Below are 52,021 nucleotides of genomic sequence, written 5' to 3' on the forward strand. Positions count from 1 at the left end.
ACCTCATCTTCCACTTTGGGACACTGCAACCACACAGGATCAATATGGATTAGTTTCCTCGTTTCCTCTCCCTCCACCTTATCCCAGTCCCATGCCTCCAACTCAGCACCACCCTCTTGACCTGTCCATTTTCCTTCCCACCTATCCACTCCATCCTATCACCTTTCCCTGCCACTTTCACCTACCGAACACATTTCCAGTTACTTTCCCCCCCCAGCCTTCTCCCATTTATCTCTCAGACCCCTGGCCCGCAAGCCTCATTCCTGATAAAGAGCCCATGACTGAAACGTTGACTCTCTTAATCCTCAGATGCTACCTGACCTGCTGTGCTTTTCCAGCACCACAGTCGACTCTGATCTCCAGCAGCTGCAGTCCTCCCTTTCTCCCACCCTGCTTTAAACACCTACCGAGTGACACCAGCAAACCTCCCTGCCAGGATATTGGTGCCTCTCCAATTTGCGTTAAATCCTTCCTTCTTGATGAGGTCCCAATTGCCCTGGAAGACATTCCAACGATCCACATATTGGAAGCCCTCCATCCGACAGCCTTTTAGCAATGTTTTTCACTGCACTGTCTTCCTATTCCTCGCCTCACTGGCTCATGGAGTAATCCCGAGATGTGAACCCCAGAGGGGTTGCCTATGTTATTCATACCAACCTGTACCACACTCTTTGGCTACTCAGAGTTATAGAGATGTACAGCATGGAAACAGACCCTTTGGTCCAACTCATCTATGCCAACCAGATTTCCTAACCTAATCTAGTCCCACTTGCCAGCACCTTGGTCCATATCCTTCTGAACCCTTTTTATTCATGTACCCATTCCAGATGCATTTTAAATGCTGTAGTTGTACCAGACTCCACCACTTCCTCTGGTAGCTCATTACATGCAAGCACCACCCTGTGTGAAAACGCTACCCCTTAGGTCCCTTTTTTTATCTTTTCCCTCTCACCCTAAACCTATGCCCTCTAGTTCTGGACTCCCCCACCCCAGGGAAGATACTTTGTCGATTGATCCCATCCATGCCCCTTCATGGTTTTATAAACTTCTATAAGATCACCCCTCAGCCTCCGACACTCCAGTGAAAACAGCCCCAGCCTGTTCAGCCTCTCCCCATAGCTCAAATCCTCCAACCCTAGCAACATTCCTGCAAATCTTTTCTGAAATGTTTCAAGTTTCACAAATCCTTCCTACAGGAGGGAGACCAGAATTGCACACAATATTCCAAAAGTGTCCTAGAGATATTCTCTGAAACAACCCAATGTCCTGTACAGCTTCAACTCATTGTTCCTTTTGACAATGTTCTATGCCCACTCACAGACACCCTTGACCCTGGAACAAGGGAGGCCATGCACCATCCTGGTCCCTTTTGCAGCCACAGAAATGCCTATGGAGACCCCTATTAGTACTGGTTTTCTGTAATTTGATCCTGCCTGTTGAACAACAGTGCCAGCTGTGGTAGCACTGTTCTGGCAGCTGCTGTTGTTATCCCCTGATCGGGCCTTACCCACCACTCCTCTCCTCTCCTCTCAATATCCAGAACGGTATACTTGTTGGAGATGGTTTAGCCACAGGGGTGTCCCAGTGTCCAACTGCCTGTCCCTTCCAGCTACCTGCCTGAACCTTGGTAGTGACCACGACTCTAAAACTCCTGTCTATGACACTTTCCTGAACGCCCCGAGGTGTGTCCCCAAACTGACCCATGTAATCTGACAGAAGCTCCAACTAGACAGTTCCCACAGGTTTGGTTGGCATGACTGTTCAAACTGTCTCTCATTTCCCACATTCAACATGATAAGCAAACTACCCAGTGAACTGCCATTTTAATCTTCTCACAACTATTTCATTGAAAATTAATGTCTATTAAAATTAACTTACAGTAAACTAGATAGCCCTAGAGTTAGAATCTCATTAAAGAACATTAAATATGCAATTAATTCTAGAAATAGCAGTCTCGGTCCCACTCTTAATCCCAGGACTGTACTGCTCCCCCACCAGCCTGACTCCCATTGCCCTTAAACCTGATGGGGAGGGCAAGGTGAATGGTGGTTTCAGGTAAGAACAGAGTGAGTCATCTGACCGTTACTGACCAATCAGCAGCCCTTCTGTCCAAAACGTTACTTTGGCATTGTGACGTCACTCCCCTCCAGGTCTGGCCCCGGAAGCTACTTCCGCTGCCTCAGCCCCTCAAGGTGTGTCCTCAAACCCGAGCCCGCTCCTTCGGGATTGATGTGGAAGCTCCCACTGAGTGAGACCGTTTCATGCCGGGTCACAGGAAGCCTTGACTGTGCTGGGTGTTGACAGTGTCGGTTAAATATTAATCTGCTCAACCTGTCACTGAGAGAGGTGTGAAAAAGGGGCTAAATCGGAATCACCTTCTTCTGTGCTGTCGATCTCTACGACAATCATATAACCAGAAGGTAACACTCTGAGATCTTAATCAAGGTGCTGGAACAAATGACTGCAGATGCTGGAATCGGAACTGAAAACAACAAATGCTGGAGATCACAGCGGGTCAGATAGCATTCACAGAGGGAGAACAAGCTGACGTTTCGAGTCTAGATGACTCTTCATCTTAATCAATACAGTTAAATATTTTTAGTGTCATTGCATTTTGATATCAACACGATCATTTTGCTGTTATTAGAATGTAGTTTGCTTCAATTTGTTGAATAGCAGCAGCAACAAAATTCCGCCAGCATCTTGATCAGTCTAACAACAATGGTACATATTCTTTTGTTTAGCTTGTGAACAAATGCAAAATTATGACGGATGGAGTAAATGTGGGACAAATACAATGTACTTCAATGAAAGGAAGAAGTGGACAAGGTAAAGTTCAAAGATCAGCTGTGTTACTGGTAATATTCCCTGATGAGTATCAGACCCTCCAGGATAGAATGTTACAATTTCAGGAAAGGCTGAGAAGTAACTGTTACTATCAGAATGGGAAACAGCATGGCAGGCATCTCAGGAGACTGCATAGCCTGAGCACAACTTGCAGATGAATGGTATTTGGTGCTTGGCCACTGGACAGACCATCTATGAACAAAAACAGTTGTTTTATCCCCTCATACATGATCTGTGGCAGCAGGAGAGATCATCTAGGCTCACGATCCTGCTACATGGAAACACAGAATTCAGTTTACTGAACCAGCTCATAACATCAATTGGATGGTCAGGCTGGTTGTAAACAGGTCTTGGCAGTGTGGCTGTGGAGGGAGGTAACTATCTGTCCTTCTGTGGTTCCATTCAAGCCCGGGTGTCCTTGGAGATGGGGCGCAGAATGTCCTTCTCAATGCCTTTAGAGGGATGGAGCACCACAGAGGCATGCAGTGCTTTATTTCCCGTCCAACTCCATTTCGATTTTATCCCTTCCCTCTCTTCCTACTACGTCCGCTGCCACGTTTATATTTGGTATTGCATTGCCCAAAAAAGGCTGCGCTTGTAAATCATCAATTGAATACACATGAGTTTTTACTGGTGGTGGCTGCTCATTATACAAAAAAAAAAGAAGTTGCAGTGGGAAAGAACTCATTTTTGTGTGATAACACTTCTGGGTAGAAACATATACTAATAAAACACAGCAATGAAGGGCTCCTATGGTGCAGGGTTAGAATTCTTAAGTGTGTTCAAGTTCAGCCTGCTACCCTAAATGTGTAATATCTATGGGCAGAGTGATTAGAAATAACTAATGAGAACTGAAACAATTTAGGTTTTTGACTCTGTCATGTAGGAGGAGAAAGAGACCATTAATCCTTGTGAAAATGCTACATAAAGACAGGAAGAGTCTGCAAGTAAAATCGCACAATTATTTATTGCAAATTAATATTTTGTATCAATGGTTGAAAGTAGAAGGTTTTCGGTGTGATATTTCTTTAGCTTTTTACATCAGATTTTTTAATTGCATGTTTTGTTCACTTTCTTCTGACAGACGATGATGGAAAAGGAATTAGTCAATTGCTCAATAGTTACAGTGACAGAGAGTTAAACCTGATTACCCGATTCTACTGTGAGAGATTGGAGGATGCAATATTAGACTTGGTGGAGAGCATTGCCCTAACATTAACAGCAACTGATTCATTGAGCAATGGAAATTATGCTGTAAGTTATATTATAGAATTTTTCCATTATTCTATTATTAATCAGTAAAATGATTGAAGTGGGCATGTATTTGAAGGAACCTTTGGAAATTTAAGGAAAAGTAACAAGGTTGTGCATCTCGTTAATGATATGAAAAACCGTAAAAGTAAGGGTCAGGGGTACAAAAATAAAAAAAGCACCAGAAAATAGAAAATACTGAAACAATATTATTTTCAAAGAAAAAAAAATAATGAAAAGTTGTTTACTTGAAGGACCGATAATGAACTGAGAGCAAAATGGAAATTAGTGAGGTGGGACCCCATGGCTTAGTGGTTAGTGGATGAAATCATGTGATGATGAAAACCACATGACAGAGAATGTCAGGATAACAGATCAGTTTTAGCGAGATGGAAGAAATGCCATGATGAATATTTCACTGGGAAGAATAGCTTGTGTGTGCTCTGCAAGCAACAAGGTTCGAGCAGAGAGCACAAATAAAAATACCATGGTGGGGAGGGATTGGTGTCAGCGGTTTTAAGGGAGACGCTGGAATACCCAGTGAGTTCAGTTTCCAAATCGATTATGATGGAATTCTTCAGTTTATGTTGTATGCAGCTTTTGGTTTAAGCCCTAACACTATGGTCATTGTGTCACTTAGAACTGAGAGAGCTAAGTTTGGCTCGACCTAGAAATAAGTGAAACATTGTCACCGGCGGCACGGTGGTTCAGTGGTTAGCATTGCTGCCTCACAGCGCCAAGGTCCCAGGTTCAATTCCAGCCTCAGGCAACTGCCTGTGTGGAGTTTGCACATTTCTCCCCATGTCTGCGTTGGTTTCCTCCGGGTATTCCGGTTTCCTCCCACAGTCCAAAGATGTGCAGGTCAGGTGAGTTGGCCATGTTAAATTGCCCATAGGTTAGGTGCGTTAGTCAGAGGGAAATGGGTCTGGGTAGGTTACTCTTCAAAGGGCCCATTTGAACTCTGTAGGGAATCTAAAAAAAATAAGAAATATGTTGTCAAGTTTTAAACAGGTCACCTTATGAAGTTCAAGTTGAAGTACCAGTAAGGTGCCACTCATGTCACTGAGGCAGGTAATGTTGAGGGACTCTTGAAGAAGTGTCCTGTCCAGATCATCGAAAGTGAGGAATTACAACCCCTTGTGAAGTTTTCTTGACTTGGTAGATTAGATTAGATTCCTTACAGTGTGGAAACAGGCGCTTCAGCCCAACAAGTCCATACTGACCCTCCGAAGAGTAACCCTGAAGAAGGGCTTATGCCCGAAACGTCGATTCTCCTGTTCCTTGGATGCTGCCTGACCTACGCTTTTCCAGCAACAATTTTCAGCTCATCCTTAAATACAGGTGAGGTGCCGGAGGACTGGAAGGCTGCTCATGTTGTCCCCCTTTACAAGAAGGGTAGTAGGGATATTGCGGGTAACTACAGACCAGTGAGCCTGGCAAAAGTGGTGGGAAAGTTGCTGGAGAAGGTACTGAGGGATAGGATCTATTTATATTTGGAAAATAATGGGCTTATCAGTGATAGACAACATGGTTTTGTGCGGGGGAGATCATGCCTTACTAACTTATTAGAGTTCTTCGAGGAAGTGACCAAGTTGATGGATGAAGGAAGGGCTGTTGATGCATGCATGGACTTTAGTAAGGCATTTGATAAGGTTCCCCATTGTAGACTAACGGAGAAAGTGAAGTCACATGGTGTGCAGGGTGTTCTCGCTAGGTGGATAAAGAACTGGTTGAGCAACAGGAGACAGAGAGTAGTAGTTGAAGGGAGTTTCTTGAAATGGAGAAAGGTAACCAGTGGTAGTCCACAGGGGTCAGTGTTGGGGCCACTGTTGTTTGTGATATACATAAATGATCTGGAAGGTTGGTATGATCAGCAAGTTTGCAGATGACACGAAGATTGGTGGAGTAGTAGAAAGCATAAGGGACTGTCAGAGAATACAGGAGGGTATAGATAGACTGGAGAGTTGGGCGGAAAAGTGGCAGATGGTTTTCAATCCAGACAAATGTGTGGTGATGCATTTAGGCGAGACTAATTCAAGAGTGAATTATACAATAAATGGAAGAGCCTTGGGAAAAGTTGATGAGCAGAGAGATCTGGGAGTGCAGGTCCATTGTACCCTGAAGTTTGCTGCACAGGTGGATAGACTGGTCAAGAAGACATACAGTATGCTTGCCTTCATTGGACGGGGTATTGAATATAACAGCTGGCAAGTCATGTTAAAATTGTACAAGACATTGGTTCGGCCACATTTAGAATACTGTGTACAGTTCTGGTCGCCACATTACCAAAAGGATGTGGACGCTTTGGAGAGGTTGCAGAGAAGGTTTACGAGGGTGTTGTCTGGTCTGGAAGGTGTTAGCTATGAAGGGAGGTTGAGTAGGTTAGGTTTATTTTCATTAGAAAAAAGGAGATTGAGGGGGATCCTGATTGAGGTTCACAAAATCATAAAGGATATAGACAGGGTGGATAGAGATAAGCTTTTACCCAGGGTGAAGGATTCAATAACAAGAGGTCATGTTTTCAAGGTGAGAGATGGAAGAGTTAAGGGGGATACACGCGGCAAGTACTTCACACAGAGGGTGGTGGGTGTCTGGAGTGCGTTGCCAGCAGAGGTGGTAGAGGCAGGCACAGTAGATTTATTTAAGATGCGTCTGGGCAGATGCATGAGTAGGTGGGGAGCAGAGGGATACAGATGCTTAGGAATTGGGCAACAGGTTTAGACAGTACATTTGGATCGGCTTAGGCTTGGAGGGCTGAAGGGCCTGTTCCTGGACTGTAAATTCTCTTTGTTCTTCGTTCTTTGTAAGCACACGTGTTGAAAAGGCAACACTTCATGCAGTTGCAGTGATGTTAATATTGTATCTGTTGGTGAGCTGAAGGATATTTATGACTTCAATTATTGGAGTTTCATGATGTTATCAGAACGAGTTACCCAAATTGTCCCAAATACCATAATGACCGTTGATATCCTTTCAATTCTTACTGCAATAAAATCCTGGTAATTACAAACTTTTCAATGTTTCCTACAAAATTTCTAATTTATTGTTTTGGATTTCCTTTTTGTTTCTTTGGATATAGCAGTGAAACTAGTCCACTTTTAATGTAGGAAATTCAATGAAAGTGTTGTGGTTCTAGCTATTAAAGTGACAACATGGATCTCATGTTTGCATCATAGTTCAAGTGTTATGGATTCAAACCCAAACCCCAAAACTTCCACTTCCAATATTGTAGAGTCTGGTTTTGTTTATCACATAACTTGTTAACTGCAAGTTTCATGTCATATCCAATAGATTCCTCTATTCCTGATGAAGGGCTTTTGCCCAAAACATCGATTTTCCTGCTTCTCGGATGCTGCCTGAACTGCTGTGCTTTTCCAGCACCACTCTAATCTAGAATCTGGTTTCCAGCATCTGCAGCCCTTGTTTTTGCCTACTACTAATGTCTCCCTCATAGTACTTCTTCACAAGGGGAGGGAAGATCTCATCAGTGTGCTGAGATGAATATTCTTCACCAACGGAACATCATTAATGTAACAGCTTTTCACAATTCCGACACTGCTGTTTATCATTTTCTCTCTTTCATTGTTTTCCTTTCTATTTCTTCTTTTTCTGGTTTATTCCATTGTTCTTCCTTTGTTTCTTTCTTTCCCATCTTTTTCCCTCATTTCCTCCATCAATTAATTCTTCCATTCCGTTCCTTCATCTATTGTTTCCCTTTTCCCGTTTCCCTTTCTATTTTACCTGTTCTTCTCTTTTATTCCAGTATATCCGTAATCTGTCAGAGCATCAACAGAGAAAGGAAGCAGCAAAACATCTTCTGAACACAGTGTCCAAAACCAATGGCTGCAGAGAACGAATATTTTGGGAAACATTGGTGAAAATGCAAGAATCAAAGCCAAAACTGAAACTCATTCTGAAAGAAATTCAGAGCAGAGGTATTGTACAGTCCAAGTATTTCTAGCAATCAAACATGATTGCCTCTTTAATGGGTGAGGCTGCTACACACTACTAATGAAATGAAACATCTTTCCCAGGTTTTGACTTGCTTTATAATGCACGCATGGGAGAGATGGAAGGAGAGCTATCAGATCACCTCAAAGGTAAGTCAAAATAAAAGTAATCATTAATCATAAAAATGTACTGCATTAATTAAGTTCTAACATTTTATTTGTGTCTCACATTTCATCACTGAAAGGAAACAAACCCTCCAAATTATTACCATGAACTGTTTCTATAAAATGCGATCAAAGTTACAACACGAAGCAAATGAACTGGAACTTGGGCATGGACAGTGTTCTATCTGCCACAAATTATATGCCACATGTGTGATATTGAGCTTTGTTGGAAATTGCTGAATGCTCATTTTGATTTTCCCAGCTGCTCTGGAGCAGACTGAGCCCAACTTTCCAGTTTTAGATACTGAACCACAAGGTCACAATCAGTTTTGCAAGTCAGTTGGTTTCAAAATCTTCCCTGGTACTTTGTCAGGCCATTATTTCTTTTCCCTTCAGTCACATCAGGGTCTGAAAAGAAGTCTTGCTTTTACTGTCAATACTTGGCCTTAGGGTGCCTTTATGCAAATGTAAACCTCAATATCACCAGAGACTCAGAGTCTACAATGTCTATATTGGGCTGGAGTCACATAGAGCTCCAGACCCAGTTAAAGCTTGAATCAAATACATGACAGACTGAGTAAAGATGATGTCATTTATCGGATCACATTTGGTTCTAGACTAGTTACTGATGAAGTCAGATCTGGTGAATACAGAAGTTAGAGTGTGGTCCCATAGTGTGGACAGACTGAACTGATATGTATGTACTGGTTGAAGAAGGTCTTGATTCATATGTCGGCTCCACCCTGGGCAATGACTTGAAACACACATTGACCTAAAGAAGGTGAGGATATGGGTCACGTATAGAAACAGAATCTTTAAACATCCAAGTGTCATATTTCTACCAACTGCATATGTAGTAGAGTTCAACATGTATCAGATTGCACACATGTTGTTTGGGCATTGAATAAAGGCACAAATAGGGCTACAATGATATTAGCTTGACCTAATTGATCAACCAGGACTAGATAAGGAATTGTTTTTCAATAAGTCACATATCCCAGAAACACATTTCTACACACAGTGCTGAAACATTGGATTTGTGAAGAGCCCATATTTGCTGAAATCTTACTGACGTCAAGTGGCTGTGTCAAAGACTGTACTCAATTGTCTGGCTAGGCAATTAGTTGACTTGGAAACATATTTAGGCTCATATTGAGATAAGATTTGCTTCATCTATGTCTCGGACTTGTTAAAACATGAAATCAAATATGGGGTCAAGCTGGGTATAGGTAGATTCACACGAAGAATCAGAATAGATAGGGAGTCCATTCACATACAATCTTAGACTGTACAATGAGAGGCTTCAGCTTTCGCACTGAAATGGACAATGACTTGATAAAATTGGTGGAAGATCTCAATGTGATCCTTATACATCGACAGTGTTATTTTATAATTATGGTTCACATAGCACATTTAATTGTATCACTGGTTTGTCATCCTGTTCCCAACAGTAAGCATTGAAAAAGCATTATGCACAGTCCGTATTCAGCCAGTGGGCCATATGTTTACATTAGGTATAAATTGTCTGAGATTGAAGCAGACATCAATCTTATAAACACTCTGATACTATCTCCACTAGGGACAACAGACAAAACAAAAATGAATACAGTAAATAATAATAAGTGAACAATGTGATAATATTTGGCTTCTCAGATGTTCCAATGTTAAATTCTCCTCAAATGGAGATGGAGATGACGATAGAGTGGAGGGGCTTGTCTGTTATAATGTAAAATCTACTATAATTCAGTATTTATTCGGCAAGATTAATTTCTAGCACAGCGTAGTAAAATTTGGATTTGACTCACATATTCTGTATTGCTACCCAACTCAATCTCCTTGCTTCTCGTTAATTGTTTTAATGTAGTTAATTAACAAATAAGAACAATGCCAACATAATTTTGATCATTGTCATGAAAGGTATACAAGATCAACACAAGCAACACCTCCTCCATCAAACCGAGCATGTGGTCAAACACACCATCAAAGGAGACAGCAAAATAACGACCATTTCCCTCACTGATCGATATACAGAGCTTATCATTATTTCCACTCTGCGTGAACGGAGACTAGTGGAACATGAGCTCCTTTCCAGAGGCAGAGAACATGAAGAATGGCAGCGGAAGTACGTCACCAGTGAACTCGAAAAAATCCGGATTGATCAATTATTCAGGAGCAGTTTTGGTCACTCCAGCCTGTCTGGCACCACGGTGGTTAGCGGAGTGGCTGGCATTGGTAAGACAACAATGGTGCAGAGGATGGTCCATGAATGGGCAGCAGGAAACATCTATCCTCAGTTCCAATTTGTTCTACATTTCACATTTCGAAATCTTAATGCCATCAACAGAGCCGTTTCTCTGACTGAAATGGTATTGGATCAGTACCCTTATTTAGAAAAGATAATTGAAGATATCTGGATGAAACCTGAATATCTTCTCTTGGTTTTTGATGGATTAGATGAGTACAAACACCAGATTGATTTCACTGGCCACGTGGCTGGTGATGTCTCTGTGAATCACTGTGTTGCGCCTGACTGGAGATGTGAAGTTTTTGAAATGGTGCACTCCCTGGTACAGCAACAGCTGCTCAGAGGTTGTTCTGTGCTGGTTACCAGCCGGCCGACTGCCCTTGACTCATTGGAAAAGGCCAATGTCAACCTTTGGGCTGAGATCCTGGGCTTTCTTGCTGATGAAAGAAAAGAGTTTTTCAGAAAGTTTTTTGGCAGTGAGCAACTCGCTACCAATGTCTTCAAACACGTCGAGGAGAATGAGATCCTGTACACCATGTGCTACAACCCTTCATATTGCTGGATCATTTGCTCAACCTTAGGCCCGCTCTTTACACAGCTGAAGTGCAAGCAACCTCTTCCCAAAACCATCACTCAACTTTTCTCCATCTACCTTTCCAATCTCTTGGACAACCACAAGCGAGATGTTGAGGACCAGCGGATGGTTTTACAGCGACTCGGGGAGTTGGCTTACCAGGGAGTTTCGAAAAGGAGAATTGTTTTTAATGAGAATCACTTCATTCAGCATCAGCTGGAGTCCAGCAAATTCATTTCAGGATTCATGATGGAGATCTTGGAAAGGGATGACACAGCTAAAAACATTGTGTACACATTTCTCCACCTTACCATCCAGGAATTCTTGGCCGCCCTGGCTCAGTATTTGAGTCCAAAGCATCAGAACGTGGTGGAAATGCTTCACTGTGCTTTTAAGAAGGATGATGGTCGGTTTGAGATTTTTATTCGATTTTTAGTTGGTCTTTCAACACCCACTTCATCCCGAAATCTGGAACCATTCCTGGGTCCGCTGTCTCATCACACGACCTGTCAGGTGATAGACTGGCTGCAGGCCAATGTTCAGGCAGAAATCAAAAACATGGACAGAGTCACTGGAAAGAGGAAACTGCTGAACACATTCCATTATTTGTCGGAGTCTCAGAATAGAGCTTTAGTTCAGAAGACCATTGGATCAGTGGAACGTTTGAACTTTGGGGACCCCAATCCAAAGAATGCACTGAGATTGAACCCAATGGACTGTTTTGTAATGTCTCATGTTGTACAACTTTGTGAATCAGTGATGGAGTTGAATTTGGAGAAATGTTATATTCAGGAGGAGGGGATCAAACGATTGGCCCCTGCAATCCACAAGTGCAAAGTTCTAAGGTATGTTTGATCCGGGTGAAATTAGATAACATGTCAGCAATGACCCATTGATTTTCTCTTATAAATTCCAACTGATATGAATTTCATAGGATCATAGAATCTCTACAGAGCAGAAAACGGTCATTTGGACCATCTCGTCTGCTTCAACCCTCTGAAGTGCATCCCATCCAGACCTCTCCCCTATCCCTGCATTTCCCAAGGGACATGAAAGGCTACAGAAAAGATTTAGAAGGATGTTGCCAGGGTTGGAGCGTTTGACCTTAGGGAGAGGCTGAATGGACTGGGACTGTTTTCCCTGGAGCATTGAAGGCTGAGGGTGACCTTATATATAGAGTTTATAAAGTCATGAGGAACATGTTTAGGGTAAATAGGCAAGGTCTTTTCCTTGGGATCTGGGAGTGAGAGGGGAAAGATTTAAAGGGTACTTAAGGGGCAACTTCTTCACACAGGATGGTGTGGGTATGAAATGAGCTGCCAGGGGAAGTGGTGGAGGCTGGTGCAATTACAACATTTAAAAGGCATCTGGATGGGTATATGAATAGGAATCATTTAGAGGGATATGGGCAAAATGCTGGCAAATTTGATTAGATAAATGAAGGATATCTGGTCGGCATGGACGAATTGGACCAAAGGGTCTGTTTCCTTGTTGTACATCTCTATGACTCTATAACCCATCTAGTTTGCACATCCCTGGAAACTATGGGCAATTTAGCACGATCAGTCCATCTAACCTGCACATAGTTGACTGTGGGAGGAAACCAGAGTACCCAGAGGCAACCCCCGCAGACACTGGGCGAATGTGCAAACCCCACACAGACAGTCACCCAGGGGTGGAATCAAACCCAGATCCCTGGTGCTGTGAGGAAACAGTGCTAACTGTTGAGCCACTTGTCACTATAGTAGCTGAATCACAATTACTATTCGTTTTTTTTCTGAGAGTCAAGGAGTTTTCCATGCTTTTTATTTATTTTTAATGCTACTACTGCATTGACCTTGATACTGAGTGAAAACTATTAATTGTAAGACCAATTAAGTTAGCACCAGGCTAACTTAATTGGTCTTACATTGTGAGACATTCAAAACCCACAAGGAGTCTGGCAGAGTCTTTAACTAGTGCTATGACAAGGAAACAAAGAACCGAGCCAAATCATCGTACCTCTGTGTTCACAACAGAGTAAAATTAAAACCTTCAAAGATTTTAACCTCAACAATTCCTAACCAGACTTTATAACCAATCGCAGACTCTGTTGATAATGAAACCTAGATGGTGGGTTAATAACTGAAACAACAAAAAAAAAAGCAATCTATTACCAATATAGGAACTTTAGCAGAGCAAAATTAAACAACAAAGTTTGAAACCAATAACCTTGTTTTCAGGGCAATTCACACAAAAGACAGACAAACAGACAAATAAACACAGTGAAGGGATAATTAAAATAAAGTAACAAAACTGGCCAGATTAAGTGGTTTTCATATCTTATTCTCAATGTATATTTGATGGTTTCTTTGTTAATTTTCTGAAGATATTGATCTGTGCCACCTTTGAATTCACTCTGAGGACTGAAATTCTGAAATAAAGTACAAGGTTAGGCAGGGAGCATTTAAATCTTCATGCTGTAACGTCAATAGCTAGGTTCATTCTCTCAAAAGCACAGTCCCAAAAACCGACCTAAACCGTGATCTATGCCTATGTTTGACCATCTCGTTCTCTCCCAGAAACAAATGGAAATTGGTGTTCTGAGGAAAGCTCATTGGACCAAAATATATCTATCCACAGATGCTGCCAGACCTGCTGCGCTTTTCCCTCAATTTTTGTTTTTGTTTCTTATGTCCAGTATCCACAATTCTTTTGATTTTATGTTCTATCCCAGGCTTGTTCACAACAATTCCCAGGTACTGGCCTGATCAATTCCCAAACATTTCTTATCTGGTTCAATGTGCTGCTCTCCCACCGTGCTGAAACATCTACAGGATCCTATTGATCAAGAGCTAACCTGCCATTAACTGTGAGGCCCCACCTCGCGAACAAACAGCAGCTTGTTTGTTTGTTTTGTTGAAACACAAGTTGCTGTCCACAATCCAAAGATCATTTCCAGCTCATTGCAGTTCACTGCTACAAATCAAAATTGATGAAATAATAAATTAAACGAAAAGTTGGCGAAGGTTTGAACACTAATCCTAAGAGGCCCTCAATTAAATGAACAGACCTGGTGTGTGACTGAACACAGTTCACTGACAGAGAATAGCAATGGAGATCAGGTGGCAAATCAAACTGTTAAACCCAATCTCTGTTACCAATTGTGTGCCATTGCAGAGATGAATATCATCCTTTGTAGTTTACTTTTACAAACCAAAGCTAATCTGGTATTGTATTTGACCCAACCATTCACTCGATAAATAGTAAGTGAATGCTGTACCTAGTTCAATGCAGAATACGTTGCTAACACAGCAAGGCTGCCATTCATGTATCTGAAACTGTTACGGGTGAGGGTCAGGGTGGGTTTGAAATAGAGGCTCAACAGTCTGTGATTTACAGCAGGCATGATCTGCCCTTTGTGGTAGCACAAAATTCACCATTCACCCCAGCAGCAGGGAGATTGGGCAGCTCATCACCACATATTTTACATGACTGTTGGGATGAACTATTATCCATTCTGCTTGGAACTGAAAACATGGCTTGTGTATTGTTAAATACAATAGAGATGCAGGAATTTATTGATTGATTGATGTCTATAAGTCTTTTTCTTTGTTGTGTTATCCAAGCAGGGCAATAATGCCTCACAATTAACCATTGCTTTTACTCTTTGCTGGATTACATATGGATGAGTTCAATGGAATAAAATTGCACAAATGTTTAAAAAAATTGGATATAAGACAATCAATTTTCTGTCTTGCGTTCAACTTGTCAGAGTCAAATAACATGGAAACAGACCCTTTCCAGTCCATGCTGAACGTAATCCCAAACTAAACTCGTCCCACCTGCCTGCTCCAGGCCCATATCCCTCCGAACCTTTCCTTCTCATGTATTTATCAAAATATCTTTTAGAGTCATAGAGATGTACAGCACGGAAACAGACCCTTCGGTCCAACCTGTCCACGCCGATCAGATATCCCAACCCAACCTAGTCCCACCTGCCAGCACCCAGCCCATATCCCTCCAAACCCTTCCTATTCATATACCCATCTAAATGCCTCTTAAATGTTGCAATTGTACCAGCCTCCACCACATCCTTTGGCAGCTCATTCCATACACGTACCACCCTCTGCGTGAAAAAGTTGCCCCTTAGGTCTCTTTTATATCTTTCCCCTCTCACCCTAAACCTATGCTCTCTAGTTCTGGAATACACAACCCCAGGGAAAAGACTTTGTCTATTTAGCCTATCCATGCCCCTCATAATTTTGTAAACCTCTATAAGGTCACCCCACAGCCTCCGATGCTCCAGGGAAAGCAGCCCCAGCCTGTTCAGCCTCTCCCTATAGCTCAAATCCTCCAGCCCTGGCAAGATCTTTGTAAATCTTTTCTGAACCCTTTCAAGTTCAGAACATCTTTCCAATAGGATGGAGACCAGAATTACACACAATATTCCAACAGTGGCCTAACCAATGTCTGGTACAGCCACAACATGACCTCCCAACTCCTGTACTCAATACTCTGACCAAAGAAGGAAAGCATACCATACCTTCTTCACTATCCTATCTACCTGTGACTCCACTTTCAAGGAGCTATGAACCTGCACTCCAAGGTCTCTTTGTTCAGCAACATTCCCTAGGACCTTACCATTAAGTGTATAAGTCCTGCTAAGATTTGCTTTCCCAAAATGCAGCACCTTGCATTTATCTGAATTAAACTCCATCTGCCACTAATTGCACCCATATCCACCACTTCCTCAGGAACTACCCTGAGTTTAAAAAAATTTCTTCTTGTGACTTTTTTAACTCTGTCTCTTCTCACCTTAAAAATGTGCCCCTAGTCTTGAAATCCCCATCCTCGGGAAAAGACACCTACCTTTCAGCCTTTTTATACCGCTGATGATTTTATAATCCTCTGAGGTCACTTCTCAACCTCTTATGCTCCAGTGGGAAAAAATCCCAGTCTATCCAGTCTCTCCTTATAACTCAAACCTTCCATATCAACAGCTTCCTGGTAAACCTTTTCTGAACTTTCTCCACCTTAATAATATTCTTCTTTTACCGAAGTGACTATAACTGGACACAGTATTCCAGAAGAGGCCTCACCAATGCAAACTTCAAAGAGTTATGTTCCTGAATCCTTAGCTCCCTCTGTTGTTGAACACTGCCCAAAGCCCTCCCATTAACTGATTAACTTCTCCCCAAGTTTGTTGTATCAAAATGCATTTATCTAGATTGAACTCCATCTGCCGTTTCTCAACCCATTGACCCATTTTGTCAAAATCCCTTAGAAAATCCTCTTCTTTTCTATGCCACCAATTTTGATATCATTTGCAAACTTACTAACCATGCCTTCTGTATTTTCATCCAAATTGTTTCTATAAGTGACAAACAAAAGATAAGCCAGAACCGATCCCCGTGGAACATCGGTGGTGACGGGCCTCCAAGTCTGAAAAACAACCCTCCACTTTGTCTCCTGCTGTTAAGCCAATTTTGTATCCAGTTGGCAAGCTCTCCGTGAATCCCATGTGTCCAGTTTTGGGTTAAAATATATATTCTATTTCCAGATCATAAAATGGGTAGTACCTAATAAGGCCATCTGGTCAATTATGTCTGCACTGGCTCCTTAAATGGCCTACACACTTCATCCTTTTCCCCTCCTCTTCCCTTAAAGCTATCACATGTTTTCTCCTTCAGGTATATATCAAATTCGTCTTTTCAGAATTGTGCTGGGTTGTACTGTCAATAGCCTTTCAGTCAGTGAACGAGTAACAGCAATTTACTGAGTAAAATATATGACAAGAACTGTACACTTCTCATTTTTCACCATTCAAGCAATTAATCTACTGTTTGAAATATGTGTTCACTGGTCACCAACTAATTCAGTCAGAATAGTTATGCAAGATTTCAATCTGTTTTCTAATACTGCACAACACTGTTCTATCTGCCCATGCCTCAGTATGAAACAATTGGATGGAGTTTCTTAAGGTGAAGTTTATGCTATGTTAATCAGAGAGATTGTTTTTTTCTTCTTGGCTGTTAGGCTGAATGACAATAACATTGGAGATACAGGAGTCAACATTTTGTCTGCATCATTGGCGCATTTGGAATGCAAAACAAAGCGATTGGAGTAGGTAATCTTCCCAACATTAACCCCAAATTTTATGTGCAATGATTTGTGGCAAGTTGGGAATTTGCTGTATCTTTGGCATGACCACTGTTGAATATATAGGGGAAGGTGAGGACTGCAGATGCTGGAGTCCAGCAGCATCCGAAGAGCAGGAAAATCGATGTTTTGAACATAAACCCTTCATTAGGACTCCTGATGAAGGCTTTATGTTCGGAATGTCGATTTTCCTGCTTCTCGGATGCTGCCTGACCGACTGTGCTTTTCCAGCACCACATTCTTCGATCTTGCTAGACTGCACCTGGAGTGTTCTGTTCTGTTCTGCACAACAAGTATATATTAGACTTCAATCAAATTTCAACAGGAAGATATTAAGGAGAAATTGAATCAGAATCTTTTTGTGGAAATTATGGTCACATGGTAACCAATGGAGATGTTTAAAATGTTGAATGATGGGACTGGGTCGTTAGCTAAAAGATCGAGGAAAGAGCATTATTTTAAAGTTACAGTTCAGCCATCATTCAGGAGCCAGTTCAAACCACACTTCTTCCAACTAGAGAAGCACAATTTTCAGATTCTCAACAAAAAGAGTTGTTAAGATTCAGAGATGAAAGTAAAAAAGTTAATTTGTTTTGTTCAATTAATACAATTTAGCCTAAGCTGATGTGTTTACATCCCATGTTGTTACAATGCTTGAGGAGAGATGCAGGGCATCGGAGAAAGGAAGAAATGACTCATGAAAAGGATTTCATGGATCGTGAACATAAGGTCTGAAGATAGATTGCAAACATTGGATCTGTCTCCATTAAGGAAAGGAAGCTGTGATGTAATTTAAATGAAGTAGTAAAAATGATAATTTCAGTGGAAAGAGTCGATAGCAATAAACTGTTCACTGCCATGAAATGATCAAGTATATCAGCACAAAAATTCAAGAAATTGCCAAAAGAAGCAAGAACAATGTGAGATCATCTTTTCTGCACAGTGACTGGTTAAGGTTGGAATGTTGTGCCTGACTGACATCATGGCAGAGGCTGGTTCAACTGAAGCGTTCAAAAAGGAATTAAACTTTGGTATGGAAAGGCCCAGTGCACAGGGACACGGGATACAGAGTGGCAGGAAGTGAATTGCTCATTCGGAGCCTCGAATCACCTCCTCCTTCACTGTACCCTGTTTGATTCTGTGAGGCTGTAGGAACGCATATTCTTTTCAAAATTAAGAGTAATGCCTTTCAATTAAGGAATAATAGTGTTAAAGATTAAAAGCATTAAAGTTAATTGATTATTAGTTCATCATTACTGAGTCAAATAAAATGAAAAGGAGGCTGATGGTTCAAAAGCTTTCTCACTTTGTTATGCTGATCCAATTATTGCTCTTCCTTCTCAGTGGAATTTCATTTATCTTTTCAAGCTGTATTGAAAACTGATTTGTAATTATCAATCTTTAGTTTGCAGGATAACAATCTGACATTTGCTTGCATTGAAGACCTGAGGATGGCATTTAGTCAGAGCGAATCATTGTCAATGCTTTTCCTGGATGGAAATAAATTCACAGATGATTGCATTCCAAAAATGAGAAACTTCATCATCAACTGCAAGAATTTGGAGCTGATTCAGTGAGTGCATATGTTAAAACATTAAACATTTCCATTGTATTGTAAACAATAATTTCCTTAAATCATGTCCACAGCAAGTTCTTCAGGGGTGCTTAACATATTAATTCACCGGAACATACAAAATCAGAGCAGCAGCAGGCCATTCAGCCCATAGACCCTGATCTATCATTACATATACCATGAATGATTATCCAACTTTAAACCCTATTCCTGTTTTCTCCTTGATATCCTTGACCCCTTTAACCCTGAAGAACTTTATCTGCCTGGTGTTATAGAGATGTTCAACACAGAAACAGGCTTTTTTGTCTAACTGTCCATGTTGAACAGATACCCCAAATTAATCTAGTTCAGATGGAGTTTAATTTAGATAAATGTGAGGTGCTACATTTTGGAAAGGCAAATCAGGGCATGACTTATACACTTAATGGGAAGGTCCTGGGGACTGTGCTGAACAAAGAGACCTTGAAGTGCAGGTTCATAGTTCCTTGCAAGTGGACTCACAGGTAGATAGGATAGTGAAGAAGGCATTTGGTATGCTTTCCTTTATTGGTCAGAGGACTGAGTATAGGAGTTGGGAGGTCATGTTGAAGCTGTACATGACATTGGTTAGGCCACTTTTGGAATATTCTGCGCAATTCTGGTGTCTCTCCGAGAGGAAGGATGTTGTGAAACTTGGAAGGGTTCAGAAAAGATTTACAAAGTTATTGTCAGTGTTGGAGGCTTTGAGCTGTACGGAGAGGCTGAATAAACTCTGTTTTCTCTGGATCGTCGGAGGTTGAGGGGTGACCTTATAGAGGTTTATAAAATAATGAGTCCCATGGTTAGGGTAAATAGACGAGGTCTTTCTCTGGGATGGGGGAGTCCAGAACTAGAGGGCATAGGTGTAGGGTGAGAGGGGAAACATTGAAAAGGGACCTAAGGGGCAACCTCTTCATGCAGAGGGTGGTGCTTGTATGGAATGAGCAACCAGCGAAATGGTGGAGGCTGGTACAATTATGATGTTTAAAAGGCATCTGGGTGGGCACAAGAATAGGAAGGAAATGGGACAAGCGCTGGCAAATGGAAGTAGATTAGGTTAGGATGTGGAGCTGCCAGTGTTGGACTGGGGTATACAAAGTTTAAAAATCACTCAACACCAGGTTATAGTCCAACAGGTTTAATTGGGAGCACTAGCTTTCGGAGCGCTGCTCCGGACAACCACCTGATGAAGGAGCAGTGCTCCAAAAGCTAGTGCTTCCAATTAAACCTGTTGGACTATAACCTGGTGTTGAATGATTTTTGGATTAGGTTCGGATATCTGGTCAGCATGGACAAGTTGGACCGAAGGATCTGTTTCTGTGCTGTACATGTCTCTGACTTGTTATGGACCAAGCCAGACCCCCTCAAAACATTTCAAGAAAGTAGCCTAGACCCTAACTTTGCTCGTTGTTTTAAGAAAGTGTAAAGTGGATATTCCAGGAGAGGTGCCATTGGTCAATCCACTTCGTTTTAAACAAAACCAAATTTATTTACAAGATTACCCAATGAAATAGAAGCAAAGAGAACTGAATGCAGAATAACCTCACCTATCCAAAAACCAAACAGACTTTACCTGTTGTTCCCTATACTTGCAACAATCCCCATAAACACCTTGTGGCGCAAAAGGTAGCATCAAACACCGGGTCTTACAGGAGAGAGATGTCAGACAGAGAGGATCAGCACGAACCTGCTTCTTTCACGTAACTGTTTCTTGGATCAGCAGCCTCAAAACACTCCCTGTCTGCTTTCAGTGAATAGCCAGACGTCCAAAAACCAAACCAAATCAAACCAGAGAAAAGCTGAGCTGGGGGAAGTGACCATTCCCCTTTCATTGCACAAATTCTTTTAAAAATAAAACTTTTTGCTGGAGGCAGTATCTGTAGTTATAATCAAACTGGCCCGAAAACCCTTTGAAACCCAAACCTTTTGGAACCTGTGTCTTTTACGATCTCTCTGGGGGGAACAAAACCAAGTGCAACAGAACCTTGTTAAAGGAGCAGCATCATCACAGACTCTATTTGACAGCATTTGGCCCTAATCCCCCTCAACCCTTCGCATTCATAAACCCATCCAGATGCCTTTTATATGCTGTAATTGTACCAGCCTCCACTACTTCCTTTGGCAGCTCATTCCAATCTCATACCATCCCACTGTGTGAAAAAGTTGCCCCTTAGGACCCTTTTAAATCTTGCCCCCTCAACTTAACCCTATGCCCTCTAGTTTTGGTCTCCCCCAACCCTGGGGAAAACATCTTGTCTATTTGCCCTACCCATGCTCCTCATTGTTTTATAAACCTCAATAAGGTCACCCCTCAGCCTCCCATGCTTCAAGGGTAACAACCCCAGCCTATTCAGCCTCTCCCTCTAGATCAAACCCTCCAACCCCAGCAACATCCTTGTAAATCCTTTCTGAACCATTTCAACTTTCACAACATCCTTCCGATAACAAGAAGCCCAGAGCTGCATGCAGCATTTCAAAAGTGGCCAAAGCAATGGCCTGCACAGCCACAACATGACATACTAAAGCAAAGAAATACAGATAGTAGAAACCTGAAACAAAAGCCAAAACTGCTGAAGAAACTCAACAAGCCTGACAGCATCTGTGAAGAGAAAGTAAAGTTAATGTTTCGAGTCCAGTGATCCTTCTTCACAGCTGACTCTGTTTCTCTATCTGTAAACCTGCTGAGTTTCACCAGAAATTTCTGTTCTTTTTGAGAACAATATTTAACTTTTTCTTTCCAACCATTCAGTGTTTTAGCCAACAAACATTCTCTCTGACAGTGAATATCACAGCCTCACCTCAACCTGAGTGAAGAAATTTATCCTCATCTCAGCTCGAAATAGCCTACCCCAGATCCTTAGACATTGACCCTTTGTTCTGGACCTTGGTAACATCCTTCCTGTGTTTACCCTGACCTTTCCTGTTAGAATTTTGTAGGTTTCTAAAAGGTGCCCCATATTATTCTAACCTACAGTGGAAATAGTCCTAACTGATCCAGTCACTCTTCATTCATCAGTCCTGCTATCCCACGATCCGTCTGGGAAACCTTTGTTGCATTCCTTCTATGCATGAATGTCCTTCCTTAGATAAGGGACAAAAACTATACACATGACTTCAGGTGTGGTCTCACCAAGGCAACTGCATGTAGGCAACTAGACAGCCCTGCTCATGTCGTTGAATCCTCTTCTCTTTTTTTTCTCTTTTTCTGTCTCTCTCTCTCTGCCTCTGTCTATCTGTCTCTCTCTCTCTCTCTCTCTCTCTCTCTGCGCCTCTCTCACACCCGGACTCTCTTCGCCTCAGCATGCTACTCTCTAAGGGGTTGTGGGAGGGAGAGAGACTGTCACACATCTCCTTCTGGAATTTGTCTTTGCAAAAGAAGTCTGGAGAAAGATGCAGTGGCCTTTGTCAAGGTTTGTCCTGAGTAGCTCCATGACGCAAGACTCTGTGTTCTACAGTCTATTCCCCGGGACGCACACTGAGACAAACATCAACTGCTCCTGGAGGACCGTCACCTTGCTGAAAGACACTCTTTGCTCTGCCTTAAAGTTGTTGATTGTTAGTTCCCACCTGAATCACACACACTGCTGTTCACCCTCCCTTTCCAGGGGTTAATCCAGCTGTTCTTTGACACTGAACAGTCAGCAATCTCCTTCCCTGTTCTAGTGATTCAACTCCCAGAATTTTCCTCAGTCACTTCTCACTACCACCCTCTGGTGGATGCTCTTCCACCTGCTGAGCCCCATGGCCTCCGCGATTCCCATCTCATTAAGTTGAAACAAGTTGTTATTTCTTATTGGTTCCCTTTGCGTGAGTTTCAGGTCTAGTCTGGTTGACAATGTCCTCACGAATTAACGAATTTGGTCCCTTGTGTTGCTACTGAGAATCTGATGCTCCCCAGTCTTTGCCATTTGCCATTTGAAGCACGTCTTTGAGGTGGTGTTCAAAGTGCAATCAACATTTCAGTGTGAAGTGATGAAAAATCAGCAAAATAAAAATCCTTGCCCATATCTGTCTTGATACCAGTCGTTAGGAAGGAGTCATTACCGTGTTAATTATGTGTGTTGTAAACTTTTTAGTGCCGAAGTTGAAACCAGATATCCATCCCATTTTCATTCCATATTCATATCTGAAACATACATCTTTAACCACACATTATGTATCAGTCAGAACTATTTAATATCTTCTGAAAATACCTCTGGGCCAGACCAGGTAAGATTCCCAGATTCCCTTTGGTGATGGACATGAGTGAAGCAGATATGTATTTACAGCAATCACTGATTAGGTTCTACAATGGTGACTATGAAACTAACTTTCAATTCCAGATGGATTAATTATTTGAGATAAAATTCAGACAGTTGCTGGTATTTGTACTCTAGGTCACTGCATTACAAGTCCAATGTGATTTCCCCCAGTCCAACTACATCCTCAATTTACATCATTCCCCAAATATCAACACCTTAGTTTCTTACAGCACTGTCTGTGTGTGCAGCAGCTCATTAGATTCTCTCTCCCCCACCACTTACACCCATTTGTTAATGTGTAGCTGCTCAAAGTTTGATTTCAAAATGTGTGTTTCAATTGGAAAATTATGAATGATTCTGTCATTTGAACTTTATTAATTGGTTGGTTATTAATCATTAATTTCTTTCTTAGATTATGGAGGAATCAGTTCAGTTCAGATGGAAAGAAGCAGCTCCGATCACTCAGAGAATGCAGGGCTGGTGTCCGAGTATTTGTGTGATCAAAGGATGAAGAAATTGCTAACTATTTGGACTTGATATTACTGAGAGGTGTATTTCTCTCACCTCCATCAAGTGAAACACATGAGATATTACATTGACTCAAGAAAAACAATTCCTGGAATTGTGAAATAGAATGGGAACGATGTGGAGTATTCAGTAGAAACTTTCAGTAGCAGTTGGTGAGTGTCGGTGTGTGGGTGATATTCACCGTCGAGCACAGGGAGATGGAGCTGTGACTGTGAAGCTTTTATAAAAGAGTCCGAGAGATCGCCATCATAGAAACAGGCCTTTCGGCCAGCGTGACTATGCTATCCAGTTTTCACCGTTAAACTAGTCCCTTTTGCCTGTGTTTGGTCCATGTACCCCCCGTATCTAACCCATCCATGCACCTGTCTAAATGTTTCTTAAATGATGAAATTGCACTCACTTCCACCACCTCTGGCAGCCCATTCCAGACACTCACCATCCTCAGTGTAAAGAAAACTGCCTCTCTATACCCTTTTGTATCTCTCCCCTCTCACCTTAAACATATGCCCCAGAGTTTTAGACTCCCTTGGGGAAAAGCTGCTGGCTACCTACCTTATCTACGCCTCTTATGATTTTATACTTTTGTATAAGGTCACCCCTAAATCTCCTGCGCTCCAGGGGAAAATGTGCCATCCTATCTCATCTCTTCTTGTAGCTCAAACCTTCCAGTCCAGGTAACATCCTAGTAAATCCTTACTGCCCTCTTTCTAGTTTAATAGTTACTTTCTATAGTAGAGCGTCTAGAACTGCGTACAGTATTCCAAATGTGACCTCACTCATGTCATAGAGTCATACAGCATGGAAACAGACCCTTCAGTCCAACCTGTCCATGCCAAGCAGATATCCCAACCCAATCTAGTCCCACCTGCCAGCACCCGGCCCATATCCCTCCAAACCCTTCCTGTTCATATACCCATCCAAATACCTCTTAAATGTTGCAATTGTACTATCCTCCACCACTTCCTCTGGCAGCTCATTCCATACGCGCATCACCCTCTGCATGAAATAGTTGCCCCTTAGGTCTCTTTTATATCTTTCCCGTCTCATCCTAAACCTATGCCCTCTAGTTCTGGACTCCCCAACCCCAGGGAAAATACTTTGCCTATTTACCCTATGCATGCCCCTCATAATTTTGTAAACCTCTATAAGGTAATCCCTCAGCCTCCGACGCTCCAAGGAAAACAGCCCGAGCCTGTTCAGTCTCTCCCTATAGCTCAAATCCTCCAATCCAGGCAACATCCTTGTAAATCTTTTCTTAACCCTTTCAAGTTTCACAACATCTTTCCAATAGGAAGGAGACTACAATTGCATGCAATATTCCAACAGTGGTTGCAACATGACCTCCCAACTCCGATACTCAATACTCTGACCAATAAAGGAAAGCATACCAAACGCCTTCTTCATTATCCTATCTACCTGCGACTCCACTTTCAAGGAGCTATGAACCTGCACTCCAAGGTCTCCTTGTTCAGCAACACTCCCTGGGACCTTATCATGAAGTATATAAGTCCTGCTAAGATTTGCTTTCCCAAAATGCAGCACCTCGCATTTGTCTGAATTAAATTCCATCTGCCACTTCTCAGCCCATTAGCCTATCTGGTCCAGATCCTGTTGTAATCTGAGGTAACCCTCTTCGCTGTCCACTGCACCTTCAATTTTGGTGTCATTTGCAAGCTTACTAACTGTACCTCTTATGCTCACATCCAAATCATTTATGTAAATGACAAAAAGTAGAGGATCCTTGTGGCACTCCAGTGGTCACAGGCCTCCAGTCGGAAAAACAACCCTCCACCACCACCAGTCTCTGTCTTCTACCTTTGAGCCAGTTCTGTATCCAAATGGCTAGTTCTTCCACTATTCCATGAGATCTAGCCTTGCTAATTAGTCTCCCATGGGGAACCTTGTCAAAGCCTTACTGAAGTCCATATAGATCACATCTACTGCTCTGTCCTCATCAATCCTCTTTGTTACTTCTTCAAAGAACTCTTGTACGCCTGCAACAAGGCATTCCAACACCTGTACTCCATGCTCTGCAATTTGTTCAATAAACAATAAACCTGTTTGTTATTAATTATTTCTTATTATTACCTGTCTTCAGTTGTACATAAAGCTATATTCAATTTGTCTTAAACATATGTTTATTACACAAACAACCATATGTTCAAGTGTGTAATTATTCCCAGCGTTAGACTTTAGACATTAGACAATAGGTGCAGGAGTAGGCCATTCAGCCCTTCGAGCCTGCACCGCCATTCAATAAGATCATGGCTGATCATTCCTAATCAGTATCCTCTTCCTGCCTTATCTCCATAACCCTTGATTCCACTATCTTTGAGAGCTCTATCTAACTCTTTCTTAAATGAATCCAGAGACTGGGCCTCCACTGCCCTCTGGGGCAGAGCATTCCACACAGCCACCACTCTTTGGGTGAAGAAGTTTCTCCTCATCTCTGTCCTAAATGGTCTAACCCGTATTTTTAAGCTGTGTCCTCTGGTCCTCGTGTTTCCTGCTGCCAGAATGTCCAATCCTTTCATAATCTTATATGTCTCAATCAGATCCCCTCTCAGTCTTCTAAACTCAAGGGTATACAAGCCCAGTCGCTTCAGTCTTTCAGTGTAAGGTAATCCCGCCATTCCAGGAATTGACCTCGTGAACCTACGCTGCACTCCCTCAATAGCCAGAATGTCTTTCCTCAAATTTGGAGACCAGAACTGCACACAATATTCCAGGTGTGGTCTCACCAGGCCCCTGTACAGCTGCAGAAGCATCTCTTTGCTTCTATACTCAATTCCTCTTGTTATGAAGGCCAGCATGCTATTAGCCTTCTTCACTACCTCCTGAAACCTGCATGCTTGCCTTCATTGACTGGTGTACAAGAACACTCAGATTTCTCTGTACTGCCACTTTACCTAAATTGATTCCATTGAGGTAGTAATCTGCCTTCCTGTTCTTGCCACCAAAGTGGACAGTCTGTGTTTGATACTGGGTCAGAGATTGGTCAGCGCTGTAGCTGTTCCCCTGTGGGAATGATAGGGTCTGCATCAACAGGATGTGTAAATACTGGGTCAGAGATTGGTCAGCGCTGTAACTGTTCTCCTGTGGGAATGACAGGGTCTGCATCAACAGTGTGTGTAAAATCAGTCAGGATCAGGTCGTAGTTTGGAACCAGTGACCATCTGCACAATGTGTGCCTGTCCCACTCTCATCAAATACACTAGAGACCCCGACACTTGCAGAAATCCCGCTAACAAAACTCTGAAAGAAATCACATTTGTAAGGGAAAATTAATTAAGTAATCTACCTCCCAGTCCCTAAAAGGCCGTTTTTTGATGCTCCCACTGCATTCACTTTGACTATCTCTGGTCCCTATCTCATGTCTGGTTGCAGGGTCGGGTCAACTTGTCAGAGTCCAAAGGCAATTTTGTTGATTTGTCTGTTAAATATTTGCCTCTAACACAGATCTCCACAAGGCTCCATTCAGTCTTCGACTTCAACAAATGGTGCATCATCCAATGGTAAAGACTGGAAAGGACCCAGCATCTCATTGTGCACCCATGTGTTCAATGCAGGCTACACTCAGCTAAATATTCAAATATCACTCTCCCACACTGTTGACTATGTATTACTGTAGACAATACAAATGTGCACTCTGCTAACTGTCCACATGTCATTGTCACACACAGTAGACAGCAATCACTGTTGGAAGTTCACACTTTGCACACTACAGAGTGTCCGTATATTAGTTATCAAATATTATAGATGTTGCATTCCTGTAGATATTGTATTACTGTAGACAGTACATATGTTGCACACTGTGGACTGTCCATACATCAGTTATCTCATACAGTAGACATTGTATTCCACGCCAGCACTGTAGCTGTACTGGCACACCTTTATTAGGCATGTGACAATTTTTAGAGACTGATGTTGTCAGGATGCACAATCTTTGCAGTATACAGTGCGACCAGTCAGGTGATGGCAGTTTAGTGGAACAGGGAGGGTTGAACCTAGACTAAGTGTGGGATATCCAGTGACCAGGATCCAGCCCGTGACATCCCCACATCCACACACAAACCTCTCTCTCTCTGTCAGACTGACTTGTTAGAACCAACCGAGATTGCTGCAGATCTGTTCCAGTCCCAGAGTCACAGCTTCTTGATGCTGTTCAGACTGAGCTGGAGGGAAAGGAATTGCTGGACCTTTCCCTATTCCAGCAATTATTTCACACAATTCCCACGGGATCAACACAAGGTATGAATGAGACTGACATGAACCTGTAAAGTCAGCAAGTTTTACTTTTTGATTGAGTTTCTGAGGGTAAACATCAATCCTTTTCACAGACAGCCATCCAGTGATTACACAGATTTGTTATACAAGTCTGTTCATTGTAAAAATGACCATGAGATTCAGCTCTTCCTTGACAACAAGCTAAGGAACACTGAGGTAATGCCAATGGTTCTGCAACATTATACAATATTGGGGTGAAGATATAGCCACAACTACTCCTCTGTTTTCATTGATTTGGTTCCAGTTTCTTCCATCTGTGGGAAAGTTGGCATGGTGGCTCAGTGATTAGCATCTCTGCTTCACAGTGTCAGGGACCTGGGTTCAATTCCGCCCCCTGTCTGAGTAGAGTTTGCATGTTCTCCCTGTGTCCATGTGGGTTTCCTCCTTCAGTCCAAAGGTGTACAGGTTAGGTGGATTCACTATGCAGTAGTGTCCAGGGATGTGCAATGCTAGGTGAATTGACCATGTAAATTGGGGTTACAGTGTTAAGGTGATGCACTGAGTTTAGGTGGGATGCTGTTTGAAGGGTTAGGGCAGACCCAATGGTCCAAATCACCACCTTCTGCATTGTAGGGTTTCTATGATTTAGACAGATTGGGCAAAGAGAATGAATGAGCAATTGACTTCCAAAACAGGCTGCATAAGGATAATAACAGAGCACAATTTCACACAGAATTACCACCATCTGAAATAGTTTAAGAGAAAAGAAAAAAAAATAGGAAATTCGGTCTCCTCACTTCAGGAATTGATTCTGAGCTGGCTACCCACAGCCAGTGTACTGTGCACATGTAGATAAAAGGTGACCTGATAATGGGATACCAGCTCTGTGCAGTTTTTTTCAGAATCACAATTATTTTACCATCTACAACACTACCTGCATCCCCCCACACACCGTTCCCCAGCAGCATCTCATTCATCCACCCACAAAATCAGCCACTAGAGATATGCAAATGTCAAGTTAAGATATTAATAAACCTTCCATGCTTTGTAAACACTAGGAACGGTATTTGGACACTCTATGCTGTTCTATTTGTTCATTACAATGCTGATTTATGTAAAAGAACATTTCACTGCTTTCTTGATCTGGTGCCTGAATTTGGACTGTGTTGCCCCACAAATAAATGCATTTGTGCAACCACTTCAATTCAGCAAAATAACCCCGACTTGTTCAAATACGTGTAAAGAATGATTTCCATACTTACCTGGCAGGGGAGATACCATGATCACCAAGGGGGTTCTCCCAGGACGAGGTTAGGATCAAGTATCTGTTCTTATCAGAACAGGTTGCGAATTATCAGAGCTAGTGAAGAGATCATCTAGGATCAAGTATCTGTTCTTATCAGGACAGGTGTCGAGTTGCGAGTCTTCAGAGCTAGTGAAGAGATCATCGCTGGATCGTGATTGGACGCTGGAGGATCGTTTGGTTGTGCTGACCTGCTCTTCGTGGATCTTCATGCTGGCTTCGGCCTAACGCCAATTCAGGGACCAGCCAACATCAGAGCTATGGCCTCGACATTTGCCCGCAGCCCTGGGCAGGGGGTTCGAAATACAGTCAGGGTGACTGTGAAGAAGATTGAGGATCATACACCACTCGACCACACCTTGTTTATTAAGAAGGTAGTGTTGGGATGGTGTGGGTTTGCTACTGCGGATGTATACTGCCTGGACGTAAAATACAGAAATGCTCCCGTGAGACTAATCAATGTGTACGGCCCAGTGGGTAAGAGTGAACGGTTGGCCGTCCTGCAACAGCTTCCACTGCTGCTGGCTACGTCCAGGCCGGTCATTCTGGCCGGAGACTTCAACTGCATCATTGATGCAGATGGACGATCCGGCTGGGGGGACAGTAAACAAGACGCTATGTCCAGAGCCCTGATGGAAACGGTCAAAGACGCCAAGCTGCACGACATCTTCAGCATCCCTGCAGATGGAGCGCAGCGTAGATACACCTGGTCACGGGCAGACAGGTCTATCCGCTCAAGGATAGATTTGTGTCCCGAACGCTCTCGGTCAGATCCACCGACGTCAAGCCAGTGTTCTTCTCTGACCACTGCTTCCTGCTGGCCGACTGTCACCTACAGGACGAACAGCGGGCGGGCAAGGGAACATGGAAACTGAACACTAAGCTGTTGACCCCGGGAAACATCGAAGAGCTCAAGAGGGATTACGCAGGTTGGAGAACCGTGAAGCCTCTCTTTGAGTCTCCAGCAGACTGGTGGGAAACGGTAAAAGGGAACATCAAGAGGTTCTTTATCCTCAAAGGTGTCCAGGAGGCGAGAGAGAGGCGGGGAAAACTGTCCCAGCTCCAGGAAAGTATGCAGAACCTGCTCCTGCTGCAGACGATGGGGGTCGATGTCACGGAGGACCTCAAGGAGGTGAAGGGCCAGCAAGCCTCGCTCTTTGCCTCGGAGGCCTCCAGGATAATCTTCCGGTCCAGGGTCCGCTCGGTGGAGCAGGACGAGACGTGCACACGTTTCTTCTTCCAGAAGGTGCACAAACAGCAGCCTGAAGAAAGAAGATGGCTCGGTAACGTCATCTCAGGCTGACGTCATGAGGATCAGCAAATCCTTCTACGCCAGCCTGTATGACTCGAAGCCAACCGACAGCGCGGCCTCCTAGTCGTTCCTGTCCTCTATCACGGAGGTCCTAAATGACGGAACACGAGAGAGGCTGGACCAGTCGCTATCTCTGGATGAACTGACCAAGGCCCTCGAGTCCTTTGAAAAGAATAAAACTCCCGGAAATGACGGCTTACTGGTCGAGATTTATTCCGCTCTTTGGGACTTGATCGGCCAGGACCTGCTGGAGGTGTATGTCAGTATGCTTCGGGCAGGTACCATGAGTGAATCCATGAGGAAAGGCATCATCACCCTCATCTACAAGCGGAAGGGGGAGAGGGAGGAAATTAGAAATTGGAGACCGATCTCACTGTTAAATGCAGACTACAAAATCTTGTCAAAGGTCATCGCCAACCGGGTCAGGTCTGCTCTGGGATCGGTGATCCACCCGGACCAAACCTGTGCTGTACTGGGCAGGAAGATCTCTGAGAGTCTCGCACTCCTCAGGGATACGATCGCCTACGTGCAGGACAGGGGGGTGGACACCTGCCTCATCAGCCTGGACCAGGAGAAAGCCTTTGACAGGATATCGCATACATATATGAGGGATGTTCTCTCCAAAATGGGCTTTGCAGTCTCAATCAATGGGTGGGAATCAGATAGCTTCCCTGTAAGATCTGGAGTCAGGCAGGGATGCCCCCTCTCACCCGCCTTGTTTGTGTGTTGCATAGAGCCATTTGCCGAATCCATCAGGAAGGATGCGAGCCTGAGAGGGGTGACTATTCCTGGCAGCGGGGGCCTGCAGGTTAAGGCCTCCCTGTACATGGATGACGTCGCTGTTTTCTGCTCGGATCCGCTGTCCGTGCACAGACTCGTGTGCATCTGTGACCAGTTCGAACGGGCCTCGGGGGCCAAGGTAAACCGAGGCAAGAGCGAGGCCACGCTCTTCGGGAACTGGGCCGACCAATCCTCTATCCCCTTCACCGTCAGGACTGACCATTTGGTTCGGGGGGGCTGGGGCGTGCGCCAAGACCTGGGAGGAGCGGATCAGGAAGATGAGACAGAAACTAGGCAGATGGGGGCAACGGTCGCTCTCCATCACGGGAAAAAACCTGGTCATCAGGTGTGAGGTACTCTCAGTATTGCTATATGTGGCACAGGTCTGGCCTATCCCCAGGACCTGTGCCGCTGCAGTCACCCGGGCCATCTTCCAGTTCATTTGGAGAGCAAAGATGGACCGGGTCCGAAGAGACTCAATGTACAAAGACCGGTGCAATGGGGGAAAAAACACGCCCAATGCCACCCTCACCCTGATGGCCACCTTTGTGTGTGGCTGCATCAAGCTGTGCGTGGATCCCCGGTACGCAAACACCAAGTGTCACTACGTACTGAGGTTCTACCTGTCCCCGGTGTTGCGAAGGATGGGCCTGGCCTCGCTGCCGCGGAACGCTCCGAGTAGTTGGACCGTTCCGTATCACCTGTCCTTCGTGGAGAAATTTATGAGGAAAAACACCTTTGACCACAAGTCCATCAGGAAGTGGTCAGCACGTAGCGTCCTTGAGACCCTTCGGGAAAAGGAGAGGGCGGATCCTGTCGAGCGGTTCCCTGAGCAGACTGTCAAAGCCATTTGGCAGAATGCCTCATCGCCAGAACTTTCCAACAAGCACCAAGACGTGGCTTGGCTGGTGGTGAGAAGGGCTCTGCCTGTGAGATCCTTCATGCACGCCCGGACTCTCTGCCGCACCGCACGCTGCCCTCGAAGTGGCTGCGGGGGGGACGAGACTGTCACACACCTCCTTCTGGAATGTGCCTACGCAGAGGAAGTCTGGAGAGGAATGCAGTGGTGCTTGTCGAGGTTCGTCCCGAGCAGTGCCGTGACGCGGGACTCCGTACTCTACGGCCTGTTCCCCGGGACTCACACCGAGACGAACATTAACTGCGCCTGGAGGATCATCAACTCGGTGAAGGACGCTCTCTGGACGGTCCAAAACCTGTTGATCTTCCAGCTGAAGGAGTTGACCCCGACCGAGTGTTGCAGACTGGCACATTCCAAGGTCCAAGACTACGTGTTGAGGGATGCGCTGAAGCTTGGGGCAGCTGCCGCCAAGGCGCGGTGGGGAAAGACCACCGTGTAAGATCGGCCTGCCTAAAGAAGAACAGGGGGCCCATGCGGATGTTTTTTTGGGCTCTGCTGATGCCTCAGCCAAATATATGTATATATACAAGATTGAAAAATGCACATACCTGTATATGACAAGGATAAATTCGAATCTGTGTTTGTAAATGTGGACATATGTATGGCATGACCAAATGTACAGATCATCAAATCATTTTATGAATAAAGTATATTTTTGAAATAAAAAAAAAGGACGTGTACTGCCTACAGGATTTCCCTGGGGCAGGCTACTTCGATGTGACCTTCAGAAGCGTGAAGCAGGGCGAACAGCTCCTGAAGGTCTTCAAGGAGAAGGAAGGGGAGCCACTGTTTTCCATCTTGTCGGCGACCCCATTGTGTGTGCTTCCTGCACAGAGGAATCGGGTTGTTACAATCCATATGTACAACCCTTATGTTCCAGCGGCTGATGTCCTGACCTTCCTGGGAAGGTACGTCCAAGTTGAGGGAGAAGCCACTGATGTGATCGAACCCTTTGGGACCTGGACCAGTAAGCGGCAGGTCAGGGTAACTCTGAGGGGCGATGATAGTGGGAACATCCTCCACCCACCCTCGAGCTTCGCAATTGGAGGGAGCAGAGGCTACCTGACATATGCAGGGCAGCCGAAAGTGTGCCGAACCTGCGGGAAGTCGGGACACGTGGCGGCGGATTGCAAAGTGACCATCTGCAGGAACTGCAAACAGGAGGGTCACTTGACTAAGGACTGTCGGGAGGAAAAGAGCTGCAACCTGTGCGGAGAGGCGGGCCATATGTATAAGACCTGCCCAAGACGGGGGGCCCCTTCTTACGCACAGATGGCTGGAGGTGGCAATGTGAGCCGTGGACCCCCAAAGACCAGTAAGGTCCACCCAGACAGCAGGGAAACGGAGTCTGGTAGCACCCAGAAAGAAGAACAGGCTGGAGTGGAGGAGGCGGCAGCCAGCGGGGAGACACAGCAGCTGATCCTAGCTCTAGCCGGGCAGATGGAAGAAATGGAGGAGGAGGTAATCAAGCAGGCAGAGGAGTGGATACCTGTTAAAAACAGGAAGAGGAAATCTTGCCAGGCCCCCAAAGCCTCCCAGCAAAAGGGGAAAAGACAGCTGCACGAGGGAGGGATGGCCAGCTCTTCGGAGGGGGAAGATAGACGCAAAGAAGGCCATCACCATCAGAAGAAGAGACAGAGAGCCGTCGGTAAAGAGGAGGGCATTTCCTCCCAACCAGGAAACAATGGACCCCCCGAAGTCCACCCTCCACCCAGTGAGAACCAGGAGATACCCACTGCCCCACAACTACAGGCAACCGAGAGCTGTGATCCTCTGACAGTCCCATTGTCAGACACAGAACTGGACAGTGAGGACCCTTGCCCTGGCTCAATGACACCAGAGCGGGTAAATGACCCCAGTGAGGAGCTGGACAGCTACCTCAGCTCAGCGAAGGTCCAGCAGTTCGTGCTTACCTTGGGGATGTAGACAAGCTACCCCAGAGACAGGACAGTCATATGGACAATGGTAACCCCATAAACTGGGGGTTAAAGAAGTTTCCTTTGCTTTCATATAACAGGGCACCCACTCAGTAGGTGGGTTCCGCTGAAGCCACAGCCAAATACCAAGAGACTGGATAGTTAATAAAGGTAACTGTTAATAGGATAACTGTGAATTCGATTAATTCAATTTGTTCTTTGTAATGTTAAGACATGCAATGTATATAACTATGAACAACATGGAAAATTGTACAAGTACCAAAGATTTATTTACATGAATAAAGTTTATTTTGAAATAAAAAAAATGATTTCCATCGATGGGATCAGTTCGAGGAATTGTATTGTAAATGAAATTTATCACATATATGGATCACAAAATAACAAAGCTGCCAGAAATGGTAGAGAGTAATATTATAGACCTCCTTCTGCTCTCCATCTCTGGATCACTGTGATTCTCTTCTTTGTTCTGACCCCTCTCCCTTACGGACTCGACTGGTTACTAATATGTTTCTGACTGTCAGAGCGTTGTGCAGCAGAATTAGATCAAATGGCAACAATGCATTAATAACTGTAAGGAACCATTTAAATCCCACCCAGCTGGGATTCACTATAATAGCTCGGCTTTGAAATACAAAACCACGGTAGGTTGTTGTTAGAACTACAACAGCATTTCTCTTTGTGCAATATTTAGTTTTTCATTTTCTGGAAGCAAATAGTGACAAAACGATCAAAGCTGAAAATGACAATGAACCAGACAGAGCAAGAAGTGGCTGTTATTGACAGGACATAGTTTATGCTTCACACAGGAGTTTTATCCAAGAAAGATAAAGGGAAATAATAAACATTGATCTGCCTCAGTATGACCTCAGTGATAACAACCATCAGATCAGTTGCTGCCATGGCCACCAGGTAGCAAGAGGTGCAGGAAGACAGGCCACTCTTTCCAGAGATAAAATATTAAGTGCAACTAAATTAACTGTTGCTAGGGAGAGAAAAGAAAATAGACTAAAATAGTTTGAAGCAAGTATACTGTCCGAGTCCAGGCTGTCATATCTGTATTTTGATACAAAAAGACATGGACTTTGAATTAAGCATAAGGTTAAACATCACAACTGTGATCTCATTTAATCTCAGACATGCCTATTCCAAGGTTTAATACACAGAGTTTATGGGATAAACTTTCGTCCACTTCCTGAAAGCTGATTGACATCTTTGTAAGTTTCAATGAGATTTTTGAACCTTGATTTAACTGACTTTACAGTTTGAGCATTTCCCAGCCTGGTGTGGGAAATCAGGAAGCTGAAGGGAGGCAAACCCAGAATCAATGAAAATGTAAGCACACTTCTTATCAGGCTGGACAAATGGGAATGGTTTTCTTTGACTTAGAGTCACGAGAAGCTAAAGCTGCACAATGTTGAAGATCGGATCCCATTCCGGTTGTATCTTCAGATCGTACTGGGATTTGGTCAATCTAAGTTTGGTCAGACATTCCTAATTTTAGACATTACCTGGACCAGAATTCCACTCCAGATTCCACCATGTTACCCCATTTCCCATCACACTTCTGGATGATGAGTTGAGTGGCCTCTTGCAGATGAGTAACAGCAGGTCCAAATACGAGGGTGAAGCCCTGTATGGAAGAGTTGTCTTCTGACCAAAGTTTAAACACGTTGCCAAAGAATCATATCATGAGCAGTGACCTCAGTCACCAAAGTGGACCAAATGCAGCTGGACCTCAGTTTGCTCTGGATTCCCCATTTGGGTAGGGGTGGGAGCAGGAGAGCAAGATGAGCTGGGACAATGAAGCAAATAGAAACAAAACCAAAGCTTTTGGAACAGATTCAATTCTGTAGAAGGGTCACCAGGCTCAAAACGTTGACTTTGTTTTCTCTACACAGATGCTGCCAGACCTGCAGAGTTTCTCCAGCAATTTCTGTTTCTGATTTGATAATATCAATTTTTCTTTTACAGGCATCGCTGGTTTAGATATCACTGTACTAAAGTCATGCCAACTACAATCAGAACCTCACTTGTATCCGAGGCAGGAAATCAAAACTCCAGAGTTAATTGATATCAACCGACAAGTTTGAAAATATATGATAAAAAGTGACCTGGTATCTGCAGAAAGACGGTCAGCCACTATCAGTCCCACAGTAAAACCAGCATATTTACACAGTTTCTGTACAAACCCACTTACCCGGAATACCAATGATGGCCAGGATCGTGTCATATATTTTGTTGACATTGCGAATAATTCCGTGCATTTTCTGAATGCATTACTCTGCCTCGAACAACCCGACTGAATTAAACTTGGAGTCAATGAAGCCAATTATCTATATTCTCTGGAAATCTCCACAGAGACATTCAGATTGTAGCATTTTCAAAGATTTTGTGTACAGTTTGGGTAAACAAATTCTGGCAGCTATCCACGTCAGAACACTGATGAGGTAGAATATGATGATACTGAATTGTTAAGTAATACAATTGGATAATTTATGTGAATCAATGATTTTTTTTTGTTGCAAAAGTATGCAGCATTTTATGAAATAATATGTGCAATACATTCCATTAAAGTCCATTTCAAATCATATAGAACAGAAAAGGCAAAGTGACCATAGTCCTGATCTAGACAGAGGTCACAGGTGGTGGTTTAACCTGAAGATCATGACATCTCAGACAAAGGGAAAGGTTGAGAAGGAGAGCCCTTCTTGGTAACCTCAGCCAGGGTGCCATTTGAATTCTGCTATTAGTATTACAAGCCAGCTGCCCTGCCAACTGAGCTAAACCTCATAGTGTTCAGGGCTGTGCAAGTTAGGTGCATTAGACTGGGGTAAATGGAGAGTAGTAGGGTAGGGGAATGGGTCTGGATGGGTTACTCTTCAGAGGTTTAGTGTGGACTTGTTGGGCTGAAGGTTTTGTTTCCACATTGTAGGGATTCTGGAAAAAAAAGGCAATTGTGATTGTTGGCCCTTATTTCAAGGAGGTTGGAGTATAAGAGTAGGGAAGTCTTCCTGTAACTGTACAAGGTGCTGGTGAGACTACATCTGGAGTACTGTGAACAGTTTCAGTCCCTTTATTTCAGGAAAGGCATCATTCCATTGCAGGCAGTTCAGTGAAGATTCGCTTGGATGGTCCCGAGAATGGATGGATTGTCTATTGAACAAACATTAAACAGTTTGGGACTGTACTCACTGGGATTCAGAAGAATGAGACGTGATCTCATTGAAACATAGGCTTTGACAGGGAAAATGCAGGGAGAATGTTTCCTCTCATGGGAGGCTTGGCCAGTTCACCGAACCTGCACATCTTTGGAATGTGGGAGGAAACTGGAGCATTCTGAAGAAACCCACACAGACACAAGGAGAACGTGCAAAATCCACACAAACAGTTACCGGAACAGTTTGTTGATGGCGTTTGGAGGTGGCAGAAATGGAGCTTAAGCAGTGTAGAGATACCTAACTCAATTCTGGTTTTCTTCCATTGACCAGTCCCTTCCCACTTACATCTATAATTTCTCTGATATTTTACGTCAGTTTCAGAATTTTCAGTTTGCAGGCTCTAGCCACCTCCCCTTTACCGTGGACAAGCAACCCTTTCCCCATCCCTCCCCATCAGGGTGGTCTCAGGGCTCTCTGCTTCTTCCTGGAAAAATGGCCCGATGGGCCCTACCCACCTCCACCCTCCTCCACCTCGCTGAGCTTATCCTCACCTGAACAGCTTCTCTTAATGGCACTCACCTTCTTCAGGTCAGAGAGGTGGCCATGGATACCCACATAGAGCCCAGTTATGTTGTCTCTTTGTGGGGAATGTGGACAAGGGAAGAAAAGCAGAACTGAGTTAGGTCTCTCTACACTCCATAAGCCCCAATTCTGCCACCTCCAAATGTCATCAACAAATATGTCCTCCCATCTCCTCTCCTCCCGTGTCAGCCTTCTGCAAGGACCATTCTCTCTGGGAGACTCTGGTGCACTCCTCCTTCATTCTGCAACCCCAGAAGGTGGAATATCTGCCCATTTACCTCCTCCATCATCAATATCTCAGCGGCTAAACACACCTTCTAGATGAAGTCATGCTTAATCTATACTTCACTCGATTTTGTTTACTGCAATCCCTGCTCAAAATGTGGTCTCTACTACACTGGGGAAACAAAGCATAGACTGGGTGACTGCTTTGCAGAACATCCATGTTCTGTGTGCAAAAAAATGTCCCTGAGCTTCCAGTTGCTTGAAACTTCAGCATCCCATCTTGCTCTCTGGCCTACATCACTGTGTCAGGCTTGCTGCATTGTTCCAGAACAGTGCCTCATTTTCTATTTGAGAGCTCTAGAGCCTTCTAGACTCTGAGTTCAACAATTTTAGAACTTGAAACTCCTTCTCCCATTCCTTGCCCCAACCCCAAGCCTTGTCCTTGCATGGTCTGGTATTACATACAACTCATTATTAGCCATTAATTTATCCCCCAATTAGCTATTTGATTTCCCAGGCTGCTCCACTTCTCCGTCTGCCAAACTGTTTATCTCTCTCTCTGGGCTCCATCTGCACTTTACTCCTTCCCTACCCCACCCCCAACCCACTCTATCTTCTGCATTAAAAAACGCTTTCCTAGTGACTAGCAGCTCTGTGGAAGAGTCACTGGACCCAAAATGTTAAATCTTGATTTCTCTCCACAGCCACTGCCAGACTTGCTAAAGTCTTCCAGCAAATTCTGTTTTTGTAGGTGATATGTTGTGATTTGTTTAATTAAATGCTGATTGGAAGCTGCTGCTGTTCCAGACCAATCATGTGATGCTGAGTGACCGAGGGGCATTGCGATTTGCTGAAACACTGAGGTTTCCCGAAGTCCCAATGGAGGCTTTGATTACAGAACGTTTAGGGGATCGATGGTAGCGAAACCTCCAAGCAGCTTCCACCCCAGTGGGACTGGGACTTAACCAATGATTTTTCAAAATTGAGAGAAAATCTTTTGCTTTATTGTAATCTTTGCATCTATTTGCTCCTTCATAATGTCAGAGGTGAGAATATTTACTGACGACCGTACAATGTTAAGCACCATGTGCAGCTCCTGTCCTTACTGTATCCTGGAGCCACTTGTCAAGCTGTTGCTTCCAATTCTGGAATCTCCATCACTGAAAAAGATAAAGTTGACAGGTGCATTCACATTCGTGTCCTACCTTAATTTGGAACTAGATTGGTATTCCTGCATTGTCACTGAATCAAAGTCATGGAAGTCCCTGCCTAACATCAGTATAGATACATCTTCACCGGATAGACCAGTTGTTCAAGTCGGCAACTCACCAGCACTGTCTCAATGGAAGGGAATGACAAGCCTTGCTAGTGTTGGCCCTGTTGCTAAACTTTAAGTTAAAAACAAGATTGCTGGAAAATCATGTATCCATAACCTCTCAACACAAATGGAGCTCCATTTCAGGTGCATTGTTTGTAGATATGTTCGATGTTCAAAGTTATTGCACATCTCTGGAGCAGGTGGGATTTGATCCTAGGCCTCCTTGACAAGACACACGGATTTTACCATAAGAGACCTTCAAATTATGGATTTATGAGGTGCAATTTTGGATTGATTGTCTAATCTATGTTATAACTCAGTCTGTAAATGCGCTATTTAGTTCCTGTAGAGGGAAATAAACGTTTTGCTTTGGGAGCAGAGCATGATAATTGGAGCTGTTCTGGGAACGTCGTTAAAACAGGTAAACATCTTACAACTCCGACAACTTTTCATAAGACACAACAGGTTTTAAAACTAAATTGGTTGGTCAGCTTGTCTGAAACATCCTACAAAAGCAATAAAAATCATACTAAATATGAAACCTTTCTGCCTTCTCCCCATGCTCAGTAATTGGACTGCACTTTGCAGCTGAGGATGATGTAAAAATGCTGAAAATGTGTTGCTGGAAAAGCGCAGCAGGTCAGGCAGCATCCAAGGAGCAGGAGAATCGATGTTTCGGGTATGAGCCCTTCTTCATTCCACTGACTGCCTGATTTTACAATATCATCTCAAAGGTCTCTTCTGTTTTGAGCAACTGACAGTGCAGTGATTGGGGAAAAAAAATGATGTTTTGCAGTGCCCTTCTTGAATGAGTTCTGGATTCTCACCAGAAGTGAAATTCATTTTGAGTATATTCTGTCTTCATTTAGATCATCATCTAACCTGCATCTTTATGTCCAAGGCCTTTCCAAATGCTTGTTCCTTTTCAAAAAACTTTGAGCAAAGAGAGTTTTAACTACTTCAAGTTAAAGTAATAGTGGTGCAATATAGTTCGTATTTTGAAATAATTCCATTGGAAGCTTTGACGAAAGAAAGAGTGACAGGGATTTTAATACTTGGCTTTTTTTTAAAACTGAAGACAATTCTTTGAGAAATCTAATCTAATCTAAAAATAAAGTGACAAAGCTGATTGATGAGGGAAGGGCTGTAGATGTCATACTCATGGACTTCAGTAAGGCATTTGATAAGGTTCGAGCTGAAAATGTGTTGCTGGAAAAACGCAGCAGGTCAGGCAGCATCAAAGGAGCAGGAGAATCGACGTTTCGGGCATGAACCCTTCTTCAGGAATCTTCGGGCTCATGCCCGAAACGTCTATTCTCCTGCTCCTTGGATGCTGCCTGACCTGCTGCGCTTTTCCAACAACACATTTTCAGCTCTGATCTCCAGCATCTGCAGTCCTCACTTTTTCCCATTTTATAAGGTTCCCCATGGTAGGGTGATGGAGAAAGTGAAGTTGTTGGGGCTCTAGGGTGTACTAGCTAGATGGATGGAGATCTGGCTTGGCAACAGGACACAGAGAATAGCAATAAAGGGAGTTTCTCAAAATGGAGAACTGTGACCAGTGGTGTTCCACAGGGATCTGTGTTGAGACCACTATTGTTTGTTATATACATCAATGATCTGGAGTGATGTACAGGTGGTCTGATTTGCAGATGACATTGAGATTGGTGGGTTAGCAGCTGATGAAAGGGACTGTCAGAGAATGCAGCAGAATATAAACAGATTGGAGATTTGGGCAGAAAAATGGCAGATGTAGTTCAATCCGGGCAAATGTGAGATGATGCATTCGGAAGATCCAATTTGTGAGCGAACTACACGGTAAATGGAAATGCCCTTAGGAAAATTGACGTACAGAGTGTTCGGGCCCTGAAGGTGGCAATGCAGGTCAACCGAGTGATCAAGAAGGCGTACGGTATGCTTTCCTTCATCGGACGGTGTTGAAGAAAATCTCACATGCAGACTTTGGGAATTGACCAAGTTTATTACATCTCATAATATGTCATGGGTAGCAGCCAGCCCATAAAACAAATGGATCGTGACTGCGTCGAAAAGCTCCAGTTCAGTGGGGATTTATAAATGGCCCAATGACAATTTGCTTAACTAGACTCAGTACCACAATTAGCCACTAGATAGCTGATTTACACTTACATGCAGCAGAGTTGAGACCTTGCCAAGAGTGGGTATTAATGGTGCATTGTTCTCAGGATTTGTGTCAATACTCTGTATTCAAATGCTGATTAGCGACAGTCTCCAGATAAGGCAGTTCATGAGTCATGCGAGAAAGCATACTATCTCATAGGTAAGGCAAGTCTATTTCTAGAGCAAATTATACAATGATGGAAGAGAAAGTTAAAAATCAGACAACACCAGGTTTATTTGGAAGCACTAGCTTTTGAAGTGCTGCTCCTTCATCAGGTGGTTGTGGAGTATAAGATTATAAGACACAGGTCTTTGTTAATATATCATTTCAGTTACATTGCACTGTAAACTTTTGCTATAAATTCTGTGTCTTACGATCTTATATTCTATGACCATCGAAAGCACTGCGAAGGCTAGTGCTTCTAAATAAACCTGTTGGACTATAACCTGGTGTTGTGTGATTTTTAACTTCAAACCGAATGCAATATTCTAAGTATGCTTAACCAACATAATATAAAGCTGCAACATGACTTCCTGACTCTTGGACTCAATGTCCTGACCAATACTGGAAGTACGACACACACCTTCTTAACACCCTATCTACATGCGTGGCCACTTTCAGGGAGCTACAAACTTGAACCCTAATATCCCGCTATATATTGATATGTTCAGGGTTCTGCCCTTAACTATATACTTTTCCATAACATTTGATGTCCTAAAGAGTAGCACCTCACACTTAGACAGATTAAACGCCATCTGCCATTTCTCAGCCCATATCTGCAACTGATCCATATGCCGCTGCATCCTCTCACAACCTTCTACAATATCCACAACTCTCCTGATCTTTGCATCATCTACAAACTCACTAACCCACCCATCTACAACTTCATCCAAGTCATTTATATCTGTTACAAAAGCAGAGGTCCCAGTGTGATTCCCTGCGGAACACCAGTAGTCACCATTCTCCAGCCAGAAAAACACCCTTCCACAACTGCTCTCTGCCTTCTATGGGCAAACCAATTCTGAATCCATGTGGCCAAGTTACTGTGGATCCCATGCATTATACTCTTCTGGATGAGCCGATCCATGAGGGACCTTGTCAAAAACCTTATTAAAATCCATGGAGACAATATCCACCCGCTCTACCCTCATCGATCACCTCCTCAAACAATTCAACCAAGTTAGTACGACACGACCTGCCCTACACAAAGCCATGCTCACTGCCCCTAATTAGACAGTGCTTTTCCAAATGTGCTTAAATCCGATCCTGGAGAATTCTGTCAATAGCTTCCCAACAACTGATGAAAGACTCACCAGTTTATAACTTCCTGGATTATCCCTAATTGCAGTCTTGAACAGAGGAACAACATTAGCTTCTTGCCAGTCCTCCAGTACCTCTCCAGTGGCTAGTGAAGATACAAATGTCATGCTCTACTAATTCCCTGCTTGAATTCTTTCTTGCTTTCTTTATGTTCTTTACAGTCCTTGTCCAATTTTAGCTTCCTAAACCCTCCATTTGCTTTTTTTCTTTTTGAGTAAATTCACAACCTCCCTCTTAATCCAAGGTTCCCTTACCTTGCTATCCTTATCCTTTCTCCTTACTGGAACATGCCGGTCCCAATATTGACCCATTGGGAACTCCACTCCAAATCTTCCTCCAGCCAGAAAAATATCCACTGACCATTGACTCTCTCTTTCCTATCACTCAGTTAATGTTGTATCCATGTTGCCTGTGCCTATTGTACCAGGACTTATAATCTTCCGCACAATTTGTTGTATGCTATCTTCTGGAAATCCATGTTAATCACATCAGTAACATTGCCCTCATCGATCCTTTCTGTTAAGTCATCAGAAAACTTCAGCAAGATAGTTTTACACAATTTCCCCTTGACATTTTTTAACCAACTCTCCTTTTTTGATGTGTGAGAAACAGAGCTCACAATATAATAAATTTCAGTCGGAGTCAAATTCTGAAGCAGTGAATTTTATTGAAACATTCTTGCAAGAAGGGGTGACTAGCAGATAGCCACCCCGATCCAGAAATTACTCCACAATTTATACAGTTTAATTCTCAGTACTTCCCCGTTTACCTCATTGGCCTTCAAACCTATCAATATTCCTTACTGTGTTCTGCCCCTGCCCAGCTGCGCTCTGCCCTTGTTTACTTCTCCCCCTACTCCAAGCCGGGCGACCCTCCCCCCTATAAGTGACTTGGCTCGCCTCAGTGCTGGCATGAGGGAAATTTGCTGAGCTTAGAATATCTTGATGTTCTTTTTCAACTTATCAACTTGTCTGTAACCTCTTCCAGTGTTTGCATGCATGTTCCATTCTTGTAAGCACATTTTAGCTAACTCAGCTCTTTGCTGAAACCATTATACACTGGTGTAGGTTAGTTCATTCACCTTGTATAAGCAATTATGCTTGCAGAAGTAACACTACTTTACCTATATCCCACACATGTGATTATCAGTTTTATCACAATAGTTGCTTCCAGAAGCTCTCCCAACACCAGTATTAAACTGACAAGGCTGTCAATTCCAGGATTAACTTACAAATCTTCACAGAACAAGGTCATAATGTTGATAACCCTCCAGTCTCCTGACACCTCCTCTCAGTCCAGAGGAGACTGTAATGTTGTGTCCAGTGCCCCTCTCACTTCAATCAGGATCCTTGGATGGATCTCATCCTGATCTGGTGTCCTGTTAACCCCGAGTGCCAACATCATTGGTAATTGGATAGAAAAACTTTCCTCCTCAGTGTATCCGCACATTAACAGTTTACTGATTAGTATCATAGATGTTTTCTCACCTTCACTGGAAAGACTTAAAAATAAACTCTTATTTCTCTCCAGCGCGAGGCCCCAGTCCGCGAGCTCGCGCAGAGTCGGTTAAACGGCCGCGCCTCGAGACCCCGCGTGAGCCCTCAGGGCGGGCCTTTACTCTCATCCAGCTCTGATTGATCAGAACATCTGTCAATCTCGTGCTTATAGCCAATAGAAGTGCGGTCCAGCGTTGGGAATGTCATCTGGAAGTGAATGTGGATGAAAAGAGAAATCGCTGAAGAAACTTGGCAGGTTTGGCAGCTTCTGTGGAGTTAAAACAAAGGTAACGTTTCAGATTCAGTGACCCTTCATCAGTACTGAAAGTAGCTCGGAAAAAAGTGCAGTTAGTGGCTCTCACTCCTGTAATAGGTGGAGATGGAGCCCAGAAAGAGAGAGAAGAGACACTGATAAAGGGGATGGATAATTGTGAGGCAGGGAGAAATAAAAGCTGATCCTGGGGAAAATGTAGGAGCAGATTACTGCAGATACTGGAATCTATTGAAAACAAGTCACATTCCTGATGAAGGGCTTATTTCCGAAATGTGGACGGCACAGCATTTCTGCGTTTTTGGGGTTTTGCTTGAGGGAAGGATAGGATTGATAAATCAGTGGCTGAAAAGGTGGTGCAATGTGCAGGGATTCAGTTTCTTGGATCGTTGGGATCTCTTCTGGGACATAAAAGATCTGTTCAAAAAGGATGGGTTTCACCTGAACTGGAAAGGGACCAATATCCGACTGGGGAGATTTGCTCGTTCTAGTTTCGGATCCTGTCAACATTTTTAGAGTGGTGAGTTGGGAGCTTCTAAGTAACAGTGAATAGACAGAAATATGAGGATGGTTCTGAATCAGAAAAGAGCAAGTTAATTCGAAAAGACAGACATGAGCGGTCAGAGAATGATTTAACTCTCAGGTCAGGCTGATGAGCTCAGCGCATGTATGGGAATGTGGGTTTGGGATGTCAAAGCTACTACAGGAGCTTGGCTGAGGAATTGACAAGAGAGGCAGCTCAACATTTCAGGCTTGAGGTGTTATAGGAGGGATAGTAAGAGAGGAGAGGAAATGGCATATTTAATTAAGGAATACATTACTACTGCAATTAGAATAGATATTTCTGAGGGACTGTCATAGTGTTAAAGTTTTGTTTGGTGAAGAATTTGTTAAATGTGTTCAAGAAAATTTTCTTTATCAATATATAAATGTTCCTGAAGAGAACGAGCAAAACTTGAATATTTTTTGCAAAATAAGGCAGAGCAAATGACTGGAACTAGTGATTGTAATGCTGTTAGTTTTAAAATAGCTATGGAAAAGGATAAATCTTCCAAAAAAGTTAAAGCTCTTAATTGGAATAAGGCAAAATTTAAGGGAATGATGCAATAACTTTCAAAAGTTGATTAGAGCAGACCGTTTACAGGTAAAAGTATGACTGACAAGTGGGAGTCTTTAAAAGTGTGATAATGAGAGTTCAGAAGCGTATGGTCCTGTTGGTTGAAGGGTATAAAGAGGGTATGAACATGCTTAAAAAGGAAATCAGAAAGGCAAAAATGGAAAATTATATAGCCTGGCAAGTAAGATTTAAGATAACCCAAAAAAGATTCTTTAAAAACTTCAAGAGCAGGAGAGCAATGGAAGACAGAGAGAGAGAGAGAGAGAGTAGGACCCTTTAAAGATCAACAATGTTGTCTTTGTGTTGAACCTCAGGAGGTGGGAGAGATGGTAACTGAATATTTCACATCAATTTTTACTGTTGAAAAAGAAATGGGGGCTCGAGAACTCCGGGAAATAAATATTGATTTTTTAAAAACAGTTTATGAGGAAGAACTGGAGGTCTTAGAAAATGTAAAGATAAGTAACCCTCCAGTGCCTGATTATATGTGTCCCAGGATGTTGTGGGAAGTTGGGTAGGAAATTGCGGGGCACCTCGTAGAAATATTTGTATATCTATGAACATGGGTGAAGAACGAAAGGACTGGAGTTTGGCTAATGTTGTGCTATTGTTTAAGAAAGGATGTGAGGAGAAGCTTGGGAACTATAGACCTGTGGGTCTAACTTTAGTGGTGGCTAAGTTGTTGGCGATGATTCTGAAAGATAGGCTTTATATGCTTTTAGACAGGCAAGGATTGAGTAGAGATAGCATGATTTTTTGCAAGAAAAATCGAACCTCACAAACTTGCTTGAGTTTTTTGCGGAAGTAATCAATAAGATTGAGGGCAGAGCAGAAGTTGTTGACTTGGATTTTAGTGCAGCCTTTAACAAGGTTCTGCATTGTTGACTGGTTAGTAAAGTTAGATCACACGGGATTCAGGGTGGGTTTGCCAATTCGTTACAAAATTGGCTTTGGAATAGGAGACAGAGGATGGTGGTGGAGGGTTGTTTATCAGACTGGAGGCCTCTGACCAGCGGTGCTCCATAGAATTTGGTGCTAGGTCCACTACTTTTTATCATTTTACATAAATGATTTGGATGTAAATATAGGAGGTATGGTTAGTAAGATTGCAACAAGTTTGCTTCGTCCTAAGATGACAGCACCATGTGGCAGAACAGCTCTTGTGCCAGAACTCATTTGCTCCGACCGCTTTTCTCTTTCTTTCTTTTGCTTCTCTGTTTTATATTTCTCTTCTTGACCTTGTCCTGAGCTTGGACAGTATCATGGCAGCAAGCGTCCAACACAGGGAAGAGTGGGCCCAGGACACACCTCAAGTGAGCAGCTACTTACTTTTCCAGAGCATGCACAGGACCTAAAATCAGTGTCTGTCATATCGGAGACGACATCAGTGAGATCAACCCAGAGGCAAAAGATCGTGCCTGAGGTTTGGCGACTTTATTGTAGGTTGGGTCCAGCACTAGCACCAGTGCAGTGGTGGAAAGGCACGATGGCAACATCGACGAGGTGGGTCTACCGGTGAGTTATACAGCTCTGACGTTGGTAGGTTTGGCGCAGCCATTGGTTTGGAATGGTCGAGCAGTACATGTCTAAGGATCAGCAACTTCAATGTTGGTTGGGTCCACTGCAGATGATGGTGAAGTGGAGGTGGAAAAAGGATGATGGCGTAGGCATTGATTACCGTGTTTAGCTGGCTCATCTTCAGCCATGTCTTTCCATTTTTTCTTATTCTTAAATTATTCAAAATAGTGCTGTGTCATGGTGACAAATGAAATGTTTTCACTGTATTTTATTGTATTTTTAATGTAAAATGCACATGACAATAAAATAATAATCAAAATCAAATCACACCAAAATTGGTGGTGTAGTGGACAGTACAGATGGTTATGTCAGAGTACAATGGAATCGTCATCATATAGGCCAATGTGCCAAGGAGTGGCAGAAGGAGTTTAATTCAGATAAGTGTGTGGTGTTGCATTTTGGTATGGCAAATCAGGAAAGGACCAATATACTTAATGGGAAGTGTTGTCAAATACAGAGACGTTGGGGTGCAGGTTCGTTGTTTCTTGAAAGTGAAGTCGCAGGTAGACAGGGTAGTGAAGTAGGCTTTTGGTGTGCTTGCCTTTATTGTTCAGCGTGTTGAGTATGAGAGTTAGAAAATCATGTTGCGGCTATACAGGACATTGGTTAGACCTTTTGGAATGCTGTGCGCAATTCTGGTCTCCCTGTTGTAGGAAAGATGTTGTTAAACTTGAAAAGTTTCAGGAAAGATTTACGAGGATGTTGCCAGGGTTGGAAGGCGTGAGCTGTAGGGGGATGTTGAATAGGATGAGGCTATTTTTCCTGGAGTATTGGAGGCTGAGGGCTGACCTTATAGAGGTTAATAAAATCATGAGGGGCATGGATTGGGTGAATCACCAAGGTCTTTTTCCCAGGGGAGAGGAGTGCAAATCTAGAGGGTATAGGTTTAGGAGACGGAGTTGGATAATCAGAAGGACTTAGAGAGGAATCGAGAAGTTTGGGCAGCTCAGTGACCCAGGATTGTTCCCAATTGTCAAACTTACTGTTGTTTCTGGCATTCTTACCTGCATTTCATTTCACTTAATTCTATGAAATCGGTCATTTCTTTCACAATCATACCAGCTGGTAACATTTACATCACAACAGAACAGCTAACACTTTCATAGAGATTTTACAAAACGTGATTCACACTTGTCCAAGAAAGCAAATAAATTAATGATGAACTTGGAAGATTTTGAATACAGGTAAACAGGTGAGAATTGGGTGGCACGGTGGCACAGTGGTTAGCACTGCTGCCTCACAGCGCCGGAGACCCGGGTTCAGTTCCCGCCTCAGGCAACTGACTGTGTGGAGTTTGCACGTTCTCCCTGTGTCTGCGTGGGTTTCCTCCCACAGTCCAAAGATGTGCAGGTCAGGTGAATTGGCCATGCTAAATTGCCTGTAGTGTTAGGTTAGGGGTATGGGTGGGTTGCGCTTCGGCGGGCCAGTGTGGACTTGTTGGGCCGAAGGGCCTGTTTCCACACTAATGTAATCTGACTTTGAGAATTTAGAGGACAACATGCTCCATTATAAAGATTAAATCACATACTTTTTAAAAATCTGTGTCTTTTGATTGCAAATGTATTTTCAGCAATACTTTACTTGGTCTGTTTCCATTCAGTTCATCCTGGCCTGATGCCGATGTCACCCACTTTTATCATGACAAATTAAATGAAGTTAATTTTGACCCATCAAGCATGCAGGTACAGCAGGCAGTGAAGGAAGCTCATAGCTTGCTGGTCTTCATAACAAGAGGAATTGAGTATAGAAGCAAAGAGGTTCTACTGCAGCTGTACAGGGCCCTGGTGAGACCGCAAATGGAATATTGTGTGCAGTTTTGGTCTCCAAATTTGAGGAAGGACATTCTGGCTATTGAGGGGGTGCAGCTTGGATTCACGAGGTCAATTCCCGGAATGGCGGGACTATCTTACTTGAAAGATTGGAGCGACTGGGCTTGTGTACCCTTGAGTTTAGAAGGCTGAGAGGGGATCTGATTGAGCCGCATAAGATGATTAAAGGATTGGACACTCTGGAGGCAGGAAGAATGTTTCCACTGATGGATGAGTCCCAAACCAGAGGACACAGTTTAAAAATAAGGGGTAGGACATTTAGAAAAGAGTTCAGGAGAAACGTCTTCACCCAGAGAGTGGTGGGTGTGTGGAATGCTGTGCCCCAGAAGGCTGTGGAGGCTAACTCTCTGGATACTTTCAAGAAAGAGTTGGATAGAGCTCTTAAGGATAGTGGAATCAAGGGTTTTGGGGTTAAGGCAGGAACAGGATACTGATTGAGGATAATCAGCCATGATCATAATGAATGGTGGCGCTGGCTCGAAGGACAGAATGGCGTACTCCTGCACCTATTGTCTATATTATGTAAGATGACAATAACTCATTCAAGGACATGAATTTTAAGGGGTATCTTAAACAGGGGAAGGACCTGTTCACTCGGAATTATGAGACTGGCCGAAGGAAAGTGCAGCCTCTCAACCTGCACCAGCCATTACCTCATGGCTGTGGTGACAGCAGATCTATTTATTATAATCACAGAGGTTATTCTGTGGCAGATTAAATGTATTAATTTCCCCTGTCTTTCCTGGATCTCACCACTGTGTAGTGTTCACAATGTTCTGATTCATTCAGCCAAAAATTGTTCTGTCTGGTTGACAGTTACCTCCTCCTCTGATCGATTTAATTGTCATCTGTTTCCAGAATGTGGATACACAGTAATGCACCAAGAAAAATGCAGCTGTCGTCCTCTGAATAACATGCATTCTGGTCTATTTTTAAAAACATCCCCTTCTACTATAGATATGAACTGACAGAGGTAATTGCCAATTGTTTCTGTTATCCAAAGCAGAATTATTTTTCTGTGCTGGTTGGTGGGATTTGACAGTTTTGATTGTGTTTCAATACCCTTGGTTCCATACATTTTAATTCTGTCGCTCAGTACTGACAGTGAGACATATTTCTGTGACAAGTCGGGCCCATCAGAGACTGAAGGGCCAGAGCAAAGGAGAGAATCCCAGTGACCCAGAGATGGAAAGCAGAAGAAAGTCTGTGATTTTACTTTTGTCGTTATCCGACATTTTCATCATTCTGTGGTCGGTGCAAGAATTATAGAATTCTTTTATTATAACATTCAGGGAACATACCTGAGATATTACAACATTTCAGAATTTATATTTGCAATGGTTTGCGTTTCACTGGTGAATTTAAATTGCTGCATAAAAACTCAGTTCAAGTTCAGGCTGCAAGTCAAAGAAATGATGAAGTATCCTGTCATATTAATTATCCAATTAATAAATAAACAACATATCTGAGAGTAGTCTAGAGAACCCAGTATATACATCGCATGAATGAAAAAAAAACTCACGAAGGCTATTGCGAATAACCGGAACCCAAGCATTGATCTTTATCCTACCCAGTGTCATTACCTTCCACTCCAAACAATACAGGTTCTGTTTGCTATGAATTCTCAATTCAAGTCAGTATATTATCCTGATCCCATTTGCTTTGATGTTGCAAACTAACTTTTTATGTGGGACTTTGTCAAAAGATTTCTGAAAATCCAAATACCCACGTCCACTAGATCTCCCTTATCTGTTCTCTGAGATAATACCAACTTAATAGAATTATTTGAGGAAGTGACAAAGTTGATTGATGAGACAAGGGCTGTAGATGTCATTTACGTGGACTTCAATAAGGCGTTTGATAAGGTTCCCCAAGGCAGGCTGATGGAGAAAGTGAAGTTGCATGGGATCCAGGCTGGACGAGCTAGATGACTAGAGAATTGGCTGGACAACAGGAGACTGTGAGTAATAGTGGAACGGAGTTTCTCAAAATGAAGAACTGTGACCAGTGGTGGAGTAGCAGTTAGTGAAGGGGACTGTCCGAGAATGCAGCAGAGTATGGATAGATTGGAGAGTTGGGCAGAGAAATGGCAGATGGAGTTCAGTCTAGGCAAATGCGAGGTGATGCATTTTGGAAGACCCAGTTCTCAAGCAAACTATACAGTAAATTAGAATCCCAACAGTGTAGAAACAGGCCATTTGGCCCAACAAGTCCACACCAACCCAGTCCCCTACATCAATTAGTCCAGACTTCCCCTATCTAATGCACCTTGCTTACATATCCCCGAACACGATGAATAATCTAGCAAGGTAAATTCACCCAATCTGTACATCTTTGGACTTAAGCCCTGGGGAAATTGACATACGGAGAGATCTGCGTGTTCAGGCTCATATTTCCCTGAAGGTGGCAATGCAGGTCAATAGAGTGGTCAAGAAGGCATATAACATGCTTTCTTACGTAGGACGGGGTATCAAGTACAAGATTTGTCAGGTCATGTTACAGTTGTATAGGACTTTGGTTTGGCCACATTTGGAATACAGCAGACAGTTTTGGTTGCTACATTACCAGAAGGATGTGGATGCTTTGGAGAGGGTGCAGAGGAGATTCACCAGGATGTTGCCTGGTATGGAGGGTGCTAGCTATTAAGAGAGGTTGAGTAGAATAAGATTATTTTCATTAAAAAGATGGAGTTTGAGGGGGGGATCCTGACTGAGGTCAACAAAACCATGAGAGGTATAGACAGGGTGGATAGCAACAAGCTTTTTTTTACCAGGGTGGGGGACTTAATTACTTGGCGTCACAAGTTCAAGGTGAGATGGGAAAGGGTTAAGTGAAATATGCGTGGAAAGTTCTTTACACAGGGAGGAGGTAGAGATGGATATGATAGCGTTGCATAAGATGTATCTAGACAGCTACATGAATGGCCAGGGGACAGAGGGATACAGATCATTGGAAAATAGGCGACAGATTTTAATT

General features: G+C 43.3%; 1 protein-coding gene across 5 annotated transcripts; it reads left to right on the forward strand.

Annotated features, from left to right (window-relative positions):
- The first annotated feature begins 2,149 nt into the window (after positions 1-2,149).
- Positions 2,150-25,604, forward strand: LOC140454424 (NACHT, LRR and PYD domains-containing protein 3-like). Of its 5 annotated transcripts, none has more exons than XM_072549140.1 (9): positions 2,150-2,420; positions 2,745-2,829; positions 3,932-4,101; positions 7,862-8,033; positions 8,133-8,198; positions 10,131-11,877; positions 17,051-17,137; positions 18,579-18,746; positions 23,418-25,604. In XM_072549140.1, exons 2-9 carry the CDS (start codon positions 2,766-2,768, stop codon positions 23,503-23,505), a joined length of 2,562 nt encoding a protein of 853 aa, XP_072405241.1. In that variant the 5' UTR covers positions 2,150-2,420; positions 2,745-2,765; the 3' UTR covers positions 23,506-25,604. The 5 variants fall into 5 exon arrangements, with proteins under 5 accessions (XP_072405241.1, XP_072405244.1, XP_072405243.1 ...); XM_072549141.1 differs by lacking the exon at positions 2,150-2,420 and adding an exon at positions 2,429-2,587; XM_072549143.1 differs by lacking the exon at positions 2,745-2,829.
- The last annotated feature ends 26,417 nt before the right edge of the window (positions 25,605-52,021 follow it).

The sequence above is a fragment of the Chiloscyllium punctatum genome, chromosome 29 (genome assembly GCF_047496795.1).
Source record: "Chiloscyllium punctatum isolate Juve2018m chromosome 29, sChiPun1.3, whole genome shotgun sequence".
Lineage (NCBI taxonomy): Eukaryota > Metazoa > Chordata > Chondrichthyes > Orectolobiformes > Hemiscylliidae > Chiloscyllium > Chiloscyllium punctatum.

Bases quoted from the DNA above. Each gene is read 5' to 3' on its own strand.
- LOC140454424 (XM_072549140.1), top strand. From the start codon at position 2,766: ATGACGGATGGAGTAAATGTGGGACAAATACAATGTACTTCAATGAAA. The intron at 2,830-3,931 runs GTAAAGTTCAAA...TTCTTCTGACAG, and splicing joins GAAAGGAAGAAGTGGACAAG to ACGATGATGGAAAAGGAATT. The intron at 17,138-18,578 runs GTAGGTAATCTT...ATCAATCTTTAG, and splicing joins TGCAAAACAAAGCGATTGGA to TTTGCAGGATAACAATCTGA.